The sequence below is a fragment of the Saccopteryx bilineata genome, chromosome 2 (assembly GCF_036850765.1).
Source record: "Saccopteryx bilineata isolate mSacBil1 chromosome 2, mSacBil1_pri_phased_curated, whole genome shotgun sequence".
Classification (NCBI taxonomy): Eukaryota; Metazoa; Chordata; class Mammalia; order Chiroptera; family Emballonuridae; genus Saccopteryx; species Saccopteryx bilineata.
Window position 1 is genome coordinate 115,659,932 of NC_089491.1, and position 71,086 is coordinate 115,731,017.

General features: G+C 48.1%; 1 protein-coding gene and 1 pseudogene across 4 annotated transcripts; one reads left to right on the forward strand and one right to left on the reverse strand.

The window, feature by feature from the left end:
• Positions 1-5,433: 5,433 nt before the first annotated feature.
• Positions 5,434-57,084, reverse strand: DDX11 (DEAD/H-box helicase 11). Of its 4 annotated transcripts, none has more exons than XM_066257677.1 (27): positions 56,949-57,084; positions 53,186-53,293; positions 49,977-50,124; positions 34,857-35,105; positions 33,317-33,403; positions 32,869-33,026; positions 26,134-26,185; positions 24,301-24,408; positions 23,980-24,067; positions 23,043-23,251; positions 20,897-21,049; positions 19,938-19,984; positions 19,507-19,586; positions 18,223-18,267; positions 18,036-18,103; positions 16,104-16,142; positions 15,713-15,824; positions 15,423-15,554; positions 14,818-14,930; positions 10,308-10,380; positions 9,870-9,973; positions 9,027-9,176; positions 8,520-8,773; positions 7,590-7,674; positions 7,198-7,276; positions 6,489-6,643; positions 5,434-6,407 (listed from the first exon to the last, which is right to left on the reverse strand). In XM_066257677.1, exons 3-27 carry the CDS (start codon positions 50,118-50,120, stop codon positions 6,378-6,380), a joined length of 2,814 nt encoding a protein of 937 aa, XP_066113774.1. In that variant the 5' UTR covers positions 50,121-50,124; positions 53,186-53,293; positions 56,949-57,084; the 3' UTR covers positions 5,434-6,377. The 4 variants fall into 4 exon arrangements, with proteins under 4 accessions (XP_066113774.1, XP_066113775.1, XP_066113777.1 ...); XM_066257678.1 differs by lacking the exon at positions 53,186-53,293 and having other exon boundaries at positions 8,520-8,620; positions 8,705-8,773; positions 56,949-57,079; XM_066257680.1 differs by lacking the exon at positions 53,186-53,293 and having other exon boundaries at positions 8,705-8,773; positions 56,949-57,079.
• LOC136327814 (U4 spliceosomal RNA) lies at positions 18,548-18,614 on the forward strand (annotated as a pseudogene).
• Positions 57,085-71,086: the final 14,002 nt, after the last annotated feature.

The window sequence follows — 71,086 nt, forward strand, 5'->3', positions numbered from 1 at the left end:
TAGCTTGTACTACGTTTATAGTTAACCAAAACCTCAGGTCCTTCTTCACCTGAAGGACTGCTCAACCTCCCTGTTCTGTATTTGTGTGCTTGTCTTTTTAACCTAAAAGCTGGGCTTCACCCTAACTCCTTGTCAGTTTCTTTTTGTTGATTGCATTCGGTCCTCCTGGCCTGGGACTTTCTGAGTCTTGATTCTATCCTGCAGTCGTTTTTGACCCTCCCCGTTCGATGTCCCCACTTTACTGATCAAGTGTGGAATGAACTGGATGGGGCCCTGCCAGAGACCTTCGTGCAAGGCTGAAATCAGTCCATTCTTAGCAGTGCCCGTTGCATACTGTTGTTTATCTGGCCCTGGTTTTCCTAAGGGTACTCTCCGCCAACCCCATGGCTCCATCTTATCCGCAGGATTTTATGAGAAGCGGTCAAAATCCTCCTTGAGTCAAGATGCATCGTGTTTAAGGTTTTCCCTGACACACAGTCTAACAACCCTGTCACAGAAAGAAATGCTATGAATTTACAACAGTGCTGAACTCGAGACCTGCCTCTTCCTCTTCTAAGTGTTTACAGACCCTCTATTTAATAATCTATTCCGGAAATCTGGCAGGGTTCTTTGTTAAGCTTGATGTTTACAATTTTAAGAATCAGCCCTTCTCCCTTCCTGTCTCTCTGCTTCTCTCTTGCTCACAAATAAACAAGTAAATAAATAAAAAATCAGCCCTTGTCTCCTTAATGGAAGAACAAGAACAAGGTAGCCTTTGTCATCTCCAGGTCTGACATCCCTCCCTCCCCATGTTGACTTCAAGTGGAGTGGGTTACATAACCACTGAGATTGCTCCAGCACCCAGCACCAGAGTGGCAGAATTTGGGTCTGGAGGAAGTACCTCCCCCACTCTCCCCCAGTGGATGAAGACCTTGCTCCCTGCCTGATATGATGGAGCTCATGCTGGAAAAGATGTGTGTGTGGGGGGGGAGGGTTCTGCATTCTGTCCTCAGAAGGAAGTTGCCCTCTTGTTCTCTGTCTGCATTGCTGCCCAGTCAGACTAGTGAGTCAAGGAAAACTAAGCTGCTTGAGGTGCCTGCTTGTACCCCAGGCCCCACCTCACTCTCCACGTCTGGCACATGAGGAGTCGGGAGAAATCAGGGAGACATCATCAGGACGGAGACCCCTGGGTCGTGAACTTAACTGATGGGATGGGTCTTCTAGAGTAGGTGAGAATGGTTTAGGAAGGCTGGGCCAGAGTCTTGACTGGTTCATTTCAACCTTTAGAGAAATCTGAGTCCCTGGCCCTGTAGTCTCCCAGCCGAGTGTCTGGGGCCCTCTGCCGCCCACTGCGTCCTCCCACCTTTCCGCAGGCGCTGTTGCAACACTGCCTTGTTTCTCCTGCCTCACTGTGTGCTCACTCCTGCCAGCTGGGTGCGGAGATGTGACTGCTCTGAATGTAGAACGTGGTGGTCCTGGGCAGGAACTGGTGTTCTTGGAAGTGGGGGAGCTTTATGGGGAGGATGCACTGGCACCCGAGAGCCAGAGTTAACACTGCAGTGAGAAGCCCCTTGCTGTTGCTGCACGTGGGGACAGTGTAAGTGCGGCTCGTGTGCATTTACATTTAGGACACATGGGTGTTAGTCATCAGTACCCACAGAGGGCCTGTGCAGGTGCCAGGCACTGTTCTAGGCACTGGGAATACGCAGGGAACAAAGTGGAGTCCCCAGTCCCTTGGAGCACATGTTAGACAGGAGACACATAATGTCAGTGGCACTGTGTGAAAGTAAAGCGGGTGGAGGTTGGAAAATGACAGGAGCCTTTTCAGACTCTGTGGTCAGGAAGGCTTCAGAGGACAGAGCTCAGGCAGTGAAGGAGCTGGCCGTGTGGGCATCTGGGGACAGCACTGCCCCCGGCACAAACACCCTGCAGCAAGAGTGAGTTTGGCCTGCTCAGAGAACAGCAGGGCAGAGAGTGTTCCTGCAGCTGACTGATCGCGGTAGGAAGGGGGCGGAGGCTGGTGAGCAGCCAGACCACAACCATGAGAACCTTAGGACTTAGTATGAACTTACATGAGCATTTATCACGTGTCAGGGCAGTTCCTCAGGAACAGCTCTAGGACTTCACTGTGGGCCTAGCCTTGCCAAGCTCTGGTTTCCTAGTCTGTAAATAGGTGATTGTGTCCATGTCAGTGATGACGGTTCTGTCCCTGCTTGCCCCCACTTGAGGCTGTAAAGCCCAGGAGGCGGGAACCATGGCCTCAGGGGGCATGTCCAGGCACCAGCTTGGGGCCAGGATAATTGTCCATCCCGACCCAGAGCTCCAAGGAGCCCGGCACAGAACAGTCCTAGAACGTTCAGTTTGGGTTAATCCTTGAAAGGTTACCTGGGCAGTTCCAAGATTGACCCTGACAAGAGGTGACACTTTTTTTTTTTTTTAAGTGAGAGGAGGGGAGATAGACTCCCACATATGCTGGACTGGGATCCACCTGCCAACCGTCACCTGGGGCTGATATTCGAATCAACCGAGCCAGTGGCTACAAGGGGAAAGAGGGAGAGAATGCGGAGACAGAAGCAGATGGTTGCTTTCCACGTGTGCCCTGACCAGGGATCAAACCCAGGACATCTGCACACTGGGCTGACACTCTATCCACTGAGCCAACCAGCCAAGGCCAACATTGTCTCTTTAAGAACCCTTGCCAAGCCCCTGAGTTTTTGCAGGTTTGGTGTTAGAAGCAGGAGGTACGCAGGAGGCTGCAGAGAATTGAGGAGCAGCCCCAGCCCGTCATTTTTCCCATGGCAGGATCTCCCAGAGTAGAGCTGTGCCGGAGCCAGCTGCCGGCCATGAGGGAGAGGCCAGGACTGGGAAGAGCAAGGGCAGCAAGGTCATCAAAGTAGCCCACGTGTGCCCGTGGCTGGTGGGCAGTCGCAGACGTCCCGTTCTCTGCCGGATCTCTGTGCCGCTGAGGTTGCCCAGGTCTGTCCTTTCACTGTCTCAACCACACCTCAAGCTCTCCTCCTCCTTAAAGTCCCCCCCACCCCAACCCTAGGCTGTCTGGGACTTCTTGGGGCCCCTAAAAAAGTGATCCCCCAGTCCACCTTAAACCAATAGAAAAGGGGAACTGGCCCTGGCCGGTTGGTACAGTGGTAGAGCGTCGGCCTGGCGTGTGGAAGTCCTGGGTTCAATTCCTGGCCAGGGCACACAGGAGAAGCGCCCATCTGCTTCTCCACTCCTCCCCTTCTACTCTATCTCTCTCTCCCCCTCCTGTAGCCAGGGCTCCATTGGAGCAAAGCTGGCCCAGGTGCTGAGAATGGCTCCATGGCCTCCTCCTCAGGGGCTAGAATGGCTCTGGTTGCAAGGGAGCATCACCCCCTGGTGGGCTTGCTAGATGGATCCCGGTCGGGCGCATGCGGAGTCTGTCTGCCTTCCTGCTTCTCACTTCAGAAAAATAGAAAAGGGGGGGGGGTACTAAAATAATTGAAAACTACAGCAACAAGATATCCATATGTCCCTTAAAGTGCAGAATTTCAGTTTTAATATGTCTCCCAGTCATCACCATCCAGCAGTGGCACAGAGTTCCTTGTTGGATCATGTGTCACATTTAGATACTCAGCACATCAGTGATCCCCAGGGTCCTCCTCTGCCGGGTGGCACCTAGGCTGGGCAGGGATTGGAGAGGGACCGGGGTGTCTGGACAGGACTTCTGAGCTCAGGTGGATGCAGTCAGCATCCATCAGGAAGAGCCTTTCTCACACCCAGGCTGCCGAGGGCTCCTCTGGACCCCCAGAACCTTGGACCAGGCAGGGCTGTCCCAGAGCCTGGCCCTGTCTGAGCAGCCTTCCTTCCCCGCCCCCAGCTCCAGTCCAGGGAGCTCCCAAGGAAGTGGTGGAGCCCTCCAGCGGCCAAGCTTCTCTGCTGGAGTCCATCCAACAGGCTGGGGGCATTGGCAAGGCCAAGCTCCAGTGTCAAGCAGCGCAAGCTAGAGAAACAGGAGCAGGAGCAAGGTGAGGGGCCCTACACCCCTCCAGTAGGGCTCTCAGAAAAGGGCCACCTCTTCTAACCACCACACCAACAGGGTGCTCCCTGTCACCCAGGTGTCAAAAGGCCAGCCCCCTGCTTTCCCCAGGGTGTTTGCTGGAAACCCTGGTGACCTCCCTAGCATCCTCATCTCTGCTGCCTGGGCATAAGCAACAGTGCCCTGGATGTCAGCAGTCCTGAGCTGCAGTCCCAGCTTTGCTTCTGAGCTTGCACTGTGACCCAGGCAGACCGCAACCTCTCTGGGCTGGTTCCCTCATCCATTCACAGGGGCTGCTCATTCACGCCCCTTTGTCTCACAGGGTGGCTATGACAGTTGCTCAGATGTCAGCCATGTCCTTTCCACTGCCCTGGTGCTGTGTCCTCTGACAGGCTGAAGCTCCAGGAGCAGGTGGTGACACATGGCTGTGGACGGCTGGGGTGTGTCAGTAGTGAAGAAACAGGACAGATGGGGCTGAACCCTGAGGTTGTCACCCAGAAGCAGGTTTCATACCTGGTCCCTTCCTCCTCCCTCGCCATGACTTTCCTGTTGCAGTGAGAGCTACAGTCCAGGGTGGGGACTTGATGTCTGATTTCTTTTAAGCTGGTCATGAGGCGCAAAGGTAGGACAGAGCAGGGGACTCAGGGTGTTGGGGTCATGCATGTTCTGCCTTTCTCTTCCTGAGTCTCTAGGGACAGGGTGAACTGGGCCCCAAACCATCCCCTCCCCCACCCCCAGCATCTCTGGGAAAGGACCTGGGCCCTGGAACAGTGCGGAGGCAGAAGAAGCTGTCTCCCGCATGCCAGACTCCATGCCACCTCTGCCACCCCCACAGCAGCCACCTGGTGAGGAGGATGAGGATGCCTAGGAATCCTAGAGCTCGGAGGCTCCCCCCATGGAAACAGCGGCCTACAGGCCTCTCAGCCCCTGTTGCTTGGAAGGACAGGGCTCATGGAGGACGACCTCAGGTCTGTGCCTGGACCATCAAGGAGCGTGAGGGTGCTGGGAAGGGGCCCTTGCTCTCTGTCTGTGCTCCACCCACTTCCACTAGCCTGCCTTCTCTTCCCTGAGACTTTGAGGTTCAGCAGTACACAAATCAATAAAGAAACACAATGCAGAGCCTGACCAGGCAGTGGCGCAGTGGATAGAGCATCGGACTGGGATGCAGAGGACCCAGGTTTGAGACCCTGAGGTCGCCAGCTTGAGCAAGGCTCACCAGCTTGAGCCCAAGGTCACTGGCTCGAGCAAGGGGTCACTCGGTCTGCTGGAGCCCCCGGTCAAGGCACATATGAGAAAACAATCAATGAACAACTAAGGAGCTGCAACGAAGAACTGATATTTCTCATCTCCCTCCTGTCTGTCTGTCCCTATTTGTCCCCCTCTCTCTGCCACACACACACACACACACATAAAAAATGCAGAATTGAGTGTCCAGTGAGTGTATTTTAATTAAGGGGCTGTGCAGAACACAAACCTCTCTGAGCCAGAGCCCACCCTGCTCCCCAGCAATGGGCAGGGTGCCCATTGAACCCAGGCCACTTTCTCTGGGGTCAGGGAGAGAAGAGAGGTGTGTGTAGTCAACAGGGGCAGATGTTGCAGATGGAAGGAGGAATATTTTCACACGGGCAAAAAATGTCTCGGTGACAGAGTATCTAAAATAGTCCTGTGAGAGCCTAAGGGCCCTTGCTGTGATTGCTGAGGTCAGGGGAAGAGGTGTCTTGGAGTTTGAGCAGGTAGCTGAGAGGGAGAGAGGTGCCACTGACTGGCAGGACCTGGAAAGAGCTCTGTGGAGCAGGGCAGGGGTAGGGGCAGCCCCGGAGTGGAGAAGTGAGGCAGCGGTCAGGGAGCAGCGCACGGGCTCTGCTCAGGCTCTAAACGACTTCATTGCCCAGTTTGTCATAGGTGGCGCCTCATCCCCAGATGGCAGTCGGGGAAGTAATCAGAAGCCTGTGCCCAGGAGAGCCCTGGGCACCGGGCGGGGGACTGGGAATGAGGAACGTTCTGGATTTTGAAGAGATGGTGAATGTCTAGAAGAACTAATTTCAGTGAGAAAAGGCAGAGGCAGGAGAGGCTGCTCCATTTCAGCTCTGAGAAGGGGGTGCCGGGAAAGGAGCAAGGGCAGTGCCCCAGGGGAGGGCACAGCTCCCACAGCCGCCTGCCAGGCAACAGGGCGGGGAGCTCAGCTGGGCAGTGGAGACCAGGGAGGACGATGCCATTTCAGGGAGGGGAACAGCCCTGGGACGGGCCCAAGGAAGCCAGGACCCACTGTTTGCTCTGGATTCACGTAGTTCACCCCTTGGCTTCTGCACCTATTCCTGGATCCTGGCAGCCCAGCGAGTCCAGAAGGGGGCCAGTCTGCACTCCAGACAGGTGCTGCTGTCCCTCAGGAAAGGCTTGACTTGTTGTGATGGAACTGGGAGACAGGGAAAGACAGTGAGACACTAGATGGGGGTCATGGTGGGGGGTTCTCGGGGAAGAGAAGAGCAGGACTGACCTTCCGCAGAGCAGCAAAGGCGGGGCCAAAGGTGGCTTTGACTTGGACGCGGTCTCGGATCCAGGCTGGCAGCTTTGCCAGGACTGGTGGACGGGTGTACCGCTGGTCCAGGAGCACTATGCTGGCAAAATCCTTCTGGTGCCTGATGGCTCTGCCTGGATGGGAATGGTTAGGGTTCTTATTTAACCTAGCTTTCCTGGCCCTGGCCAATTGGTTCAGTGGCCCAGCGTGTGGATGTCTTGGGTTTGATTCATAGTTAGGGCACACAGCAGAAGTGCCTGCTTCTCTACCCCTCCCCCTCTTGTTCCTCTCTTCCTCCCCTCCTGTAGCCATGGCTCAATTGGAACAAGTTGGCCCCAGGCACTAAGGATGGCTCCATGGCCTCACTTCAGGTGCTAATAAGAGCTCAGTTGCTGAGCAATGGAGCATCGCCCCCTAGTGGGCTTGCCAGGTGGATCCCAGTTAGGGCACATGTGGGAGTTAGTCTCCCTCCTCTCCTCTCACTCTGTGTGTGTATGTGTATGTGTGTGTGTATAATATATACACCTTTCCAATAGTACATTTCTGTTGTGTCTAGTAGTGTATCCCTTTCCCTATCTCAGCCTTCAGACTACAGATATGGCCAGTGAAACCCCATCCCATCCTCTCATTCTTCATCCATCCCTCCCCAGCCATCCGTCCTGATAGCCAGCAACAGTCCTGGGCTTACCTATGGATTGGTTGACAGCCTTCATACAGAGATTCTCCACCAAAGCCTTTCCTGGGGGAGCCTGACCTGGGCTTCGGGGCTGGGAGGGGCAAAGGGGATGACCTATCAGAACTGTTTCTTGCCTCCCACCTAGTGTTCTGAGAAAACAACACTGCCAGACTTTGAGCAAGACTAGTTGGCTTCACGGGCACAGTGCCAGCAGCCAGTAGAACAGGTGATGTCCGGAAAGCTCCAGACGGTATGAAGGATGTTGCCATCCCTCTGCAGCGAACAGGAAACATGGCACACAGCAAGGGGCAGAGGGAAAGTTGCAGCGTATCTCGGCCCTAGAGGCCTCAGAGCACTCCCCCACCCTCCCCCTCATCCTCCGGTAGAACAGTGCAGGTACTCACAAGGATCTGATCCAGGTATGCCATCTTCTCTTGGAGCTCTGGAGACTTGATGTTGGGGTAGGGCATGCCCACCATAACCACACACCTGGGTGGAGGCGCACAGGAGCTGAAGGCACCTAGAGTTCTCAAGGCCCAGGATGGAGGGCCAGGTCCTCACCCACATGTCACAGCTGCCCTGTCTGCCACCCCTGTAGTCCTCAAGCTGTGTTCGGTGACTCAACTTCTCCCTCCCCACTCCATACCTACCATGTGAAAGGGGTTTTTCGACTAAGAGATCCAATCTAGACCAAGGAATTGAGTCCTGATAAAGGTAGGGGCTGGCCCTGGCCGGTTGGCTCAGCGGTAGAGCATCAGCCTGGCGTGCGGGGGACCCGGGTTCGATTCCTGGCCAGGGCACATAGGAGAAGCGCCCATTTGATTCTCCACCTCCCCCTCCTTCCTCTCTGTCTCTCTCTTCCCCTCCCGCAGCCAAGGCTCCATTGGAGCAAAGATGGCCCGGGCGCTGGGGATGGCTCCTTGGCCTTTGCCCCAGGCGCTAGAGTGGCTCTGGTCGCGGCAGAGCGACTCCCTGGAGGGGCAGAGCATCGCCCCCTGGTGGGCAGAGCATCGCCCCTGGTGGGCGTGCCGGGTGGATCCCGGTCGGGAGCATGCGGGAGTCTGTCTGACTGTCTCTCCCCGTATCCAGCTTCATAAAAATAAAAAAAAAAAAAAAAAAAAAAAAAAAAAAGGTAGAGGCTGCCTGATTTTCCACCTGGCCTCAAAGAGCCCAACCCAAAGCTGCTGAATCGCTTCCCCACACCACTGACTGCCCTACAGTCAGCCCAGGTGCACTCAGCTGGCAGCAGACCGCATGGCAGGGGGTAGGGGCACTGTTCAGAGTGAGCAGAGGGCAGGTAACAGAGTCCCAGGGGTCCGAAGCCCATCACTTACCGACCGAGGTTGTCAGAGAAGTTGATGCCTTCACTCATCTTTCCTCCGACCACCGAGAGCAACAGGGCCCCCGTCACTATGCCTCCTGCCTGGCCATGGCACTGCAGGGACCACCAAAGCTGGGACCAGACGTTCTCAGCTGCCAACCCCCCATGTGGACCCAAGGCCTGAGTGCCAAGTCTCACCTCAATGCACCTGGAATACTCTGTCAGCACCCGTTCCACCTGGTCTGCTCTCTTGGGTTCCTGAAATATCTGAAGAAAAACATGTCTCCCAGAACAGGGTTTAAGGATGCCTGGGTCACGGGTCTCCTCCAAGCCTTTTTCCAGCTTGGAGAACCCTGGGAGCTTTAGGGACTCCTCTGGGTGGTCATCAGGGATTAGCAGTGGTGGGAGAGGCCCCCTTATGGGAGGTCCAACCATCCTGTTTGGTGTGAATAGAAATCCCAGGAGGAACTCTGGGTTCACTGTCCCCACAAGCAGGAGATCCAGCTGAGGGACCACTCACCTTCTTCCTGACAGACAGGCGGGCCAGCAAGCCACTCTTGTCCCAGTGGGCATGGACCTGGTGTTGGTACTCATAGGAGGGAAAGAAACAGATCACCCCTCCTGGGACCACATTGCACAAGTTACAGAGGATGCGACCTGTCTCATCCATCTAAGAAAGGAAGACAAGGGGTCCTCCATGGGGACACTCCTGAAGCCACACCCAGAAAAGGCTCCTAACATTAGGGCCCAGAACCAAGTAGAAACCCACGAATGAGTGCAGTCAGGGAGGCGCCCCCTGGCGGGAAATCAGACTGGAACATGCCACTCTTTCTACCAAACACACCCAGCTGCTCATGGTGACTGGTGCATCTGACACACTCCAAAGTGCTATCATATCAGAGCTACACCTGTCATTGGTGTGACTGATGAGTCCCCCTTCCCAGTTCCCAGTGTCCTGGGGGCAATGGGGCTTATGCACCACCAATGACAAATCGGGCACTGAAACCCTGGCATGTCACTAGAGAAGTGCCCCTAGCACTTGCATTCTGCCAGACACGGGCCGAGAAACCAAATAGCAAGGAGCCAGAGGAAGTGACCCGCTTTCTCATGAACTTTATCCTAAAGGGATCACTGGAGGTGTCAGGAAAACTTCAGCAACCTAAGGAGTGAGGGGTGTGGGGAAACAGGCTGCCCTTGATAAACATCTAGATACTATACATCCTGTGCCAGCTCTGTGATGGAAGACACAGCACTCATTTCCACAACGCTTGGACACTCAGGATTGGCTAGAGTGCCTCCCTGCCCAGAAATCTCCCTCCTGCCCTAGCGCAGGCTGTGGTGAGGCAGGCTGGCTGCTACTCACCACCTGAGGCAGCTCTCTTCTCAGGTATGTGAATTCCAGCTGCTGGTTGGAGGGTCCTCTGCAGATGACGAGGGGCAGGATGTTGTCTGGAGGGATCACATGACCTGGGGAGACCCAGCGAGGGGCTTAAAACTGTGGAGGTGCAGACTGTTGTGCAAGGCAGAGTCCAGAAAGAGCACTGCCCAACCCTTGTCTTCCACACTAGGGACAGCAATGATGGCACCCACCCTCCCACTGTCCCACGTTACACAGCACTGCTCAGGCCTCTCCCATGTAGACCGAGGAGGCACAGAGCATGAGAGCACGGAGATGCTGAGCTCACGAGACAGCAAAGGATGAGACGCCCATCCCGTGGTCTCCTCGGCCCTGTGGCTTAACTATGACAACCCAGGGCCCTGTGACCATGTGGCTCATTCCACCCTGGACATGGATCCTCACCACAGGAGAACTCCACCAGTCGCTCGGCTTCCACCCCAGCACACGCCAGCAGCTGCTCCCGAAAGTCAGACACCTGAAGGCCACAATGTCAAGGCTCTGTGACTCCTCTCTAGGAGGACCAGGGACGGGACCTCAGGACTGAGCAGGTGGGGGCCTTGGCAGGGAGGGGAAAAGAGAATCTCTTGGAAAGACAGAAGTCCGGGTGAGGAGGCAGCAAGTACATAAGAACAGAGAGGATGTAGAAGGAAAGGCTGATAACTTAGTAGAAAGGAAAACAATTTAATGACACCCGGCGTTGGCAGTCTCATTTAAACTACTTGTGGGAATAGCAAAGGAAATTTGGCAAAACTGGTACAATGGTTTTCAACAAAATCACTAGTGACAATTTAAAAATTGCCTGACCAAGTGGTGGCACAGTGGATAGAGCACTGACCTGGAATGCTGAGGACCCAGGTTCGAAACCCTAAGGTTGCTGGCTTGAGTGTGCGATCATAGACATAACCCCAAGGCTGCTGGCTTGAAGCCCAAGTTTGTTGGCTTGAGCCCAAGGTCACTGGCTCAGCTGGAGCCACCACCACCCCAGTCAAGGCACATATAAGGAAACAATCAATGAACAACTCAAGTACCGCAACAAAGAATTGATGCTTCTCATCTCTCTCCCTTCCTGTCTGTTCCTTCCCCTCTAAAAAATAAATAAAAATATGTATACATGGTCAGGCCCCAACCCAAACTATTGCATAAGCATCTCTAGGGAAATAAATATGCTTTTGTATTTTTAGAGCTCCACCCAGATTTTTTACTTATCAAATTGGCAAAATTCCAAAAGTTTGACTACTCTGTGGAGAGACAGGCATTCTTATACACTGCTGGTGAGATACCAAATAGTACTCCTCCAGCCAGAGGGGAATTTGACAATACTCAACAAATTAGGTATATTTTTACTTTTTACAAGAAATTCCATATCTAGGAGTGTCCCCTGAAGATACAGCTCAACAAACCAAGTAACACATGAACAAGGATAGTTGTGAAGTTACTCGTGAGAGCAAGACTGCCTTTCCAGAGGGACCGGTCGGCTGAGCTGTGCTACATCCACCCACAGGAAACTACGCGGCCAGCAGAAGGAACGAAGACCCCCCCAAGGGCTGACACGGACTGATGGCCAGAACACACGGACAAACACAAACTGACCATGGCCCCTCTGATGTAAGTGTAAAAGGAAAGGGAAAAAGAGTTAAGTACATAAATCTGCTTATTTTTGCAAAAAAATAACATGAAACAGTAGGTAGACAGATCAGCAGCTAATAAAACAGGCTTACCGCCTGACTGGGGGTGGCGCAGTGGATAGAGCGTCGGACTGGGATGCGGAAGACCCAGGTTCGAGATCCCCAGGTTGCCAGCCTCGGCGAGGGCTCATCTGGTTTGAGCAAAAGCTCATCAGCTTGTGGCCCTGGCCGGTTGGCTCAGCGGTAGAGCGTCGGCCTGGCGTGCGGGGGAACTGGGTTTGATTCCCGGCTAGGGCACATAGGAGAAGCGCCCATTTGCTTCTCCACCCCCACCCCCTCCTTCCTCTCTGTCTCCCTCTTCCCCTCCCGCAGCCAAGGCTCCATTGGAGCAAAGATGGCCCGGGCGCTGGGGATGGCTCCTTGGCCTCTGCCCCAGGCGCTAGAGTGGCTCTGGTCTCGGCAGAGCAACGCCCCGGAGGGGCAGAGCATCGCCCCCTGGTGGGCAGAGCGTAGCCCCTGGTGGGCGTGCCGGGTGGATCCCGGTCGGGCGCATGCGGGAGTCTGTCTGACTGTCTCTCCCCATTTCCAGCTTCAGAAAAATACCAAAAAAAAAAAAAAAAAAAAAAAAGCTCATCAGCTTGAGCCCAAGGTCGCTGGCTCGAGCAAGGGGTTACTCGGTCTGCTGAAGGCCCACGGTCAAGGCACATATGAGAAGGCAATCAATGAACAATTAAGGTGTTGCAATGTGCAAATGAAAAATTAATGATTGATGCTTCTCATCTCTCCGTTCCTGTCTGTCTGTCCCTATCTATCCCTCTCTCTGTTTCTGTAAAAAATAAAAAAAATAAAAACCAACCAACCAAACAAAAAAAAAAACAGGCTTACCTACACGAATGGGGAATAGGTTGCTTTGAAAGAAATATGAGTGAGACTTTTCGAATCTTTTTATACTTTTGAATCGTACACATGTTTACATGTTTTTTTTGGGGGGGGCAGAGACAGAGAGAGGGACAGATAGGGACAGACAGACAGGAAGGGAGAGAGAAGAGAAGTATCAATTCTTTATTGCAGCTCCTTAGTTGTTCATTGATTGCTTTCTCATATGTGCCTTGACCGGGGGGGGGGGGGCAGCAGACCGAGTAACCCCTTGCTCAAGCCAGCAACCTTGGGCTCAAGCTGGTGAGCCTTGCTCAAACCAGGTGAGCCTGCACTCAAACCGGCAACCTCGGAGTTTCAAACTTGGGTCCTCCACATCCCAGTCCAATGCTCTAATTCACTGTGCCATCGCCTGGTCAGGCTGTTTACATATTTAAAAAAATAGGGTAAATCAAGCCTGACCTGTGGTGGCGCAGTGGATAAAGCGTCAACCTGGAAATGCTAAGGTCGCCGGTTCGAAACCCTGGGCTTGCCTGGTCAAGGCACATATGGGAGTTGATGCTTCCTGCTCCTCTCCCCTTCTCTCTCTCTGTCTCTCTCTCCTCTCTCTCTCTGTCTCTCACCCTCTCTCTCTCCTCTTTAAAAATGAATAAATAAATGAATAAAACTGTGTCAACTATTTAAAAAAAATAGAGTAAATCAACAAAAAGGCAACCTCTAAAACTGAGAACTGAAAAAAAGAAAAACTAGCATCTTATCAAATTCACAACATAAGCACACAAAGAAAAGCCTGATACCAAGTGACGTCATCTCTTTTGTAAACCACATTATCTTTAGTAGAATATACTCAAAGGGCAAAAAGTAAATGCAAAGAATTGAAATTTTAAACCATGGCTTATAGTTAGAATATTGGTATTGTATTTTTTACACTATTTTAACTACATTGTGGGATAAAGCAAATAAATAATTATGTTACTAAAACCAAAAGTTTAGCTCAAGAAAAAAGACACAGCATAAGGTCAAATTGACTGATTTTGATTTAGAAATATCAGTATGAATTCATGATGCCTGAAAATATATTTCCCTGGTCTGTACTGAAAAGGCCTATAGACAACAATCACATAGGGGCACTGCAGACACCCCACACCCAGATCCTGGTTTCTCAGTACCCATCCCCAATAAGAGCAACCAGGACACCTTGGAGAAATGAATGAGTCTAAATCTGGGGCAAAGAGAGCATCAGGGGGCCTGGGTGTTTGTTGTGCCAGAGCAAGACAACATCCCAAGGCTAAGGGGGCATCTAAAGGGCCAGAGGTGGCAAGGGGGTTCCCACAGGCCATGTCTGAGACAATTATTTTAATACACGAATGAATAAAAACCTACAAGTCTATACACAAGACGGAAGCTACAGGGGAGATCTAACAGCCAGCGAGGTTGGGAACAGACTACTTGAGAACACTGATGAGCTTTCCGTGAAGGACAGCCTGTTCCAGGACGTCTCCTAAGGAGGTAACCAGCATACGGAGACTGGTTACATTTAGCACTCTACTGTTCAGAGAAAAACTAGAAATAACCTACATATCTAACAAAAAGAGTGGTTATGTCAAATACAATATATTCTGTAATAGGATAAAGTATAGCCAGAATATGGTGGAATAAATGCTTATTTGATGACATGAAAAAAAGTGTGTATAATGTTTTGTTGTGGAATGAAAAAAATTGTAACAGCAGCATATACAGATAATACTTTTTTTATTTGGAGAGAGAGAGACAGGGAGGGAGAGATGAGATGCATCAACTTGTAGTTGCATCACTTTAGTTGTTCATTGATTGTTTCTCATAAGTGCCCTGACCAGGGCGGGGGGAAGGGGAGCTCTAGCCGAGCCAATGACTCCTTTATTCATGCCAGTGACCTCAGGACTTTGAACGTGGGATCTCAGAGTCCCAGGTCAATGCTCTATCCACTGTGTCACCACCGATCAGGCACTGTTTTATTCTTTTTAAAGATATGTAAATGTATTTGTAAAAACTGTGCATACAAAGACTTGTAATGATATGCACCAAAATGAATTTTTGCTCTGAGATTACGACCCTTTTCCTGTGGGGTACAGGAAGGGCGTGGCACTGGGACACCTTAGAGGAAGCAGCTGCAGGAGGGCTTTCTCTGGAGAAGTGTGATCCACAGACACAGCAGAGCAGGGGCAGTATTCCCTTGTCCCCACAGCCTAGAAGGGCCGGGTGGTGAGACAATACAGCAATGCCACCTGGTGGACACTGCTTGGGCTGCTCAAGCCAACCCCTCTCTGGTTTGGGAACCCAAGGGGCGATGTGGAGAGGCCCGACTCTGCAGCCTTCCCCTGCCACTGTCCCATCCACACCAGGGCTCAAGAAGCTGGGTTAGGTGTCCTTACCGGCTGCATGGTGCCCCCTGCAATGACCACTGCCCGGCATTCCTTCACCACCTGGGCAAAAGGCACAGCTGGATTCAGCAGCAAGAACTTCAGGCTGCTCTGACTGAGGCTGCCTGATCAAAGACAAAGAAAAGACAGCTACATGGGAAGGGGTACAGGCCCAACAAACACTTCTGTCTCTCTGAGGCAAAGGGATCTCCAGCTGGGTCCATGGAGGAGGCACGAGAGATGACACTTTCTCTTTAAGTGAAAGCCCACTGAATCCCTAGGACAGCTCTGAGGCAGAGAGTACTAGTAACTCCCTTTTCACACGAGGAAACTGAGGTTCAGAGACAGAGACTCTTGTGGCTGATGGAACCAAGACTCAAACCAAAACTCAGATAACCTTAACTACTAGGTTACGTGGCTTCTCTCACACCCTTGTGAGCTGACTGACCATCCGAGCACACCTGCATCCCTCTTACTTCCCCACCGCCTGCCCGGGCGCAGGAGGCCATGCAGTACCACCGTCTCCTCGTCCTAACCCAGAAAGGTGCCAGGCAGGAGGTAAAGACCCCCTTCACGCTCTGGCCTCCCAGTTCTGACCTGGCTTCTGCTGGCATTACCTTGGCGGCTCAGGATGACCCGGCCGTCCTGGTTGGCAGTGGTGAGAGCTGCAAGGAAGCCTTCGATGTGCATCAGCGGAGAAGCAGGCCTCGGTGCCCTGGCCGTGCCCGCCTGCACAGGGGGTGTGGGAGCTGCACAAAGCAGAAGGAAGAGAGCTGGGACCATGGACAAGGGCAGAGAGCTTCCTGCAGCTGGACCAGAGTGGTTCTCTGGGAAGCTGAGTGCACATGTGAGGAAGGAACACCTTTCCCAGGGCCTGCAGCTCAGCCCTCCCCGGTATCCGACTAACCCTCAGTCAGTCCAGGCTGAAGGCTCTGTAGGAAGTGCTGGAACCCAGCCAGCCTGGGCTGCTCGCAGGGGGTTGTGAGGACGGCCCCATACCTTTCTGTGAAGCCAAAGAGCTGGGCAGGGATGACACAGTGAAGGCGAATGAGGCGGCCCCAGTGAGGGAGACCGGGGGAACAAGAGGCTTCCACATCTCGTCCACAGCCCAAGCAGCATCCCCCCAATCCCAACACCCGGCACCTCGGCAGCCCTCCCCACCCCAGCAAGGCTGCTCCAATGTGAGGACAACGAGACAAGGGTGACTGGGGTTCCCAGGGGCAGGAGAGGAAGGCATTGTGAGGACAGCAAGCTGGGAGCTGCTGGCCCACCCAGACCCCAAGGAAGGGCAGCCATACCTTCCTGCTGACCATGCTCTTTTCACAGTAGCGCCGCACCTGTAAAACCAAACCTGACGTCGGCCCGTGGAGAACTCAATCAGGCCAGAAAACAGAAAGATCACCACTTTCCAAACCCAGGGAGCACGATTCAGCACCACTACCACCTCCCAGGAGCCCAGAACCTCCCGAGGCTGACCATGTCACCCTCTTTTCTGAGGTCACTCCTCCTGCACTGTCCCCATACAGTGCTGTCCCATGAAAGGGCCTCTGTCGGGCCTCAGACGTGGCCTCCTCACAGACTAGTCTGCATGGTTCCAACCCTCCTAAAGGTGCCTGGTGACAGCTACGGCCCCTTTGCTTTCCTTCATCACGACAGCACCTACGCCAGACACTGAAGGATTAAGTTTATAGAAAACAATATCTTGCTTGACCAGGTGGTGGCACAGTGGATAGAGCATCAGCCTGGGATGCAGAGGACCCAGGTTCAAAATCCCAAGGTGGCCAGCTTAAGTGTGCGGCCACTGGCTTGAGTGTGGGATCATAGACACGACCCCATGGGTGCTGGTTTGAAGCCCAAGGTCACTGGCTTGAGCCCAAGATTGCTGACTTAAGCAAGGGGTCACTTGCCCTGCTGTAGCCTCCTGGTCAAGGCAGGCACATATGAGAAAGCAATCAATGAACAACTAAAGAGCCACAATGAAGAATTGATGCTTCTCATCTCTCTCCCTTCCTGTCTGTCCTTATTTGTCCCTCTCACTCTGACACACACACACACACACACACACACACACACACACGAAAACAATATCCTGTGAGCAAAGGCACACAGAGCTGAAGCTTGGTACTTGTTCAGGGAATGCCTGGGCTGCACATTAGTTGGTGCGTAACTTAGAAATGCCAGGTGATGACTTTAGAGCCTTTAAAGGTTTCTGAAAAGATAGCATCTTTCAACTAAGATTCACTAGACTAGTTTGTAAAAGAGCAGAAAGAAGGCAAAGGAGGAAGGGCCGCTGTGGAAATGAGAAGGGGGGAGAAATTCAACAGCTCTTTCAGCTACTGGTCTGGCACTGTTTGGATGAGGGACACGGCAGGAGAAAGGACTCAAAGAGGACAGGAGTGCCAGCCTGTCTGAAGGGAGTAATGGCAGCAACCACAACCAAAACGGGTAAGTCCGGGGCAAGCTGGTTTGAAAAGGAAAGGCAGAATGGAAAGAAAGGTCTTGCATCTGTGCAGCTGGGCTCACATGCTGGCTCCGCCATGTGCATGCTGTCCTCCTGAGGTGACCTCGCTGAGTGTTGGTCTCCTTTGCGCTAGAAAGGGGATAGCACACTCTACCCTAGAGTCACAGAGCCTGGAGCACCACCTCAAACATACTAACTGCTCTGTTACTGTTGGCAAACTGGAATCACTAAGGTTGTGAGTGTGGCAACAGTGGCCGTACCCCACCGCGAGAGCACGGATACGCAGGCCTGGAGTGAGCAAAGGTCTGAGGCCGCCATCAGACCACGGCCGGAGTGGAAGGCCGAGAGAAAGGCCAAGCAGAGTGGCCCAGCTGTGTCCTCCCTCACCTCAGCCCAATAGCTCGGTCAGGCTCACAAAATGAACTTCCTGCTCTGCCCAGCAGCCCGAGGGAAAGACTGTGCCCAGGAAAAATGGAGTAAGGCGAAGGGCCGGGCATCTCTAACTGCTTGTTAGGGACCAGGAAAGGCACCTCTCCTCCCTATTCTATGACCCTTCAACCCTAGGTTGAGGATTTTTTTTTTTTTCTGGCTGACACATTGCTTTTTTCAAGGGTTAATGACATGTCTGTGCTGTAGACAAAGTCCTCTGGCTGCCTGAGGACAGAAGGAATTCACTTTTGCTCTTTCCACAGTGTTAGCATTGTGTTCTGCCCACATGTGGAGGTCAAGACAAGATTTGATCTGCTAATGTGAACAGTAAAACCCCTACCTTGAACAGGTTGATGTTATCGATCTGGCTCTGAAAGAGAAAGTCATTGATGGTCTTCAGCTCTGTCCCTAAGGGTAAACAAACCAGTGCCTTGAGTCCTGCTCTGAAGATCACAGCCTCCGGGTCCCAGAAGGAAGCTCAGAACTGGCTCAGACCAGCTATGGACCCAGGAGGGTCACCCTCTTACCTGTCTGTGAGAGGCTCTGTGTATTGGGATTTTGCTTAATGTTCCCTAAAAGAGAATTCAAACAGGTCAGGGTGGTGGTGCTCTAGCCCCCCATCTTCTCACACTCCTCACTATACTAGTCAAATAAGAACATTTGTATTTCAACAGGTGTTTTGCTATTTTCAGTACCCATCAACCCTCACTGAGGACAGGACATTCCAGGAACCCAACACCTTGTGATTTCATTCTTTTCACATTTCCCCCAAGGGGGCAGGGACAGAGTAACCACTCATTTTACGCAGGTGCAAAGAGGATGTGCCCAGGCTGCACTGTGACTGTGGCAAGGAGCTTTGTGCAGTGGAAGTATCGTAGCCAACGAGGTTTATCCGAGGCGTGATTATTGCTAAGTGATAGTGTCAAGGCAGAGATGGATGTTAAGAGCCCCTACATGAGGCCCTGGCTGGTTAGCTCAATGGTAGAGCATCGGCCCGGGGTGTGGAAGTCTCGGGTTCGATCCCGGTCAAGGCACACAGAGTTGCCCATCTACTTCTCCACCCCTCCCCCTCTACTTTCTCTCTATCTCTCTCTTCCCCTCCTGCAGCCAAGGCTCCATTGGAGCAGAGTTGGGAGCTGAGGATGGCTCCATGGCCTCTGCCTCAGGCACTGGAACAGCTCCAATTGCAACAAAGCAACAGCTCAGATGGGCTGAGCATCACCCCCTGGTGGGCATGCCAGGTGGATCCCGGTCAGGCGCATGTGGGAGTCTGTCTGTCTGCCCTCCCTTCTAAATTCAGAAAAGTACAAAAAAAAAGAGCCCCCATATGAGACACAGTCCCTCCACAATAACCCCACTGGTAGGTCGACTCGGGGTCTGTGAGCGCCTTCGAAGGGACCGTGGAGGAAGGAAAGGGCTGTCACACGGAATGCTGGGAAGACTCCTGGGGCTGCAGCCAGCAGACTCGAGTCTCTCAGTGGCGCAAGGGCCAGAGGCAGGCCACCTGCTCTCGGCTTTAATTTATTCGTCCAACACTGAGTTAGCACGCTGTGCTGCTTTCCTCACAGGAGCACTCCAAGCTGCTATCGCTATTATTAACATGCATACTTTATATTGTTATTATTACTACCTCAGGACAGTGGCAAATAAACCAGTCTAAAAAAACATTCACATCAGACAATTCAACTAAGCTAAATCAATGGCCGAGACAATTTGAGGGCACAAGAAACGCAGATGTCCTGCCGGTGTCCAGGGAACTGAGTCCTGCAGGCTGAGCAGGCTAGAGTCAGGGAGAGCACGGTGCTCCTTACCACCCAGCGTCGTCACAAACTGCTCCAACAGATACAGGATCTGTTTGATGTACATCAGGTTCTTGGCCTTCAAACGCTTCCTGAAGACAAATCAATGGATGGCAAGTGGGATTACTCCACAGCAACTTCGCCTCTAGGTGCCCCAAGCTGAGGCCTGTCTGGTGTCTGTCAAACTGGGTCACAAGCTACAAATACTTTCCTAGAACAAAAGGCTGGCCGTGGCCCAAGGCCTTCAGAGCCAGCTGCTGTGTGCTGAGCATCCCTGGGCTGTGTGGGGTACATGCCTCGATGAACCAGGAGACGAGCAGCATGCCGGGCCATCCCGCACCAAGCCTGGCCAGAGACGGCAAGCTAAGTGCTTCCTCTCAGAGGCTGAGCTAGTGGTGCGAGAACAAGTAGAACTGTCCTTCCCCCTCCAGAGGTGGTCTCACCTGTATCGTTCCATGTACTGGAGCAACTGGGAATGTGCCTGGCAGAGCTGGGTAGAGAAGAAATGAACGTGAGGGCAGACCTGGCTCTAGGCAAGCGGCCTAGGACTGTGGCAGTGACAATTCAGATTGTGCCTACAAAGTGCCAGCCCAGGACACACAGGAGACAGTCAAGGGGAGGCGAGTGGGGCCGGGTACAAACGATACGGGTTTGAGTTGCCCTCAGGCTGGTGGGGTCTGAGAGAGGGGAGGAGGTGGGTTCTGCTGCAGTGTCCCCTTTGTGTCAGGGACAAAGGGAAAGGCTGACTCTCTCAGGTAGTAAAGCTCCCTGCTCATTTTTACTGGGTTTGGGAAAGATGTGCTGTCTACTCAGAGCAGTGCTTCAAGGTACTATCACACTCTAGCCTAAGGTTAACCCAGGCACTGGGCAGTCAAGACGGTGGGGTGTCATGTGGGTTTCAGGATCAGAAAGCAATGGCGAAACCCCAGCTCCCCACTCACTAGCTGTGTGACCTTAGGCACTGCTTAAACCTTTCTGAATCTCTGAGTTCTCAATGTAAACTAGGAGTACCAGCCAAATGTGAAGTAGGCATGAAGATCAGAGAAGCCTCCTACAGTGCATGGCACATAATAGGCAGTAAATGAATAGTGGCTTTGAGGAATCTTGAGCATTCCTCAACTAAATCTCCTCAAAGCAATATCAGTAACAGAGACATCCAACTACACAAGGACTCTGCTTCTCTCATGCCATTATCCTGGACCATGGACAACTAGTACCATCCCAGGCTAGAGGGGCTCAGGATAACAAAGGCCAGTGAAGATCAAGGGGATGAGCCACTTTGCCTGGCTCAGTGCACCTCCACCAAACTCTATCTCTGTAGGAATCCCAGGTCTAGGTCATTAGAAAGGTGCCCCTTTGCCCCATGGCAAGCTCTGGCCCAGGTAGGGAGAGGCCGACTTACCTGGGAACCGCTGACCTCCGTACTGTGGATGCCCGTGATGGTGTCGATCAGGTTGTGTGCCTCATCGATGATCACCACCTGGCCCTGCAGCCGGATCCCTGCGGCCTGCCGGGTAGCCGTGTGCAGCAGCATCTGGTAGGGCAGCACCACCAACTGGGAGGAAGAGATGGCGGCCACGTGAGTGTTGACGGAACTCCCTCCTACAAAAGGTTCACCCAGCCCACTCCAGGTTTCTGGTGTGAACAGTTTTATTTCATGCCCAGAATAGGTAGAAGAAAAGCGATAGCATCGTACTGTGGTTTTAGCAACAAACTCTTTCTTCAAAAGTTTTATTTATGTCAAAACATAAGCCTTGGCCAGTAGATCCACTGGTTAGAGCGTCATCCCGATATGCCAAGGTTGTGGATGCAATCCCCCATCAGGGCACAGACAAGAAGCAACCAATGAATGCAGAAGTAAGTGGAACAACAAATTGATGTCTCCCTCTCTCTCCCCACCCCTTCCTTGCTCTCTAAATTCAATAAATAAACATTTAAAAATATATACATATTTATATGAAACATAAAAGTGAAGCCAATCTAATTTCTGATTGAAACAAGGGCGGGGTGGGGGGAGGGGCCTTCAGCCCCTGCTGCTTAGCCTTGTCCACGTCCCCAAGGTAGTCCCTGAGGCACCCAAGTTTCCTCAGAACACTGTGAAAACCACTCCTGTCGCAGAAGGCAGTCCTGGCTTCTGATCCTGGAGCTGCCACTTGCCAGCTGTGTGGGTCCTCGAGAGTCATTCACCTCCCTGAGCCTCGTTTTCCTCATGCAAAATGGGATTAATAAACTCCATCAAAATAGGGTGAAGAAGTGGGGTTGGGGTAACAAAAATAAAAACACTCTGCAAATGGTTTAGGGGCTTTGGTGTCATGACCATTTTCCAGCTAAAAGAATACTGATAAACGAAGTGAAAATCCAGAAAACAGGACACTTCGAACCCAGGTTTTAATACTGGTTCCATTCCTTACTTGCTATGAGACAACAGATAAACCACTTCACCTCTCTGGACCCCAGTGTGCCCGTGTGTAAAATATGGAAAGTACCAGCCTCAGCTATCTCAATGGGACATCATAAAAGCTGTGTTAGGCTTGCTTACTGGTTTACTGGTTGCAAGCACTTTGCCTGATTAGTGCATGAGCATATGGTAGACATGTGTACAGTCTATGTAAGGCTATGGGTGCTTGCCCTCATGGCAGTGGACTGCGGATTGCTTGCCTTGCCTGCCCGCCCGCCCGCCACTGTGAGGGGCCATTTTTGCTGCTCATTTGCCTGAGAAGTGGTTTTCCCCTGCTGCTTGCTCGTCCACTGTTGCAAGACTCTATCAAACGGTAATGGCCCAATGCTTCCTGGCTCTGCAGTTTCTCTACCGTCTGCCCAAATCCAATGTGGACCTGCCTGGCCCTGGCCACTTGCATTACAACCACACAAATGTTCAGGGCAGTATATTGATAAACAGTGAGTGCCATGTCCAATTATTACTCATATAGTTCCCTGCATCTTTTCAAATCAACCTTAACCTTTCCTTGGTTAAGGAATTCTCCACAAACAATAGCCTATTTCTAAAAGTCACTCCAATGAACAACGCGGCAAGAAAACAGTTAAATCATACCAACCAAATAACGACATCATTTTTGACCTGACAAACTGGCAATTTTTCTCTGTTCAGATAATACTCCATATGGCCAGTCTAGAACACAGTCCTCTCCAATGCTACAGGTTGGCACATAGTTAGGACAGTCACTCTGAAAGGCCATGTGGAAACAGATTCACGTTCTGTAGCTCCCTAAGTCCATTCCTCTCCATTGCTGCCCTGGCATCTCTCACTGTGGTTTCCGTAGGAATGCACACTCCTTTCTGGCTCTAACCAGCTTACTGTCTCCCATAATGCCAACAGTCCCTGCAGCCCAGAGCCACCCAGGGACCTGGGGCCTCCTGTGACCCTATGTACTAGGAGAGAGTGGGTGACGTGTCATCAGTGAGCAGTGTGTTGGTCAGTCCAACCATGGCCGGTGACATCTTCCCACACTAAGAGGTGTAGGAACTCCCTCATGGCCTGGGCTGCAGTGACAGCCATGAGTTACTGTCCAACCCTCCGTGATCTTTACCTGGGCTGCTGGAATGGCAAACCGGCTCCCGTAATAGGGACAGGCCCCAGCCTCCTTCCCCAGCGTCACCAACTGCTCAATGTCCATCACCTCCAGCAGGACCTCATCCCGGAGGAGCTGCAGCTGCCTGTACTTGTAGAAGGGGCAGGCAGCCCGGGGCTCCTGCCTTCTCCTCTTGCCCTCCTCGTTCTCAGCTCTGCTCTTGCTCTCTGTGGTGGCACCAGTACGGGGGCAAAGGCAGAAAGAACAGTAACTGTCCTGGCCCTGGCCGGTTGGCTCAGTGGTAGAACATCGGTCTGGCGTGCAAGGGGTCCCAGGTTCGATTCCTGGCCAGGGCACACAGGAGAAGCGCCCATCTGCTTCTCCACCCCTCCCCCTCTCCTTCTCTGTCTCTCTCTTCCTCTCCCGCAGCCAAAGCTCCATTGGAGCAAAGATGGCCCGGGTGCTGGGGATGGCTCCTTGGCCTCTGCCCCAGGCGCTAGAGTGGCTCTGGTCGCAGCAGAGCGACGCCCCCTGGTGGGCGTGCCGGGTGGATCCCGGTCAGGCGCATGCGGGAGTCTGTCTGACTGTCTCTCCCCGTTTCCAGCTTCGGAAAAATACAAAACAAAACAAAAAAACAAAACAAAAAAAAAAACCCCAGTAACTGTCCTGTGGCCAGAAGCAAACCTGTAAGGTCAAATCTACAACACCCCTCCGGGAACTACTTATTCTGGTATTTTACTCAGTGTTCAAAGCCAGGGTTTAGGAATTAACACTAACTCAGAAAGCAAAAACACCTTTTCTTAAGGAAAGGATCTTTCAGAAGAAACCATCTTTCCCACTAAGACACTACCTGTGGTTCCTGTGGCCCAGGTCCATGTCCCTCCCGCCCCAGTGCTGCCCAAGGCCACACAATGCTCCCGAGGCCGCTCCTTTAGCTAAGGGCACAGGTGACTACCGAGTCTGCTCCTCTGCAGCTCCATGCAGCGGTCGTTGATCAGCTGCACAAAACCCAGGTGTTTCACGTCTTCATTTATACAAAGATTCTACAAGATAGGAGAGAGTTAAAGACACAGTGCTGGCTAAATGCACGCAGCAGCCCAACAGGGCCTCCCAGACCAGCCCTCCCATTTCCTTCCGGGGTCAACAAGGCCAGGGGAGGCGGTGTCCTCACCGCTTGGCTTGCCTGGGACCCATCATCCTTCTGCACCTGAGGAAGACAAAGGCACAGGGAAGGGAGCAGATGGCACCTGGGCCATGACGCCCTGACTCTGCCTACCTGCCGAGAGCCGAGGGTGACGAGCCGAGTGTCCTTGCCAAAGGGGCTCTTCTGCACCTCGTGTACAAACTGGGCCAGCTGGGAGTGTGTCCGACTGCAGTAATAAATCTGCCCCGAGCAAAAGCAGGAAATTTCAAAGAGACTATAATGTCCTCAAATATTCTCTGCTCATCAACAGATGCCATGGCCTGACAGGCTGAGGGAAGCGAAGAGTGGCCACAAATACACAAACCTAAAGCAAGGTGACTCTGTCCCACAGACAGAGTCTTGTTAAATATAGGGTAAGGAAGCCCAAAGTTTCCTTACCTCACCCTCAATCCCTGAAGTTCAAGAAAATGATCAGCTGTGTTAAGCTTCCTCGCTGGTGTACCGGCTGCAAGCACTTTGCTTGATTAGTGTCTGAGCATCTGGCAGAGGCACGTGTGCGTAGCTGTGGGGCAGCTGTGATAGGCTTGCTCGCAGGGTTACCAGCTGTAAGCACTTTGCCTGATTGGTGCATGGGTGCATAGCAGCGCCACGTGTATGCGGACTATAGAAGGCTATGGGTGCTTGCACTCAAGAGAGATGGGGGATTGCAGATGAGTGGATTGCCCATCCACCACTGTGAGGGGACACTCTGCTGTTTGTTGCCTGAGAGGCAGTTTCCCCTGCCTGTGTGCTTGTCCACCATTGTGACACTTTATTAAACAGAATGGCCCAACCCTTTCTGGCTCCGCAGTTTTTCTACCATCTGCCTGAATCCAATGTGGGCCTGCCTGGCCTTGGCTGCCAACATTACAGCCCCCAGGACAGGACTGCTCCCATCAGTCATGCTCACCCTCTAATCCAACTGTTCTCTGCAGGGTTCAGTCATCTTAGGAAACGAACTTCCCTGAGTGGTGACGCTTGACACGTGTTGGGAAAACAGATGTGTTAAGCTTGCTCGTTGGCGCACTGGCTGCAAGCACTTTGCCTGACTGGTGCGTGAGCACGTGGCAGTGCTATGTGTGGATGGTCTATATAAGGCTATGGGTGCCTGCGCTCAGGGAGGATGGCAGATGGTGTATTGCCTGCCGCTACTGAGGGGCCATTTTGCTGTTTGTGTGAGAAAAGGCTTTCCCTGTTTGCTTGTCCACCATTGCGAGACTTGATTAAACAGAAATGGCCCAATGCTCTACAGCTCTACAGTTTCTCTACTCTCTGCCCCAATCCAATGTGGACCTGCCCGGCCTCAGCCACGGGCATTACAACATAAAAACGGTTCCTAAGACTCTGCGTAGTGTTCCACACCCGCCACAGAGGGCTTGGAGGGCTCAACTGAACACCCTCTCTGTACTCTGCTAACATTTAGAAGAGTGAGGAAAGGAAAAACAACAATAGGGGGAAAATAGCTAATCAAGTGTTACAGGAATGAAATAAAATGATTTGAAATTGAGACGTGTCGGCACCACACACGCCTCGTAGAACTCCACACAAATGTAGATACAAAGAGCAGCATGCCGTCAGACACCCAGAGGGCAGGGAACTCCCACTCTGACCTGTCTTGACCTGTCCCATCCCCTAATGGAGAAACCCAGGATCCCTGGCCCAGAAATGTTGCCCTTCGATGCCCGAGGGCATATGAGCCCTGTCACGACTCCCAAGAGAGGTCTCCCCAGGCGCCCAGCCCAGCCTGCCAGGTGAGTACCTAGCGACCAAGGCCTGGGTCAGGGGAGACACAGAGTCAGTGGGCTGGAGGCTCCTCACTTACAAGAGAGTAAGAAGCAGCTGGAGAGACTCCCAGTCTCCCTGGCAATGGAGAGCCTCTGAACTCAAGATCAATCACAGCAGAAAGGCCGGGACATAACATCTTACCTTGGTTATATGTTCTTCCTCCAGATCATCCTCATTCTCATCTTCATCTAATCTGAGAGAGAGAAAAACAAAACAGAAAAAGTCTTCTCAGCAAACTCAGGTCAACTACAAACACATTTCCCGAGCATCTACCACATGCCAGCGACTAGCCCTAGACCTGAGCATATGAGAACGGAACTGAGGATTGAGCTCTGAGCCAGCAAACACATCCCGGCAGTGAGGTTCCACCAAAGCAGCAGCTGCTCGCTTGTTCTCTTGGTCAGAGAGACAGCACAGGCTGACACCAATGCTGTCCTGCTGCTGCTCAGCAGAGGACAGGCAAAGGACGTGGTATTCCCAAATCCTCGGTTCAATGTCTGACTGTCGTGTAAGGCAACTCTCCCCTCACGGCCCAACCTCTAGCAAACAGGATTTTTCTCAGTTCCCCCAAGAGAACTTTATTTTTTGACAGAGACAAAGAGAGAGACAGAGGGAGAGGGACAGATAGTGACAGACAGGAAGGGAGAGAGATGAGAAGCATCAAGTTTTCATTACAGCTCCTTAGTTATTCAGTGATTGTTTTCTCATATGTGCCTTGACCAGGGGGCTACAGCAGAGCAAGTGACCCCTTGCTCAAGCCAGCAACCATGGAGTCATGTCTATAATCCCACACACAAGCTCGTGAGCCCATGCTCAAGCCAGATGAACCCACACTCATGATGGCGACCTTGTGGTTTGAACCTGGGTCCTCTGCATTCCAGTCTGACACTATCCACTGTGCTACCACCTAGTCAGGTAAGAACTTTATTCTTTATCACTCAGAGCTGCGCTCTTTGCCCAGAATGCTCTCTCCCCTCACTTCATTCCTTCACCTAGCCAACACCTAATCAACCTTGAGTTCTCCACATAAACATCACCTCCTCTGGGCAGCCTTCCTCAATCTCCCCTGGCAGGCTTGGCTGCCCTGTGACACACTGCCATAACCCTGCACCTGTTCTTTTTTTTTTTTACAGGAAAGAGAGAGAGTCAGAGAGAGGGATAGACAGGGATAGACAGACAGGAACGGAGAGAGATAAGGAACATCAATCATCAGTTTTTTGTTGTGACACCTTAGTTGTTCATTGATTGCTTTCTCATGTGTGCCCTGATCGTGGAGCCATAGCAGACCAAGTAACCCCTTGCTCGAGCCACTGAACTTGGGACCAAGCTGGTGAGCTCTGCTCAAACTAGATGAGCCCGTGCTCAAGCTGGCGACCTCGGGGTCTTGAACCTGAGTCCTCCGCATCCCAGTCCAATGCTTTATCCACTGCGCCACCAACTAGTCAGGCCCTGCAACTGTTCTTTTTGGTACTCATCTCATTCCAAACAGTTTGGTCTCCTGTCTCACTGACCACACTAGCACGTCCACAGGCCGGACCTGGGCGTGCCCTGTTTCTGCGGAGTGCCCCCACAGCAGCCGGCACACAGCAGGAACTCCATGCACATTTTCTAAGCGAAGCCCTGAGCGACTGAGGGACTAAATGATGCTGTCACTCGGGACCAGATGAATCTCTTCTCTCCTCAGCACCTCAGTCTGTCCTTTCTAAGAATAAATGCCTATCAGCACTGGGGGCTGGTAAGTCAATCCATATTATGTGGCTGGATGTCTAGTCAACATTATTAGTCTACACTTCTTAGAAACACAGAAAAAGGCATCAGAAGCTGCACAAGCTAATCTCTAGGATTCGCGGCTCTTGCCTGGACCCTATGGAGCACTTTGTTTTTTTAACTATAAACTCTACTCAAGGTCTTTAATGTTTCCCAAGGGGCTCTAGAGGAGAGGTAGAAGGGCAGACAAGCAATCTTGGAGGTCGATGGAAAAGGGTTTATGAAGGGGGGAGGGGGGCAAGGGGGATGTTGAGGGGAACACGGGGGTGGGGGAGATGTATTCGGTGGGACACTTCAATCTATGTAAACACAATAAATCTAAATCAATTCAAAAAAATAATAAAGTGGGCATGTCACCATGAAAAAAAAAAGGGTTTATGGAGCACTTGTTGCTCCGTTTTCCCCTAAGTGTAATGCATAAATTTGTTCAGACATTTCAGCCCTGAGTAGTCAGAAGTTTTAGTCTGAATCCAGGTCCTGAAATCTATGCTTGAGTGCAGGCCACTGAGCACCAACAAAGAAAATGCCAGGACCAGATGGTTTCACTGGTTAATTCTACTTAATATTTAAAGAAAAAAAAACAACACGCAAATCCTCTTCAAACTCTTCCAAAAATTTGAAGAGGAGAAAGCACTCCCAAACTCATTTTATAACACCAGCATCAGACTGATACCAAAGCCAGATAAGGACACTACAAGAAAGAAACTACAAGCCAATTTCTCTGATAAACACAGATGCTAAAATTCTCAACCAAATATGAACCCAGCTCAGCAACACAGTAAAAAAATCACACATTGTAATCAAGCAGGATTTATCCCTGAGATGCAAGGATGGTTCAACATAAGCAGATCAATAAGTGTGATACATCACATTAATCCAACGGAAGATAAAAAACATATGATTTCAATAGATGCAGAAAGAACATTTGACAAACTCAACATCCTCTTTTCGTGACAGAGACAGACAGATAGGAACAGACAGGAAGGGAGAGATGAGAAGCATTGATTCTTCGTTGTGACATCTTAGTTGTTCACTGATTGCTTTCTCATATGTGCATTGACAGAGTGGGGGTAGGGCTACAGCAGATCAAGTGACCCCTTGCTCAAGCCAGCAACCTGGGGCTCAAGCCAGCAATCATGAGGTCATGTCTATGATCCCACGCTCAAACCAGCAACCCTGCGCTTAAGCTGGTGAGCCTGCGCTCAAGCCGGATGAGACCTTGCTCAAGCCGGCGACCTTGGGGTTTCAAATCTGGGTCCTCTGCGTCTCAGTCTGACACTCTATCCACTGCACCACTGCCTGGTCAGGCTCAACATCCTTTCACTGAAACTATCAACAAATTGCGTATGGAAGAAAAGTACCTCAACATAATAAAGGTAATATTTAACAAGTCCACTGTACTCAGCAGTGAAAGGTTGAAAGTTTTTCCTCTGAGATCATAAAGAAGACAAGGCTGCCCACCCTCACCACCTATTCAACATAGTATTGAAAGTCCTAGCCAGAGCAATCAAGTAAGAAAAGGGAATAAAAGGTATCCAACTTGAAAAGGAAGAAGTACAATTGTCTCTGTAAATGACATGATCGTGTATTTATATATATAACCCTAAAGACTGACAAAAAGTTGTCAGAACTAATAAAGAAATTTAGTGAAGTTGCAGAATACAAAAACAACCTATGAAAGTCAGTTGCATTTCTATACATTAACAGAGTATATGAAAGAGAAATAAAGAAAACAATCCCATTTACAAGGGCATCAAAAACAATAAAATACTTAGGAATAAATTTAACTAAGGAGGTAAAAGATCTGTATACCGAAAACTATAAGGCATTGATTAAAAACAAAACTAAACTAAAGACAAACAAATAAAAAATATCACATATTCATAGATTGAAAGAATTAGTATTAAAAAAATAATAAATTAATTAAAAAAAGAAAAAAAAGAGAAAAAATTACTATTGCTACAATGTCCATACTATACTACTCAAAGCCATCTCTAGATTCAATATGATACCTCTGAGGTTTCCAAAGGCACTTTTTACAGAAATAGAAAAAACAATCCTAAAAACTGAATGGAACCACAAAAGACTCAGAATAGTCAAAGCAATTCAGAGAAAGAAAAATGAAGCTGGAGGCATCACACTTCCTGGTTTCAAACTGTATTACAAAGTTATAGTAATTAAAACAGTATGGTATGGCATTAAAACAGGCACATAGACCAATGGGCAGAATTGAGAGTGGAGATGTAAACTGATACATATAGGGTCATCTAATATTTGACAAGGAAGCTAGGAATCTTCAATGGGAAAGGAAAGTCTCTTCAATAAATGGTGCAGGAAAAGCTGAATATTCACATGCAAACAAATAAAACTGGACCTTTACCCTATAATTAACCAGAAATTGATTAAAGACTTAAATGTGGCCTGGCTGGGTGGCTCAGTGGATAAAGCACCAACCTGGCACACCAGAGGTTATGGGTTCGATTCCAGTCAGGGCACATGTGAGAAGTAATCAATTAGTGCACAACTAAATGGAACAGCTGAGTGAAAAAATGAGTGAATGCTTCTCTCTCTCTCTCTCCGTTCCTCCCTTTCACTCAAATCAATGGAAAAATTTTTTTTTAAAGATTTAAATGTAAGACCTGAACATATAAAACTCCAGAATAAAAAAAAAAATAAGAAAAAAGCTCCAATGTTAAATTCATCTTGGGAGTGATTTTTTTTTGGCTATGACACCAAAAGTACAAACAACAAAAGCAAATATAAACAAGTGGGACTATATCGAAGCAAAAAGCTTCTGCATAGCAAAGAAACAACCAACAAAATGAAGAGGAAACTTTTCTTCACCACACACTGTATTTTTCGCTCTATAAGACGCACTTTCCCCCCCCCAAAAGTGGAGGGGGAAATGCCCGTGCATTTTATGGAGCGAATGTTAATTTTTTTTTTTTAGCTGCTGCGGGTTCCCGGACTAGAAGAGTATTTGAACATTAAAGTCTCTTCTCATTTGTTAATAACAGTGCTAATGGTTGTTAATACTGCTGTTGAGTTTACATTGTTAAAATATTATTGTGGTATATTTTATTAAATATTTTAACACACCATTTGGTTCAGAATATTTTTTTCTTATTTTCCTTCTTAAAACCCTAGGTGCGTTTTATGGAGCAAAAAATATGGTAATTATGTGAAATGACAGATGTGTTAACTAGCTCCACTGTGGTAATCGTTTTACAATATGTTCAGATTTCCAATCAGATTGTACACCTTGAACTTGCACAATGCTGAAACGTACACAATCTGTGTCAACGACATCTTGATAAAGCTGGGGAGACAGTCGGGGCAGCTGGGATGCAGGGTGTCAAGATGAAGTTAGATGGGGCGCTGCAGGCAGACTGTGAGTGTGGATTCATCCTTCACGAAGTCAACAGAGGGTTTCAGGCCTCTGGAGTGACATTCGGACAGACACAGTGACCACCATGTGGATGGAAACATGAAACACATGGCAGCTGGAAAGACCTCTTCCAAGCTGGGGGCTTGAGAGAGATGATCTGAAGGAGCTCTCAGGTCTTAGAGGAAGAGCCCCTGAACCTCAAGGCCATAATGACCTTTCTTTTTCTTTTTTTTTTTTCATTTAGTGAGAGGAGGGGAGGCAGAGACAGACTTCCGCATGTGCCCTAACCAGGATCCACCTGACAAGCCCACTAGGAGGCGATGCTCTGCCCATCTGGGACCCTTGCTCCATTGCAACTGGAGCCATTTTTTACCACCTGAGGCAGGGAGTCATCCTCAGTGCCCAGAGCCAACTCGCTCTAATTGAGCCTTGGCTGCAGGAAGGGAGAAGAGGGAGGGAGGCAGGGAGAGAGGGAGGGAGGGAGGGAGGAAGGGAGGGAGGGAGGGAGGGAAGAGGGGGAGGGGTGGAGAAACAGATGGGCACTTCTCCTGTGTGTCCTGACAGAAATTGAACCCAGGATTTCCACACCCCAGGCCGACACTCTACCACTCAGCCAACCATAATGACCTTTCTAATGCCCAAATCACTACCTTGCTTGAAACCTCCCACAGCCTCCAGCTGCTCCGAGAAAACACCCAAACCCCTCACTGCCAGCTGCCTCGTCCTTGGCTTCCTCTTCCTCTCCTCCTCAATCACTCATGGCTCAGCAGCCGGGCCTTCTTTTTGTTCCTCAAACACACTCAACCTGTTGCATTTCTGGGCCATTGCGCTACAATCTCTGACCTGAATGAACTCTCTTCTCCCGGGTCTTCCCACCACTCTCTCATCCTTCAGGCCTCGGCTCAAAGATCACCTCCTCACAGGTCTTTCCTGACTTCTCCAGAGGTGTAACCCCACAGCCCACCCACTTTACCCTCTTTTACTGCCCTCTTAGGCAAATGTGCTACTTTCAAATAATGGCCATTTACACACTGTCTGTCTCCCTCCACTAACCGCAAGCTCTCTGAGGGCAGGGGTCGTGTCTGTCTTATTCAGCTCAATATCCACAGCACCTAGAAATGTGCCACACTCAGGGTAGAGTCCCAAAGGGCATCTGTGAAGCATGAATGACAAAGGAGGGCCTTGTGCGGGGCACTGTGGTCCAGAAATGGGCCTAGCTGTTTCCCGTGTTAATTTTTAGTTCACCTGTATGTTATATCCCATAAATGAGAAACCTATAAACCAGGACCACAGAAGCCATACAGTGAAAAGAAGAGCTAAGGATCCCTTGGTGGTCTGGGTCACCAACCTTATCCAATGTAGTGTGGTGCTGAAGAGCCTGATCTAGAGCTGGGTGGGGGGCTCAAGCCTCAGCTCCACACTGCCTCACACCTCGCTGGGCCACAGTCCCTCAGTGTAAGGAAAGGCACAAATACTGTTGTGAGAATAATGGAGTTAACACACACGCTGGCAGCCTGGGCCTGGCAGAGAGAGGGCTGGCTATCACTGTCCTTATCACTGATGCACCCCGAGGGGCACCTGGCTGAGAGAAAAGAGGCCGTGGCTGGCATTCAGGTGCCCTAAGAGGGACTGAGCAGCCTGCCTCCTTCTGGGCATGAGAAAAAAGCTGCCTGCCTGCCAACCCCAGGAGACCCTGCATGGGGGGGGTAGTGCTGGCTTACCCACTAGCGGCTCCTTTCTCCTCTTCACTCTCGTACTCGGAGAGGACTAGCTCCTCCTCCCCAGGTGCTAGCCCCTCTAGCGGCTCGGCCTCTGATCCTGCTGCCAGTGTGTCCCTGCTGAGGCGGAGGAGACACTCAATCTCTTCTTCTTCCTGTCTCTGTACACGAGCATTGCAGGTGGGAAAAGAGAACGGTCTCAGTCCTGGTGTCCCCACCTCCTTGACCACCAGTCCTCAGTGTGGCTTTCCCAAGGACAGCACACACGCATGCCACCAACGTGGGCATAGCTCTTTCCCTGGTATTAATACCTCGCCTCAAGCTCCTCGACCACTGCATGATAAGAACTTTGTCAGCAGGAGTCAGGGAGAGGAGCCTAAAGTCCTGGCCATTCACCCAAGGGAGCTACACCTTGAGGCCCCAGGCAGCCACTCCAGGAGATGACACTCACCTCACGCTTGGCTGCATGCTTGAACTGTGTGTTGTGACGGAGCTGCTGCAGGCGTTCTTCTCGCTTCTTCCTCCTGATCTGCTCCTTCTAAAGGGCAAAGCAGCCATAAGGAGACTCCTGCAGGAAGCCCCAAACCAGGCCTTTCTTAAAGAGTCTGGGGGCCCTGGGCGGTTGGCTTAGTGGTAGAGCATCAGCCCAGTGCAGATATCCCGGGTTCAATTCCTAGTGAGGGCACACAGGAGAAGCAACCACCTGCTTCTCCACTTCTCCCCCTCTCCTCTCTCTTTTCCACTCTTCTCCTCCCACAGTTATGGCTCCATTGGTTTGAGCACATTGGCCCTGGGTGCTGAGGATGGCTCCATGGAGCCTCTGCCTCAGATGCTAAAAATAGTTCAGTGGCCAGCAGCCCCAGATGGGCAGAGCATTGGCCCCAGACAGGGGTTCCCGAGTGGATCCCCATCTGGGAGCATGCAGGAGTCTACCTCCCCTCCTCTAACTTGGAAAAGAAGAAAAAATAAATAAAAGAGTCTGGGGCTGCTCAGCCTAGTGCCTCTTCCCACAGGGCAGCTCTCTGCTGGCCAGCACTTTATCACCAGACCCCGAACCTCGCCAGGTCCAGCCTTGCTGCTCACTGCAGGAAGTCTGTATACTACCTCCCAAAGCCATACCCTCTCAATCAAACACATTCTTTGAGTCTGTAGCCACCAAACCATGTTGCGAATAGCAATAGTGAGGTAGGTTCCTTTTCCAGGTAAGTAATGAATGGGAACTGCCAACTAGGGAAGGCCTACTGACATCAGCTTAAAAGCACACCAAGCGGACCTGACCTGCGGTGGCACAGGGAATAAAGCATCAACCTGGAACACTGAGGTCACCAGTTCAAAACCCTGAGCTTGCCTGGTCAAGGCACATATGGGAGTTGATACTTTCTGTTCCTCCCCCCTTCTCTCTCTCTCTCTCTCTCTCTCTCTCTCACTCCCCTCTCTAAAATGAATAAATAAAATCTTAAAAAACAGTCTGACCAGGCGGTGGCACAGTAGATAAAATGTCGAACTGGGATGCAGAGGACCCAGGTTCGAGACCCCAAGGTCGCCAGCTTGAACGCGGGCTCATCTGGTTTGAGCAAAGCTCACCAGCGTGGACCCAAGGTCGCTGGCTCGAGCAAGGGGTTACTCGGTTTGCTTTAAGGCCCGCGGTCAGGGCACATATGAGAAAGCAATCAATGAACAACTAAGGTGTCGCAACAAAACAACTGATAATTGATGCTTCTCATCTCTCTCCATTCCTTGTCTATCCCTCTGACTCTCTCTCTGTCTCTGTAAAAAAAAAAACACACACAAAACTTAAAAAACAAACTAACAAAAAAAAACTGCAAGTGTGAAACACCAAGAAATTTTAAGAAAGCTTCCAGGAGAGCTAAGATGCATTGCAAAGGCAAAAGACACAGGCCATCTAAATCTTGGACCTGACCCAAAATCATCACTGCAGTCCTCTTTCTAGATCACACCCACTCCCTGTCCCCTCCCACCCCCAATCTCACCTTTAGTTGGTCCGCCAGATCCCTTTCTTTTCTCTTCTGCACAAACTCAGTAACCCAGTCAGGCTCTGCAGCAGGCCTCAGGGTGCCTGGGGTCTCTTGACATGAATATGAAATACATGGGGGCTGGTTCTTCTCATCATTTAAGGGGGCAGTTCCAGCTTCAAGGAGCCGTGCCTCCTCTTGACGTTTCTTCTGTTCAAAGTCACGGAGCCAAGAGAGGGCTCCACAAATAAGACTTAAGGATTTTCCCTACAGGAAAAAAAATGTTTGCAGGAATGAAAAACAAAAAACAAAGCTTCCCAGCCTGACTGGGGGTGGTACAGTGGATAGAGTGTCGACTTATTATGCTGAGGTCCCATGTTCAAAACACTGAGGTCGCCTGACCTGTGGTGGCGCAGTGGGATAAAGCATCGACCTGGAACACTGAGGTTGCCGGTTCGAAACCTTGGGCTTGCCCGGTCAAGGCACATATGGGAGTTGATGCTTCCTGCTCCTCCCTCCCCTTCTCTCTCTCTCTCTCCTCTCTCTCTAAAAATTAATAAATAAAATATAAAAAAAAAAATTTAAAAAACAAAACAAAACAAAACACTGAGGTCTCAGATTCGAGTGCAGGCTCACCAGCTCGAGCACAGGCTTGCCGGCTTAAGCGTGGGATCATCACCATGTCCCATGGTACCTGGCTTGAGCCCAAAGGTTGCTGGCATGAATCCAAGGTCATGGCTTGAGCAAGGGGTCACTGGGTCAGCTGGCGCACCCTCCCAACCCCATCAAGGGATGTATGAGAAGCTGTCAATGAACAACTAAAGTGATGCAATTACAAGTAGATGCTTCTCATCCCTCTCCCTTCCTGTCTTTCTCTCTCTGTCTCTCTCACTTAAAAAGAAAAAAAAAAGCTTCCCAAAAGACCTTTTCCATTTCACTAATGCTTCAAAGAAGATGTGACTTTAATATTAGAAGGTGCTCTAAGACCAGCCTGGGGAAGAAAAGGAAGGAAATTAGCAAGACAGGGCCAGGGAAAGTGGGACCAAGGAAGAAATAAAAGTGAAGCTCTTTGCTTAATTATATAGTTCACTGTTCCTACAAGAATTTAAAGTGGCTTATCAGGTTACATATAACTACTGCAAGTTAACATAATTAAAAGAAAATGAGAAATTAGATCAACAACCCCCAAAAGAATTAAGGTGAAAAAATGCAGCACATAAAATCCCATCCATATGCTGAGAAGGAGCCACCCTTGCTCCACCACTAGCCAGATGGACCACTTGACTCTAGCAGCCAGTGGGCAAATAGAACACAATCAGTCCCATGAGTTCCAGTGTTCAAAGCTTTGTTAAAGCAAACCAATTGCTCTAAAGAACACAATTCTTCATTTAAAGTCCAGAATTTTCCCTGTGGTTCCGGTTTACAGATTGAATCATGTCCCCCAAAATTCATGTCAGTCCCAAACCCCAGTGTCTCAGAATGCGGCCTTATTTGGATGCAGGGTCATTGGAGATATATTCAGTTAAGATCACTGGTGCCCTTAATAAAAAGGGGAAATGATGCCGGGTGGATCCCAGTCGGGTGCATGCGGGAGTCTGTCTGACTGCCTCCCTGTTTCCAACTTCAAAAAATACAAAAGGGGGTGTGTGTGGACTCAAGGGCATGTATAGAAGGAAGGCGATCTACAGGGAGAACACAGCAATCTACAAGCCAAGAAGAGGGGCCTGAACAGATCCTTCTCTAACTGCCCTCAGAAAGAGCCAACACTGCCCACACCAGAATCTGGCCTCCAGGACAGTGAGAGAATAAATTTCTGTTGTTTAAAGCTCTGCAACTTTGTAAGCTTCTTACAGCAGTATGAACAGACTGAGCAGTCCTTCTAGAGAGGCTGCCGCAGTGAGTTTCAGAGCTGCTTCTCAGGTGTCTCAAGGGCAGTTCATTTCAGGTGAGTCTCAGGAGGGGCCAATATCTTCGGATCCAAGCCATCAGCTGCCTGAGCCTGCTTAACCCAAGGGTGATCTTGGAGTATCCAGAGTGAGATTCTGAACACAGTCTGGGCCTGGAGGAACCGTAGGTGAAATATACATGTGTGTCCAGAGTTGGGGGAAACAGCAGAGCATAGGGGCTAAACCTCAGACTCCACAGCCAGATAGCCTGGACCAAATACTGGCTCCTCCTCCACTTATCAGCTCTGTGATTTCATGCTAACCTCTGTAGGCTAGTTTCTACAAATGCAAAATGGGAATAACAGTAGCACATTCCTCAGAGTTGCTTCAAACATTAAGTTAAATACTCATTAAGTATGAGTATTTAAAGGTTAAAGAATTAGAATACCTTGTATATAAATGAGCAATTGGAACCTCTTTTTTTTGGTAATAAGTAATAATAAAATAGTTGGCCCTGGCCGGTTGGCTCAGTGGTAGAGCGTCAGCCTGGCGTGCAGGAGTCCCGGGTTCAATTCCTGGCCAGGGCACACAGGAGAAGCGCCCATCTGCTTCTCCACCCCCTTTCCTTCCTCTCTGTCTCTCTCTTCCCCTCCCTCAGCCAAGGCTCCATTGGAGCAAAGTTGGCCAGGGCACTGAGAATGGCTCCATGGCCTCTGCCTCAGGTGCTATAATGGCTCTGGTTGCAACAGAGCAATGCCCCAGATGGGTAGAGCATCGCCCCCTGGTGGGCATGCCGAGTGGATCCCAGTAGGGCTTATGCGGGAGTCTATCTCCCCGTTTCCAACTTCAGAAAAATACAAAAATAAATAAATAAATAAATAAATAAATAAAATTATTAATTCAGAACGAGGATCTATTAGCTTTTATCAAATTCCCAGAAGGCCCTGTGACAGACTGACACTTCTAAAGAATGGATGGCTCACATATCTTCAGAAAAGCCCCATATGTCCCATTTCTGTCAATTTGTGATAAATCCTGAGTGGCAAACTTGCAGACAGCACCCCCCAGGAAAAGCTGGAGGCAACCATTCTGAGCTGCCCGTGAATAGGGAGCCATCTGCTTTAGCTGTCATAAAACTAGGGACAGGAGAGGTGGCCCCGTAACAAGTTTCTGAGGTGACAAAGTTACCTTCCAGAAACAATGCAAAGATAGTCTAATACCAAGAAAATAGATAAATAAAGCCTTGCAGGTCTATATTCTATAATAAAGCCTCAAATATTTTAGATTGGAAAATGTTAAAAGGACATATAACCAAATACTTCATTTAGAAAGCAATTTAATAAAGCACCCACAGTATACCTAGCCTTGTGCAAAGTTATTTCCTGGAAATTTTTCTACCATAACACAGTTTAAAAAAATGTAGGCAGAGACAAGTAAATTCATTCATTCTAAACACCTATATCACAGCAAGCACTAGGCTAGGTGCTGGGAACAGATCTCCCTGGGAAGTGCTCACAGGCACAAACATAAATATTTGATCCAAGGGCTTCACAGATCCCTGCCGGGACACAGACTCCAGCGTTCAGAACTCCCACACTGCACTGCTGTACAAAGTGCAGTGGGCAAAAGGCAGAAGTTAAGTCAGTGTGATGACAGATTCATGAAACGCTTAAAAAGGTGACTTAAAGGGAAACTGGGCATCATCAGGCAGCTAAAGGGGAAACTGAGTAACTGAGGCAGAGGACTAGCAGGTGAGGCACAGCCTGTCACAGCATGGCGCCCTCTGCAGGCAGTGGGGCACAAGGACAGGGGAAGAGCTCTGTTGGGGGCATGATGTTACCAAGAAGGTAACTGAAGTACACAGTAGGGAGAGGAGGCCACAGAGCCAAGAGCACCCGCATGAAGGGCTGAGCAGAGGAAGAGGACACCTGGAATGGGCAAGCGCCTGAGATGGAGAGACCTGAGGGGAGGAGGGGTGGCCTCAGGTTAAGGAAGGAGGAATGAGCACGAGCTCTCTACCTCCTCAGAAACACACTAAAATCACAACAAAGGAATAGAAGCAGCTCTCACCACAAAAACAAAGGGAATGGAATAGGGACAGTAACCAACCAGTTTTAGGAGCATAGAAGGCACAGTGAAGGGCACTGGGACTACGTGCTTACAGAAATCTGCCCCGTTCCCCCTCAGAAATGCCTCGGAACCAGCAGGACCAAGGCACAGCACTAAAAACAAAGGGGTTCACGGAAATTCTTTTAAAGAATAATTAGATTCCCAAGGTGCAGTCTGCTCTCCTCCTAGAGACAGGAAGTTATTCTCTGGAGAAGTGAAGCCCCGAGCACCTGGAGACAGCAGGTGGAGTGAGGCAGGGCAGAGGGCAGGGCAGAGGCTGGGCAGAGGGCTGGGCAGAGGGCTGGGCAGAGGCTGGGCAGAGGGCAGGGCAGAGGGCTGGGCAGAGGGCTGGGCAGAGGGCTGGGCAGAGGGCTGGGCAGAGGGCAGGGCAGAGGGCAGGGCAGAGGGCAGGGCAGAGGGCAGGGCAGAGGGCAGGGCTGAGAGCCCAGCAGTAAGTGAAAGGCCAGGTGCCCAGAGCCACTGGCCACACCCTCAAGAATCCTGGCTGTCAGGTGTGGACCCACTAGGCAATGGATCAGAGCAGAAACTTTGCTGGAAAAACTGGATGGCTCTAGGGAAAATTCTACAAACACTAATAAATGGAGTCCCTTGGCTTTTTCTCAAATACCAACGGCAGACGGCAAGGATCACCAGACATTTGAGGAAAGCCTCAAAACAGAACCCCGAACTGGGGAAGTAGAGGGAATGGGACAAAGCAATGCAAGGGGAAAAGAACTTCAAAATATAACTACAATTGATATCTTCAGAAAGATATTGTTTTCATGAAACAAGAACAGTATGCTACTTTTAAAAAATTATAGAGCCCTAGCCGGTTGGCTCAGTGGTAGAGCGTCGGCCTGGCGTGCAGCAGTCCCGGGTTCGATTCCCAGCCAAGGCACACAGGAGAAGCGCCCATCTGCTTCTCCACCCCTCCCCCTCTCCTTCCTCTCTGTCTCTCTCTTCCCCTCCCACAGCCAAGGCTCCATTGGAGCAAAGATGGCCCAGGCGCTGGGGATGGCTCCTTGACCCCTGCCCCAGATGCTAGAGTGGCTCTGGTTGCAACAGAGCGACGCCCCGGAGGGGCAGAGCATCGCCCCCTGGTGGGCAGAGCGTTGCCCCCTGGTGGGCGTGCCAGGTGGATCCCGGTCGGGCGCATGCGGGAGTCTGTCTGATTGTCTCTCCCCGTTTCCAGCTTCAGAAAAATACAAAAAATAATAATAATAATAATAATAATAATAAATTATAGAACAGCCTGACCAGGCAGTGGCGCAGTGGATAGAGCGTCGGACTGGGATGGAGAAGACCCAAGTTCGAGACCTTGAGGTCGCCAGCTTGAGCGAGGGCTCATCTGGTCTGAGCCCAAGGTCTCTGGTTCGAGCAAGGGGTTACTTAGTCTGCTGAAGGCCCGTGGTCAAGGCATGTATGAGAAAGCAATCAATGAACAATTAAGGTGTTGCAATGTGCAATGAAAAACTAATGATTGATGCTTCTCATCTCTCCGTTCCTGTCTGTTTGTCCCTGTCTATCCCTCTCTCTGACTCTCTGTCTCTGTAAAAAAAATAATAATAATAAATTTTTTTTTTTAATTATAGAATAGCCTGACCTATAGTGGCGCAGTGGATAAAGTGTTGACCAGGAACACTGAGGTCACTGGTTCAAAACCCTGGGCTTGCCAAATCAATCAAGACACATATAGGAAGCAACTACTATGAGTTGATACTTCCTGCTTCTCTTTCCTCTTCTCTGTCTGTCTCTCTCTCTTCTCTCCTCTCTCTAAAAATCAATAAAGTTTAAAAATAATAATAAAATAAATTTAAAAAATAAAAATTACAGAATAAGAGCAAGTTCTTGAATATCTACGAGACGATAGGTAAAATAAACTGAACCCACCCTAGCCGGTTAGCTTGGTTGGTTAGAGCGCCATTCTGATATAGCAAGGTTGGCGGGTTCAAAACGCACTCAGAGCACACATAAGAATCAAACGAGTGCATGAATAAGTGGAACAACAAATCGATGTTCGTCTTTCTTGTCCATCATCCTCTCTCTAAAATCAATAAATAAAAAATTAAAAACCAATACAAAAATAATAGAAAGATGGGGCAATAAAGTTAAAGAAATCTCAAGAAAGTAGGATTTTAGGCAAAAAATAAAAACAAACAAACCACCAGACCTGTGGTGGCACAGTGGAAAAAGCATTGACCTGAAATGCTCAGGTCGCTGGTTCGAAACCCTGGGCTTGCCTGGTCAAGGCACATATGGGAGTTGATGCTTCCTGCTCCTCTCCCCTTCTCTCTCTCTCTAAAATTGAATAATTAATTAATTAATCAGTTAATTAATTAAAAATAAAAGCAAACCATGGTGCCCGAAGAGATGGGAAATTAGAAAGAAACTGATAGATATGTGTATTCCAAACTGCCCTCTTGATGTTCCCCTTATCTGTCAGACCTCACCCTTACTGGACTATTGCCCCTGAGGCAGAGGAATTCCAAAAAGCTGACAAGCCGCCCCAAGGAGGGGCTCCGGACATACCAGGACTTTTGCCTCAGTATCCCCTCAGGCTCTATATAACTTGCCCCTAGTCTGTAACCCGGTGCACTTCTCCCGGAGGAGTGCCCCGGCAGGTCTTTCTCCTCTAATAAAGCCTGCACATCTGCTGATGGAGTGCCATCTCATTCTTACATCTGGTGCCGAAACCCAGGACGAGCTGCTGCTGCCCACTGCTTCCCTGGTTGTAAGTTTGGACGGCAAAGAGGGATCATCCAGGCAGTTAGTACCCTGTCCTGGGTTTCGGCTGGTCCGAAGGTAGTGAGTTATCTCAATTGATTGTTCACAGTCAGTTACAGATTGTCTCTCTCTTCAGTTGACTGCCTCTGCTAATCCTTGGATCTTTGATATCTGGGATCCCTGGGATAATAAGTGGGTAAAGCCATATTTGATATATCTCTATTTGTCAAACTTTGGTCTTCCAGACAGAAAACTCAAAATATATCGAAAATGGGTAAGGAAAAAAAAAAACCCTCCAAGGTTCTTGAAGAATTAACCAATTCTATTCTTACCTATGAAGATGAACTTAAAAGTCAAGCATCTAATTCCTACTCTCAACCTTTTTCATGGGTAGGACTCATCAAGCAGGGCATCCAAGTGCTCAACCTCACTTCTGTATACAACATTTCTCACTGCTTTCTCTGTGCCTTCCTTAATAAGCCTCCCATCACTGCAGTTCATTTACCATATCCACTCAACATCACCAAAAATCCAGACCCTTTCCCTCTTTCTGCACTTGATCTTAGCCAAAAGGCCGAGAAGCGATCCTCTTTCTGGAGTTTCTCTCTTCCAAGAAGACCCCACCTCAACCCTCTCAATTTGCTACACCAATCGGCCTACCCCGTTATGCAATAAGACTATCTCAATCAAAACTTCTCTAACCAGCCCTAATGGAACTCATTTCTGGTGCAATGGAACCATTCTAAAAACTTTATACACCTCTTCCCCCTCCCTTGTGTCCCAGTAATAGTTGCGCCACAACTAACCTATTATGGAGAGGAAGAATTTTCAAACCAGCTGAGAACAAGCAGGAATAAACAGGCTGCCTTCCTCTCGATCCTCCTTGGCCTTACCCTTGCCACCTCTATAACAGCTATAGGGATAGGTGGAGCTGGCTTAGGCCACAGTATATGGACTACTAACCAACTAAAGGAAGACCTAGAACAGGCCCTTGATAATTCAGCCACCTCTCTAGCCTCCCTCCAGAGACAACTGACCTCTCTAGCTCAAGTCGCCCTACAAAACCGGAGGCCTTTAGATCTACTAACAGCTGAGAAAGGCAGTACTTGTCTCTTTTTACAGAAACAGTGTTGCTATTATATCAACGAGTCTGGCCTGGTCAAGAATATCAACTCTCTCCGAAAACTTCAGGAACGAATCCGCAGTGGTCAGGTCCTACTCCAAACAATGATGGAAAAACCGCTTGTTCTCCATGCTAGCACCAATTATAGGACCAGTCCTAATTCTGTGCCTAATTTTAATATTTGCCCCCTTCTTTATCAAGTTTCTACAGGCCTGGATGAAAAAAATCTCTAGGATTACCTATAATCAAATGTTCCTACACTCCTATTCCCCAATACCCCAAGGAGAACTTCACGAGGGAAATATCAAATAGGTAGGGATGACAGCAGGAAGAAGCCGGCCCTCAGCCCGAGAAGTTCCCTCCTGAATGTTCTCCAAATCCTCTTCCTTTTTAACCACACATATTCAATCCTTCTAAAAAATTTACACCAACAGGTTTCCTGTCTTTTAAAATCTCCACATGTCCACTCGAGGGGAACCAGACCAGCACGTCTCATGAGGCTCATCCAGGAGACCATGTATCACCATGTCACTCTGTCCACTTGGCACTCGCAGCAAGCAATTCACAATTATTACCTTGCAAGATTTTTCTACTTCCTTACTCAGGTGTTCGAGGACATCGCCTGGTTCAGACCTCACGGCATGAAAATTGACAACCTTCTGAACTGGATGGGGGACTTGGCTTGGCAAGGTTCCCTTCTTGACTTCTCTCCAGAAGAAGCAATAATTTTCCAATTTTTTCTCCTCTTTCTCCTCATCACCCCTTACCATATATTATAAAATTAATAACTGTCTTTTTTTAATATGTAACCACAGAGTTGAGAAATGATAGATATGTGTATTCCAAACTGCCCTCTTGATGTTCCACTTATCTGTCAGACCTCACCCTTACTGGACTATTGCCCCTGAGGCAGAGGAATTCCAAAAAGCTGACAAGCCGCCCCAAGGAGAGGCTCCGGACATACCAGGATTTTTGCCTCAGTATCCCCTCGGGCTCTATATAACTTGCCCCTAGTCTATAACCCAGTGCACTTCTCCTGGAGGAGTGCCCCGGCAGGTCTTTCTCCTCTAATAAAGCCTGCACGTCTGGTAATGGAGTGCCATCTCATTCTTACAGAAACACAATTACAGGATTAACCAGAAGGTCCAAAACCCAGTGAATGGGGGTACCAGGAAGATTATTATCAAATATAAGAAAATGTCTCAGAAATGAGAGGTAGAAGTCCCCAGATGGAAAGTGCTCAGAGTAAATAAACATACACTCACAGGCCCATCAACATGCAATTTCAGAACACAAAGCATAAAGAGAAGATCCTGAAAACCCCAGAGGGTGAGGTGGGATCAGGTCACAAAGGACTGAGGTGGACACTGCCAATGGACTTCTCAACAGCAACAATGAAGCTGGCGCGGGGAGGGGAGAAGGGCACCGATGGTGATGGATGGAGACGACTAGGAGCGGTGAACACACAGGCAAGTACAGATGACATACTGTAACACTGTGCGCCTCAAAAGCTGCATAATTTTATTAACCAGTGTCACCCCAATAAAGTCAATAAAATGTTTTTAAATGTAAAGATAAGAAAGAAACTAGTGAATAGAGAAAGCACTAGTGAGGGAGAATTATTTTGAAGCTAGCCTTATATACCTAGCCAAACTATATATTAATACCAACCAAGTAGAATTCATACATCTTCAGACCAGCAAAGCTTTACACAATTAATTTCTATGCAGCCCAGCTCAGAAAGATTCTTTACCAAAACAAGGAAGTAAACCAAGGAGATATGGAATAAAAAAAAAAACAGAGAATCCAGCCTGACCTGTGGTGGCGCAGTGGATAAAACGTTGACCTGGAAATGCTGAGGTCACCAGTTCGAAACCTTGGGCTTGCCTGGTCAAGGCACATATGGGAGTTGATGCTTCCAGCTTCTCCCCCCTTCTCTCTCTCTGTCTCTCTCTTTCCCTCTCTCTCTCCTCTCTAAAAAAATGAAAACAAAACAAAAAAAACCCCAGAGAATCCAACACAGAAGCAATAGGGAAAAAATATACATGAATGAATCTCAGAAATACTACGCTGGCTTAGTAAAAGAAACTAGACACAAAAAATTACATACTATATCATTCCACTTGTATGGGATTCCATTTTAATGACATAGTGGAAAGATCAAACTAATCTACAGAAACAGAAAGTGAATCCGTGACTGCCTGGGGCTGGGGTGAGATGCCAACGAAGGAACAGCAGCAGGGAGCAACTTCCAAGAGGTACAGTGAACCTTCCAGGGTGAAGGCAATATTTTACATCTTGGTCATGTAGGGACAATGATGACTGGGTGTTTACATCTGTCAAAACTCACTGAAATTACAGATGTAAAAGGGGTACATTTAATTAAATGTCAATTATCCTCAAATAAGTTGATTTTTTTTTAAAGGAGCAAAGGAAAATCCTAGGGCAATAGCTGTGTACTAGCTCTAATGAGCTACTAATTCCGATAAGAACAAACGTATAGAGGAGGACTTCAAGGAAGTCATCAGGTAAAACGGAACTGATTATTGCTATGGACTGAACTGTGTCTCCCCCATTCCACAAATACATATGTTGAAGCCCTAACCCCCTAAGACAGGGGGTGGGAACCTATGGCTCGCGAGCCAGATGTCGCTCTTTTGATGGCTGCATCTGGCTCGCAGACAAATCTTTTTTTTTTTTTTTTTTTTTTTACAGAGACAGAGAGTGAGTCAGTGAGAGGGATAGACAGGGACAGACAGACAGGAATGGAGAGAGATGAGAAGCATCAATCATTAGTTTTTCATTGCGCGTTACAACACCTTAGTTGTTTATTGATTGCTTTCTCATATGTGCCTTGACTGTGGGCCTTCAGCAGACCGAGTAACCCCTTGCTGGAGCCAGCGACCTTGGGTTCAAGTTGGTGGGCTTTTGCTCAAACCAGATGAGCAAAAGCTGGTGACCTCGGGGTCTCGAACCTGGGTCCTCTGCATTCCAGTCCGACGCTCTATCCACTGCGCCACCACCTGGTCAGGCGCTCGCAGACAAATCTTTAATAAAAAAGTAGTAACGTTAAAAATATAAAACATTCTCATGTTTTAGAATCCATTCACTTCCTACCATTCATGTTCATGGTTGCGGTTGGCTGGAACCAATCACAGCTGTCCTCCAGAACAACACCAAAGTTATTATTTTTTTTGTGTGTATTTTTCTGAAGCTGGAAACGGGGAGAGACAGTCAGACCGACTCCCACATGTGCCCGACCAGGATCCACCCGGCACGCCCATCAGGGGTGAAGCTCTGCCCACCAGGGGGCGATGCTCTGCCCCTCCGGGGCGTTGCTCTGCCGCGACCACAGCCACTGTAGCGCCTGGGGCAGAGGCCAAGGAGCCATCCCCAGCGCCCGGGCCATCTTTGCTCCAATGGAGCCTTGGCTGCGGGAGGGGAAGAGAGAGACAAAGAGGAAGGGGGGGGTGGAGAAGCAAATGGACGCTTCTCCTATGTGCCCTGGCTGGGAATCGAACCCGGGTCCCCCGCACGCCAGGCCGACGCTCTACCGCTGAGCCAACTGGCCAGGGCCCAGAACAACACCAAAGTTTTATTGGATAATGCATAACGTACATGCGTCATTGTATGGCTCTCATGGAATTACATTCTAAAGCATGTGGCGTTCATGGCTCTCTCAGCCAAAAAAGTTCCCGACCCCTGCCCTAAAACCATAATGGAGAAACAGCCACTAAGGTCATAGAGTTAAATGAGGTCATAAAGGTAGAACCCTGATCTGATAGACATGGTGGTGTCCATATAAATAGGAAGTGACACCAAAGATATCTTTCTCTCTCTCTCTCTCTCTCTGCCATGTGAGGACTCAGCAAGAAGGTGGCAGTCTCAAAGCCAGGAGGGGAGTCCTCACCAGGAACCAAAGCCTGCTGCAACTGTACTCTCAAACGCTCCCGTCTCCAGGACTGTGAGAAAGTAAATTTCTGTCATTTAAGCCACACAGACCATGGTATTTTGTTGTGGCAGCTCTAGCAAACTAAGATCATAATTTTATGTGCTGAATACTGGTCTTCTCTGCTTTCCAAAAGATCATCACATTAGGCAAACTTTGGTCTTTTGTAAAAGCAAAGTGGCTTAACACAAACTTGCATAAAGCAAACTTTGGAAAGTGTAAGACACCCTTTACTTTATGCCATTTTGGTTTACAAAAGGTTTCAAAGGAATCCTCTACAGTGGTCCCTCAGTATCCACGGGCAACCAGGACCAAGAACTCCAAAAATGCAAAAAATGCAGATGCTCACATCCCCATATAAAATGACTCAGTATTTCCATATAACCTATGTACTACCTCCTGTATACCTTAAATCATGTCTAGATTACTTACATTTACTATAATGCAGGGGTTGGGAACCTTTTTGGCTGAGAGAGCCATGAACGCCATATATTTTATTTATTCATTTTAGAGGAAAGAGAGAGAGAGAGAGAGAGAGAAGGGGGGAGGAGCAGGAAGCTTCAACTCCCATATGTGCCTTGACTGGGCAAGCCCAGGGTTTTGAACCAGCAACCTCAGCATTCCAGGTCGACACTTTATCCACTGCGCCACCACAGGTCAGGCGAACGCCATATATTTTAAAATGTAATTCTGTGAGAGCCATACAATGACCTGTGTACCTTACGCATTATCCAATAAAACTTTGTTGTTGTCCCAGAGGACAGCTGTGATTGGCTCCAGCCACCCACAACCATGAACATGAGCGGTAGGAAATGAATGGATTCTAATACATGAGAATGTTTTATATTTTTAACGTTATTATTTTTTTATTAAAGATTTGTCTGCAAGCCAGATGCAGCCATCAAAAGAGCCACATCTGGCTGGCAAGCCATAGGTTCCCGACCCCTGCTATAATGTAAATGTTATATAAATAATTGCTATACTCACAAAGAAAACCAGATAGAAGGTGACGGAAGACAATTTGACTTTGGGTGAGGGGTATACAGCATAATCAAATGTCAAAATAATCTGGAGATGTTTTCTCTCAACATATGTACCCTGATTTATCAATGTCACTGCATTAAATTTAATAATAATTTTAATTGGCCCTGGCCGGTTGGCTCAGCGGTAGAGCATCGGCCTGGACTACGGGGGACCCAGGTTCGATTCCCGGCCAGGGCACATAGGAGAAGCGCTCATTTGCTTCTCCACCCCCCCCTCCTTCCTCTCTGTCTCTCTCTTCCCCTCCCGCAGCCAAGGCTCCATTGGAGCAAAGATGGCCCGGGCGCTGAGGATGGCTCCTTGGCCTCTGCCCCAGGCGCTAGAGTGGCTCTAGTCGCAGCAGAGCGAAGCCCCGGAGGGGCAGAGCGTAGCCCTTGGTGGGCGAGCTGGGTGGATCCCCGTTGGGCGCATGCGGGAGTCTGTTTGACTGTCTCTCCCCGTTTCCAGCTTCAAAAAAATACAAAAATAATAATAATAATAATTTTAATTGACAAAAAATTAATTAATTAAAAATAACTGCTATACTATATTGTTTATTGAATAATGACAAGAAAAAAAGTCTGTACATGTTCAGCAACTGTCATAGGCCAAAGTTCATAGGACATGTCAGCAACAAGGCAACTTTTATTTCCAGTGCTGTGTGTGTGTGTGTGTGACAGAGACAGAGAGAAGGATAGATAGAGACAGATACACAGGAAGGGAGAGAGATGAAGCATCAGTCCTTCACTGCAGTACCTTAGTTGTTCATTGATTGCTTTCTCACAGGTGCCTTGACCAAGGGGATACAGTACAGTCAGTGACCTTGGGCTCAACCCGGCAACCATGGGGTCATGTCTATGATCTCATGCTCAAGCCAGTGACCCCATGCCCAAGCTGGTGAGCCTGCACTCAAGCCGGATGAGCCTGCACTCAAGCCAGTGACCTTGAGGTTTTAAACCTGGGACCTCAGTGTCCCAGGTCATCGCTCTATTCACTGCACCACCTCTTGTCAGGCTATACCTAGTGCTTCTGATCCAAGGTTGGTAGCGACCGTGGGTGCAGAAGCCACGGATAACAGCCAACTGTATTTGGGATTGCGCAGGAACCGGTATCATACTGAGAGACCACCAGATGATGTGTGAGGAATGGCCTTAGTATATTGAAAACGAAACAAATGTTTAAAACACAATTATTAAATCTAGAAAAATAAAATTACTCAAGGAAAAACCAATCACAGTATAGGACTTACAGATTTATTCTCTCCCATTCACTATACATATATGAAAAAGCAAAATGACACAATACCATGTCCCAGTCTGTACTTTTCCTGTCCCAGGTGATCCTATCATCTCAAGAGAGTGACATGCTTCCATCAGCAAGTGGGAGAAAAGGAATGACTCACTTTCTTTTATTCATTCATTCATTTATTCAACACATACTTATTAGAAGACTCCTGTGGGCCAAATGGGCCAAGCTCTACTAGATAGGGACACAGAGGTGAGGACCACAAGGTCCTTCTCCTCGAGGAAGTCACAGGCTAGTTAAGGGACCTTCACATCAACACATACATTGCACTATCACATACTACTTGAGATATAAGATAATAAAGTGCAACTTTATTATGTAACTGATCTCCATAGCCCTAGCAATCCTCAATGGCCAATATCTAATAATCCCTCATTCCAAGCCAGGAAGAAAAAACTTAGGGACCCTTGATTGGACCTCGCCATCACTCAGTAACGTAGTTCCTGGAGACTAAACCAATATGCTTCATCCGTGAATGAGCCAAAGTCATTTCTATATTGCTCAACAGCAAAGCAGTTGCATGCCCAGTAAATCTGGAAAGTTTTAGTGCTTTGTTTGAACTGCCATTCAAATTCTCATTTGCGCCTGACCTGTGGTGGCCCAGTGGATAAAGCGTCGACCTGGAAATGCTGAGGTCGCCGGTTTGAAACCCTGGGCTTGCCTGGTCAAGGCACATATGGGAGTTGATGCTTCCAGCTCCTGTCTCTCCTCTCCCTCTCTCCTCTCTCTCTCTCTCCCTCTCCTCTCTAAAAGATTGAATAAATAAAAAATAAATAAAAATTTAAATAAAAAAAAAATTCTCATTTGCCTTTAGCCTAAATATCCTTAGACCCTGGTGTTATGTTTTAACAATTTAATAAAGAGAAGTGAGCATTACTCAGAAAGATAAACTGACAGAACTACTTTGCCACCTTCAAACCATGAAAATCTCTACATGGGTACAAAGGCATGCTAGGATGCCTCTGACCAGCTGTAACTGGGGTCTCCCAAGAGCCTTCTTGGGCCCAACTATTCATACTTACAGTGCCAGTTGGACTCTCAAATATCCCAATCTTGCCAGCCTCCAACACCTGGTATAGATTTGCCATGAAGTCTTTCTGGATGGAATAGGGTGTGAAGGGAAAAGGGAAATGGATGCCACCAATCTCCTGGGTTTTATTCGCCATGGTCCTAGGGGGAAAAAATCTGGCAGTTAGCTGACAAGCCAGGAAGAACTGGCTTGAAATCTAGTACAGTTCCTAAGAGCAATCTCAACACTACTATGGAATTTCACCTTAGGATGTACATTTTTTTGCTGGCAAAGACCATATCCTCTCCATCACGTGCAGATCCCTATGAAGTCACACCAAATGGTGCAATCCATCTAGCAACATTTATCACAAATGGCTCCAGCAGAATGCAGCCTAGGAAAGCCTCTATAGAGAAACTGCCTGCCATTTCATCAAGGATGCTTTTTTTTTTTTTTTTTTTTATAGATATGGAGAGAGAGACAGGGACAGATAGGGACAGACAGAAAGGGAGAGAGATGAGAGGTATCAATTATTCATTGCGGCACCTTAGTTGTTCACTGCTTTCCTATATGTGTCTTGACTGGAGGGGTACAGAAAAGCAAGTGACCCCTTGCTCAATCCACCATGGGGTCATGTCTATGATCCCCATGCTCAAGCCAGCAACCCCGCGCTCAAACTGGTGAGCCTGCACTCAAGTCGGCAACCTTGTGGTTTCAAACCCGGATCCTCAGCATCTCAGGCTGACACTCTATCCATGTGCCACCATTTTGGCAGGCTCATCTGGGAGGCTTTTGCTGCTTGGGTGCCCTTCCAACTTCTCTAGGAAAGGCTTGGAGATTTCCTCACAAAGACCTGTGCCCTAGAATCACAGATGTTGCCTGTAATCACTTCTGCAGCATTGTCTCACGTCTCCAACAAGGCAGCTTCACTGACCCTGTTGGGAAGACCTCTAAGTAAAGTGTCATGACACACAGGCAGAGAATTATAATTACAGCTTTTCCTACATGGCACAAGTTAACCCACTGTTGGGAAAACAGCTGTGTTAGGCTTGCTTGCTGATTTAGCAGCTGCAAGCCCTTTGCCCGACTGGTGTGTGAGCACATGGCAGCACCACGTGTGTGTGGCCTATGTAAGGCTATGGTGCCAGCACTCGGGGGGATTGCGGATGCTGGATTGCCTGCCCACCACTGTGAGGGGTCGTCTTGCTGTTTATTTGCCTGAGAAGCGGCTTCCTCCTGCCTGTTTGCTCCTCTGCCCTTGTGAGACTTAATTAAACGGGAATGGCCCAGAGCTTTCTGGCTCCGCAGTTCCTCTGCCATCTGCCCGAATCCAATGTGGATCTGTCTGGCTTCAGTCACGGGCATTACACCCATGTATCAGATATCTTTATTTATAGATACCTCTAGTTTGCTTCTTAGTTCACCCTACCCTCCATTTCCAGTATAGACCAGAGCTGCCCCCATAAAATGTTCTGGCCTCAAGAAGCAGAGCTTTCTGTCCAGCTGCCGACTGGCAGAGCTCTCCTCACAGGGCCTTGGCCTGGCGGGAAGAGCTCCCACTACCGAGTCCACTATTCCTCTTCCCTGGTCAGGCCAAGGGCTAAGGGAAACTTGTCTGCTCCGTTTGTGTCATCTGTTTTTCTCCTCTTCTGAACCTGATTTCTCTGAGATAGCGTTTGCATACCCTTCCTTCCTTGAATCACCATTTGGACGACTGGCTCTTAAATCCCTGTTCTCACACTCTGACTTTGGAAGTCACTGCTTCAATTTATTTAGCAGGCCCATCTTTTATAAATACAAATATTAATGTCTAAAAAAGCATTTTCATCTTTGTTACCCTGACTAGCCTCAGTAAGACTAGTAATAGTGTTAATTCATTAGGAAAGGAAAGGCAGTTGTCATGTTGTTCCCATTACAGTTTAGGGGCAGTTCCAATGAGTACAGAGGTGGAAGGATAACTACAAGAGTGACTTAAAAAACCAAGGACAATTCAATACTGAGAGGGAGGCATGCAATCATATAAGCATTCAAACATGTAGAAGAAAAGCATCTAACAAAGTCTGCACTCCTACTATGTACCGAGCACTCTCCGGGCCCTTTCGCAATGATCTCCTCTAATCTGAAGAACACTAAGGATACAGTTGTTGCACCTAGATGCTTGCAGAAATGAAATAATTGTTCAGTCTCAGCTAATTAGAGGAAAACCAGGGATCCAAACCCAGGTCCATATGACTGCTTTAATCAAATTTAACTGTCTGCAGGAGACAGCTGGCAGACATAAAAGGGATTTACTGAAAAGACATCTATTTTTTTTTTTTCTGAAGCTGGAAACGGGGAGGCAATCAGACAGACTCCTGCATGCACCCGACTGGGATCCACCCGGCACGCCCACCAGGGGGCGATGCTCTGCCCATCCGGGGCATCACTCTGTCACAACCAGAGCCACTCTAGCGCCTGGGGCAGAGGCCAAGGAGCCATCCTCAGCGCCCAGGCCATCTTTTGCTCCAATGGAGCCTCGGCTGCGGGAGAGGAAGAGAGAGACAGAGAGGAAGGAGAGGGGGAGGGGTGGAGAAGCAGATGGGCGCTTCTCCTGTGTGCCCTGGCTGGGAATCGAACCCGGGACTTCCGCATGCCAGGCCGATGCTGTACCACTGAGCCAACCGGCCAGGGCCAAGACATCTAATAAGAGATTAAGATTTGAGACCAGCCTGACCAGGCGATGGCACAGTGATAGAGCGTCAGACAGGGATGCGGAGGACCCAGGTTTGAGACCCCGAGGTCGCGAGCTCATCTGGTTTGAGCAAAAGCTCACCAGCTTGGACCCAAGGTCGCTGGCTCGAGCAAGGGGTTACTTGGTCAGCTGAAGGCCCGTGGTCAAGGCACATATGAGAAAGCAATCAATGAACAACTAAGGTGTCGCAACGTGCAAGGAAAAACTAATGATTGATGCTTCTCATCTCTCCATTCTTGTCTGTCTATCCCTATGTATCCCTCTCTCTGACTCTATATCTCTGAAAAAAAAAAAAAAAAGACTTGAGACCAGCTGGGAAAAGCAAAATTAGAAGCCATGGACAGGGTGGGAGTTCTTGTAGAACTCCAGACTAGTTTAGATCTCAAGACATCTCCCAGAACCTCACTAATACATAAACAGCCATGGATTTGCATTCTCCTGCTCATTCACATGCCAGAGGGAGTCACTCACTCCTTCCTCTGCTTACTCACAGCTTCGGCTCGTTCAAAACTTTAGCCTGCACGTGTCTCTTCAGCCTTCTGTACCGTTTAGCTTCAGCTCCCACTGCCAACTGAAAATTCTTTTCATATTTCTGAATTCTAAAACCCAAGAGAAAAATCTGATCAGCATTCCCTGCCTTTTTACGACAGATCACTGGTCGGCCTATGGGTGGGTGAAGCACCCAACCTGGGTACTAATCAGCCTGGGGCTTCCACTTGCTGCCATACCCCACCTCCCAAAGGAAATGATAACTCTTCAACATTTAGGACAGCTCAGCTCCTCAGAGAAGCCTACCTCCACTTGGCCATCCTATAGTGGTCAAACACCTACCCTCCAACTACATGCACACATGCATATTCTCTACTTTAAGTCACTTTTATTTCATGACCCTGTATTTAATCTCTTCATAGCTCTTAGCATTCTCAACTTCTTTTATGTAGTCCTCCCCACTAGAACATAAGCTGCATAAAGGGGCTTTGTCTGTCTTATTCTTCCCTGCCCCTAGACTCAGAAAGCCAGGGACTTTGGCAACCAGCAAGCATTCAAGAAAAATCTGATGACCTGTGCGGGTGCAAGTGGATAAAGTGCTGACCCGAAATGCTGAGGTTGATGGTTCGAAATCCTGGGTTTGCCCAGTCAAGGCACAGAACAATCAATGAAGAAGTGAAGTGAAGCAACTGTGAGTTGATACTTCTCATACCCCACCTCCTCTTTCTGTAGAATCAATAAAATCTTTAAAAAAAAATCTTGAGCCTGACCAAGATAGAGTAGTGGATAGAATAGAGTATCAGACTGGGACAACCTTGATTGAGGTCAGCGGCTTGAATGCGGGCTCATCCGGCTTGAGCATGGGGTCGCTGGTTTGAGCATGGGATCATAGACATGATTCCATGGTCCCTGGCTTGAGCCCAAGGTTGCCGGCTTGAGCAAGGGGTCACTCGCTCTGCTGTAGCCCACTCAACCCCCTGCTCAAGGAACCTGTGAGAAAGCAATCAATGAACAACTAAGGAGTTGCAACAAAGAATAGATGCTTCTCATCTCTCTCCCTTCCTATCTGTCTGTCCCTATCTGTCCCTCTGTCTCTATCACAAAAAATAATTTTTTTTTGAGCTCTGGCCAGATAGCTCTGTTCTTAGAGCTTCACTCTGAAGCACAGAGGTTCCTGGTTCAATCCTTGGTCAGGGCACACACAGGAACAGTTCCTGTCTCCCTCTCTCCCTTCTTCTCTCTCTAAATCAATAAAAAAAAATATCTTGACATGGGGTCTGCAAGGTTTCTCTACTTCAATGTGTGGGTAGAGGAAGTCCCATGACTAAAGTAGTTAATAGTTTCAAACTGTTTTCATATAATCTCACAACAACCCTGTGTGGCCAGTATTTTTATTAGCTCTATTTTTTACGTAAAGAAACTGACACTTAGAAAGGTTAAGTGACTTGGCCAGTCACTCAGCAACTATCAGAATCCAAGATTTGAATGCACATCTGCCAAACCTTCAAGTGCCTAAACTGTGAATTTCCTTACTCTTCCTCTCACCAGGTAAGACTGAAAATGATTCTGGTACCAAACCTTAGAACAACAGGAAACAATACAGAAAAAAGTAATTAGTATTTCACTCCCTGGGGGTACTAATTATGGATTTCATTATTACAAAAGCAGCACAAGCTAAGTCAGAAGTTAAAGAAGGGTTTAGATAAACCCATGCTATTAAGAATGCTTGGTGTAGGCCCTAGCCGGTTGGCTCAGCGGTAGAGCGTCGGCCTGGCGTGCGGGGGACCCAGGTTCGATTCCCGGCCAGGGCACATAGGAGAAGCACCCATTTGCTTCTCCACCCCACCCCCTCCTTCCTCTCTGTCTCTCTCTTCCCCTCCCGCAGCCAAGGCTCCATTGGAGCAAAGATGGCCCGGGCACTGGGGATGGCTCCTTGGCCTCTGCCCCAGGCGCTAGAGTGGCTCTGGTCGCGGCAGAGCGACGCCCCAGAGGGGCAGAGCATCGCCCCCTGGTGGGCAGAGTGTCGCCCCTGGTGGGCGTGCCGGGTGGATCCCGGTGGGGCGCATGCGGGAGTCTGTCTGACTGTCTCTCCCCGTTTCCAGCTTCAGAAAAATAAATTAAAATAAATATAAATAAATAAGAGGTAATTCACATTAAATGAAAAAGGTAATCAAGATTAAATTTAGGCCCTGGCCAGTTGGCTCAGTGGTAGAGTGTCAGCCCAGCATGTGGATGTCCCAGGTTCCATTCCCAGTCAGGGAACACAGGAGAAGCAACCATCTGCTTCTCTCCCCTTCCCCCTCCCTGCCTCATCTCCCCCCCGCCCCAGCCATGGCTCCAGCCAGCGAGTTGGCCTCAGGACCTGAGAATGGGTCCCTGGCCTCAGCCACAGAAGCTAAAAAAAATGCTCCATTGCTGACCAATGAAGCAACAACCCCAGATTGGCAGACCATCGCCCCCTAGTGGGTTTGCCGGGTGGATCCTGGTGAGGGGGCATGCGGGAGTCTGTCTCTCTGCCTCCCTTCCCTCTCACTAGAAAAATAACAAACAAGCAAACAAATAAATAAAAGATTCAATTTAGTCATAACAGTGGGGTCCTAATCCTTATTAGAATTGGTGGCTTTATAGAAGGAAGAGAGAGAGCTCTCTCTTTACCAGCCATGTGAGGACAAGTAAAAACAGGCCTTCTGCAAGAGAAAGAGGGTCTTCACCTGGGATAGAATACACCAGGACCTTGATCTTCAACTTCCAGCCTCTAACGCTTTGAGGAAAAAACTTCTGTTGTTTAAGCCACCCAGTGTATGGTATTTTGTTATAGCAGCCAGAGAAGACAGAAACTAGGTTCCAGGCACTGCCAGCTTTTAAGCTCCTAAAATGCTTTAACTTCACAAACCTGGGAGACAACACAGCCCCAAAAGAAAACGTTTCCTGCACCTGCTGTTAATCCAGAGCCACAGCTGGGGACATGGCCTGGCCCACAACCTTGCTCTGGCTCAGTCCCCAAAGTCCTAACACTGTGTAGGGAAAACCTGATACTCCTTAGTATTTTTTTTATTGACTCCAGCTAAATTTATTTCATTAAATTATCGGGGGGTTTTCCCATGCTGCCTTCATTCATTTATTTTATTGCATTTACTGGGGTGACACTGGTTAACAAAAGTATACAAGTTTACTTATTAGTGTTTATTTCCACTTTTCACTGCACATCCTCCAACAACCTGGTCAATTCCATTTACTCGAACCCTCTTGACTGGACCCCACTCCACCTTGATTTTCTGAAGGGCAAGCAATAGGGCAGGGGCATTACAGTATGAGCGCTGGAGTCAGACTGCCAAATTTGGGATCCCCGCGATATTCCTGCCCTAAGTTAGTAGCACGAATCCTCGGTTTCTTCAAGTGTAAACGAGTGACAGGTAAAAGCGCATACTCATAAGGTTGCAGTGACCACTAAATAAAATATTTTCTCTTAGCACAGACGGGCTATTTATGTGCCTGGTGCATGATAACTATTACTCCAAAGCAGCGCTCCAGTTCAAGCGCACATCCCGCCCTCCTTTACCTCCTGTTCCACTTGCATTAGTTTCTCGCCTGTCAATTATACGTTTAGCCCCACCCCTCCAGATCCGGGAGGTTTTCCCGCGCTGGCGTTCCGGGGGCCCTCAAACCTTCCCCAATAGCCTTCGTTTGGCTTACACGGGAGCTTGCCCTTTTTCATTTCCTCTCGCCCGCCCCTTATCTTTGTCACCTCCCAGCACCGCCGCTCACCCTCTTCCCTGGCACGACAGCTTCGCTTCAGGCCAGGTGCAGAGGAATCAAAGTGAATGCGCTGAATTTAAAATCGCAGATCAATGAGAGATCAACCCCAAAAGGAGCGTGGAGCATGCAGGTGCCCCCGCCCCCGTGCCACTGCGCGTGCTCACCCGCGGACTTGGGCGTGTTCTGTTTTTGCAGCACTGCGCTTGCCCAGCGGGCTTTGCAGTAGGAATGCTGCCTGTGACGGACCTTTAGACCCTGATTTCTGACGTCAGCCTCTGGGCTTAATGTCTGACTTCCTCTGCACTCCTGTCAGTTAAAGCAGTGGTCCCCAACCTTTTTTGGGCCACGGACCCACTTAATGTCAGAAAATATTTTCACGGACTGGCGTTTAGGGTGGGACGGATAAATGCACAAAATAAAATTGTGCGACCAGCGTAAAAACTGGTATTTTTAAATATACTTGTCGAACTTACGAGACAAGCGTCAAGAATGAGTCTTAGACAATGTAACAGAGGGAATCTGGTCATTTTTAAAAAATAAAACATTGTTCAGACTTAAATATAAATAAAATGGAAATAACTTAAGTAAGTTATTTATTCTTTCTCTGTGGACCGGTACCAAATGGCCCACGGACTGGTACCAAATGGCCCACGGACCGGTACCGGTCCATGGCCCGGAGGTTGGGGACCACTGAGTTAAAGGATGCTTGATTCTCTGCCAATAGCGCTAGAAGTACTAAGCGCTCTGTAGTTGCATTACTTAATCAACTTACCAAACATGGGGGTTGAGGGGACATAAACTGTATCCCAGAATTGAGAAACCCGTATTCTGGTCCCCGCTTTTGTCAGGCCTTCACATGTGTGAACCTGTTATTTTACCTTTAAATGGATGGTACAAACCTCAATTGGGTTGTGCCTGAACTTCAACATTTTTATTTTCAATTACAGTTGACATATAATTTTTGTTTTCTTGTGGGAGAGACAGAGAGAGTCAGAGGGACAGACAGGAACGGAGATGAGAAACATCAATTCTTTGTTGCAGTTCTTTCGTTGTTCATTGATTTCTCATATGTGCCTTGACCGGGGGGCTACAGCAGACCAAGTGACCCCTTGCTCGAGCCAGCGGCCTTGGACTCAAGCTGGTGAGTCTTGCTCAAACCAGATGAGCTCGCGCTCAAGCTGGCGACCTTGGGGTCTCGAACCTGGGTCCTCCACATCCCAGTTCGATGCTCTATCCACTGCGCCACTGTCTGGTCAGGCTTGACATACAATATTAGTTTCAGAAATAGAACATACTGATTAGACATTAATATAACTTAGGAAGTGATCACCCCAATAAGTCTAGTACCCATCTGACAGCATACATATTTATTAAAATATTATTGACTTTTTTCCATATGCTCTGTTTTACCTCCCCATGACTTTTTCATAACTGGCCATTGGTATATATATTTTTGGCTTTGTTTTGTTTTTTGTATTTTTCTGAAGTGAGAAGCGGGGAGGCAGAGACAGACTCCGGCATGCACCAGATGGGCATTCACCCAGCATATTCACTAGAGGGCGATGCTCTGCCCATCTGGGGTGTTGCTCCATGCCAGCCCGAGCCATTCTAGTGCCTGAGGCAGAGGCCAGGGAGCCATCCTCAGCGCCCATGCTAACTTTTGCTCCAATGCAGCCTTGGCTGCAGGAGGGAGAGAGGAAGAGAAAGATAGAGGGGGAGGGGGAAGGGGGAGGAAGCAGATGGGCGCTTCTCCTGTGTGCCCTGATGGGTAATCATACTCAGGACTTCCTCACGCCAGTGCTCTACCACTGAGCCAACTGGCCTAACTGACCATTGGTACTTCTTAATCCCTTCACCCCTTTCACTCATCCCCAAACCCCCTCCCATCTGGAAAATCTGGCATCCATAAATTTGTTCTCTGTATTTATGAGTTTGTTTCTGTTTTGTTTGTTCATTTATTTTGTTTTGTTGATGCCACATGAGTGAAATCATGTGGTATTTGTTTTATTTCACTTACCCTCTAGGTTTATCCATGTTTTCGCCAACGGCAAGATTTCATTCTTTTTTATGGATAAATAACATTCCAGTCTCTGTACTTGTCAGTCTGAGTTCAGAGGTAAGGGATGGAAGGCTGTGAGGAACTGGGAGGTGGAAAAAGACACAGGGAGCTTTAGGCAGATAGGACATACTTTATTGGCAACGGCAGCCAGGTGCAATATGGTGGCAACAACAGCAGCTGGCAGCAGCAGCAACTTCACGCAGTACCTAGGTGTTTTATAGTAAAATCAAACAAAAGTGGCACCAAGGCCTTGGCCGGTTTGCTCAGTGGTAGAGCGTCGGCCTGGTGTGCGGAAGTCCCGGGTTCGATTCCCGGCCAGGGCACAGAGGAGAAGCGCCCATCTGCTTCTCCACCCCTCCCCCTCTCCTTCCTCTCTGTCTCTCTATTCCCCTCCTGCAGCTGAGGCTCCATTGGAGCAAAAGATGGCCCGGGCGCTGGGGATGGCTCCTTGGCCTCTGCCCCAGGTGCTAGAGTGGCTCTAGTCGCGACAGAGCGACGCCCCGATGGGTGGAGCATCGCCCCCTGGTGGGCATGCCGGGTGGATCCCGGTCTGGCGCATGTGGGAGTCTGTCTGACTGCCTCCCCGTTTCCAGCTTCAGAAAAAATACAAAAAAAAAAAAAGCGGCACCAAGCCACGATTACATCAAGTGTGTGTGGGGTGGGGGGGTGGGGGGGTGTAACATTACTTATATAAGGGAGATGCGCATGTGTACTGTCCCCAACCTCTTTCCCTTAGTCATGCATGGCCAGATCTGACATAGCAGAGCTGTCCACACCGACTCCATCTTGTGCAGGCTGTTTACTAATTCTGGGGATACCAGCTTCCTCACACTCTACCCCTTAAACAGTCTGTACTTGAGAGGGTACATGGGCCCAGAGTGCTGCTCCTTGAGCCTATAGGCCACAACAGTAGTATAGGGAGCAGCAGCCTACCACAAGAGCCAGGGAAACTATGGTCTACCTCTAGGTGGACATTAGGTTATTCCATCACGACTGAAGAAGGTCATGGGAGAGGGCCTACATAGCTAGTACCTCAGTAGCTATTTCTTGCAGAGGTTGGGTTACATTTATTTGATTATCTGGGATATACATACAACACTCTTCATGGAGGATAGCACATGTACCTCCTTGGGCAGCTGTCAATAGATCCAAGGCCATCCTGTTTTGTAACACAACCTTATGCATCTGAATAGTTTCATTTATCATGAGAGTTAGAGCCTGCTGGGTTTGAAAGCCTGGGCTGTGTGCTCAGCTAAGGCTGTCATCTCTAACTCTACTTTAATAGCACCCCTCTGGGGAAAAAGACAGCTAAAAGATAAAACCACCAAGCAGTATGTTTCTCTCTATGCCAGCTGTTGTACAGCATGTCCCAGTTGTGTGGGGTTTCCGCCAGGGCCTTCAGAAAATGCCCTGAAAGATAGAGTCTTTCCCAAGTACAACTCCCAATCCAATTAGTAGGGAGATATAACCATTTATAACCCCCACAAACCCACATATAACCTGGGGGTACCATGTCTACTGGTTTGGTGCTGGTGTGCTTTCGACCATCTACCAGTGACCAGGCTTTGTTACTAGGGTGATATTAGGCCCTGGCCAGTTGGCTCAGTGGTAGAGCATCAGTCCTGTAGGTGGATATCCCAGGTTCAATTCTCAGGGCACACGAGAAAAACAACCATCTGCTTCTCCACCCCTCCCCACTTCTCTCTCTGTCTCTGTCTTTCTCTCTTCCCCTTCCACAGCAATGGTTCAATTGGTTCAAGTGCACTGGCCCCTGGCACTGAGGACGGCTCCCTGGAGCCTCCGCCTCAGGTGCTAAAAATAGCATGGTTGAGAGCATGGACTGAGATGGGCAGAGTATCGGCCCCAGATAGGGGGGTTGCTGGGTGGATCCTGGTTGCGGTGCATGTAGAAGTTTGTCTCTCTGTCTCCCCTCCTCTCATTTGGAAAAAAAAATTTTTTTAAAGGTGAGGGGGGATACATGCTGGAATATGTATAGTACCATACTATAAATCTGAACTTAGTCTGAAATGATGAAAGAGAAAGATTGAGAAAAGAACAGAGACAGAGAGAGCACAAATATGGCAAAATATGTTAGCAAACTGCTGAATGAGAGTTTATGAATAATAGGTGTTCATTGTACTGTTCTTTCAACTTTTCTATAGGGTTGGTATTTGTTCAAATAAAAAGCTGGGAGAGAAAATTAACTAATCATCAAAAGACACCATAGGTAGGTAAAAATGGCAAACAATAGTGTGAAAGAATATTAACGTCACCCATAAAATCAACAAAAAGTTCATTATACAAAATATATAACAATTTCCTGCAAATCAAAGAAAAATACAAATAAAAAAATGGGTAAGAGACTTATGAGGAATTCATAACAGAGGATATCCAGATGGTCCATAAACACGCCAATAGGTCTTGCTCAACTTCACTGGGAATTAGAAAAGTGGAAATTAAAACCACAAAAATATAGCACTATATACCGACCTGAATGGCTTAAATTTAAAAGGTTTACAATGACAAGTGTGACAAAGATGTAGAACAATGGAAAATTTCTAATACTACTAGTGGGAGTGTAAAATAATACAGCCACTTTTGAAAAGTTTGGTATTATCTACTTCATGATCCTTTCCTAGGTATACACCTAGCAAAAATGCATACTTACTCCCTGTTTCCAGCTTCAGAAAAAAAAAAATGCATACTTACTTACAGTGACAGACACATGTGACTGTTCATAGTGCCATTATTCATAATAGCCCCAAACTGCATACTTCCAGTATCAGGATAAATAAATTGGGATATATTTATGTATTATTCCTCTGATAGACTACTATACAGTAGTGAAAATGAACAAACAGCAAGCTTATGCAACAGTATGTATAAATCTAACAAATGTAAAATGAGCAAAAGCCAGATGCAAAATAATACATACTTCATTACTGCTCTTATAAAAAGCTCAAAAACAGGCAAATATAAACTGCTGTGTTTCTGAGGTAGTAAAACTTTAAAGAAAAGCAAGAAAGTTATATTTTTTTAAAAAGACTTTATTCACTTTAGAGAGAAGAGAGATAGGGAGAGGGTGAGGGGAGGAGCAGGAAGCATCAACTTTATGTGCCTTGACCAGGCAAGCCCTAGGTTTTGAACCGGCAACCTCAGTGTTCCAGGTTGATGCTTTATCCACTGTGCCACCACAGGTCAGGCAAGAAAGTGATTTTTATAAAGGTTTCATGGGTTATTCTGGGAATGGAAACTAGAAAGGATCACAATAAGGAATGCTAGGGTGCTGGTGATGTCATTTCTTTTACCTGGATGATGGTGACACAGATACTGTATTTGCTTAGAACCAGGCAGATAACCCAACAAAAGAATGCACGTGTCACCTGACCAGGTGGTGGTGCAGTGGATAGAGCGTTGGACTGGGATGCGGAAGGACCCAGGTTCGAGACCTTGAGGTCGCCAGCTTGAGCGCGGGCTCATCTGGCTTGAGCAAAGAGCTCACCAGCTTGGACCCAAGGTCGCTGGCTCCAGCAGGGGATTACTCGGTCTGCTGAAGGCCCATGGTCAAGGCACATGTGAGAAAGCAATCAATGAACAACTAAGAAGTTGCAACGCGCAACGAGAAACTGATGATTGATGCTTCTCATCTCTCTCCGTTCCTGTCTGTCTGTCCCTGTCTATCTCTGCCTCTGTAAAAAAAAAAAAGAATGCAAGTATCTAAAAGACTGATGGAAGTCCAGGAGCTAATAAGATGTCCACAGGAATTCTTCAAACATTACATGTGCATGAAGATGAAGTGCCAGCCATTCTTTCAAACTTCCAACCCAGTGGTAGGATTTAGCCAGTTTGCACCAGTATGGCAGAACCAACACCTAATTTTCAGTTGAGTTCGGTGAACCAGTTGTTAAAATGGCACTTGTAATCACAGTTCTCTCTAAGGTGGGTGCCTGGGCAGCCGTCCAATGTGGAAATCACAAATTTACACTCCTTACTCTTTTTTTTTTTTTTTGTATTTTTCTGAAGCTGGAAACGGGGGAGGCAGTCAGACAGACTCCCACATGCGCCCAACCGGGATCCACCCGGCACGCCCACCAGGGGGCGATGCTCTGCCCATCTGGGGCGTCGCTCTATCGCGACCAGAGCCACTCTAGCGCCTGGGGCAGAGGCCAAGGAGCCATCCCCAGCGCCCGGGCCATCTTTTGCTCCAATGGAGCCTCGGCTGCGGGAGGGGAAGAGAGAGACAAAGAGGAAGGAGAGGGGGAGGGGTGGAGAAGCAGATGGGCGCCTCTCCTATGTGCCCTGGCTGGGAATCGAACCTGGGCCAGGCCGACGCTTACTCTTTTTTTTTTTTTTTTTCTACAGAGGCAGAGATAGACAGGGACAGACAGACAGGAACGGAGAGAGATGAGAAGCATCAATCATCAGTTTCTCGTTGCGCGTTGCGACTTCTTAGTTGTTCATTGATTGCTTTCTCACATGTGCCTTGACCGCGGGCCTTCAGCAGACCAAGTAACCCCCTGCTGGAGCCAGCGACCTTAGGTCTAAGCTGGTGAGCTCTTTGCTCAAGCCAGATGAGCCCGCGCTCAAGCTGGCGACCTCGGGGTCTCGAACCTGGGTCCTTCCGCATCCCAGTCCGACACTTTATCCACTGCGCCACCACCTGGTCAGGCCGCTTACTCTTTTTTAACGTTCATCTGCGCAATAGTGTATTCTAAGCGCCCGTAGTAATGTTCATTCTGTCCATGGGTGAAAAAAATTTGATGGACCTACACTTGTGATATTTATTCATTTCATAAATTCATCATACCTTTGATGAAATACATTTTAATTCCCTTGCATTTGTTACTTCAGAAAACAAACATATAACATAAAAAGTGCCAAACAACTAGGGGGTGACAAGCTGTCACTGGAAATATCTTAAATAAGTTTTATTGTTTTTTGTCAGGTATTATTTAATATTTTTTCATTAATATTTTAAAATGCTTTCTTATAATCTAGTTTTGTGTACCTCTTTTATTGTTCTTATTTAAGTATTAAATGCATGAAATAATAAACTACCTTTCAGTATATCTTTTTTTATACTTAAAACAGTCAGTAGGGCAGAAAACCAGCTGTTAAACTATAATATTTGAATCCCACCACAACTCTAACCTGTCAGCTAAGAAGGTAACAGAGGAACAAAAAGTAGATTAGTGGTTGCCAGGGGCTGGGAGCTGAGGAAGGTTGGGAAGTGATATTGAAATGGTACAGGGTTTCTTTATGGGTGATAAAAATGTTCTAAATTTGATTGTGGTGATGGTTGCACAACTCTGTAGATATATTGAAAGGTATACTTTATTATTTTTTTTATTTTTTAAATTTATTTATTCATTTTTAGAGAGGAGAGAGAGAGGGAGAGAGAGAGACAGAGAGAGGAGAGAGAGACGGGGGGGGGCGGGGGGAGGAGCAGGAAGCATCAACTCCCATATGTGCCTTGACCAGGCAAGCCCAGGGTTTTGAACTGGCGACCTCAGCATTTCCAGGTCGGGTCGACGCTTTTATCCACTGCGCCACCACAGATCAGGCTTAAAAGGTATACTTTAAATGGGTGAATTATATGGTCTGAATTCTATCGCAATAAAGCTCTTACCAAGAAATTAGAAATTTTTGGCATGTTTGTACAATGATGTGAATGTATTTAGTGCCACTATACTATACACCTAAAAATGGTTAAAATGGTAAATTGCATCTTATATATATTTCACCACAATTAAAATAAATAAGTAAATAGAAAACAAAAAATCAATTGCATGCCATGTACTGGCAACAAACAATTGGGAAGTTAACTTTTGAAAATACCATTTACAATAGCACCAAATCCAAAAATATCCAGGAATAAATCTTTTTTTTTTTTTTTTTTTTTTTTTTTGCATTTTTCTGAAGCTGGAAACAGGGAGAGACAGTCAGACAGACTCCCGCATGCGCCCGACCGGGATCCACCCGGCACGCCCACCAGGGGCGACGCTCTGCCCACCAGGGGGCGATGTTCTGCCCATCCTGGGTGTCGCCATGTTGCGACCAGAGCCACTCTAGCGCCTGAGGCAGAGGCCACAGAGCCATCCCCAGCGCCCGGGCCATCTTTGCTCCAATGGAGCCTTGGCTGCGGGAGGGGAAGAGAGAGACAGAGAGGAAGGCGCGGCGGAGGGGTGGAGAAGCAAATGGGCGCTTCTCCTGTGTGCCCTGGCCGGGAATCGAACCCGGGTCCTCCGCACGCTAGGCCGACGCTCTACCGCTGAGCCAACCGGCCAGGGCCTAAATCTTTATTTTTAAAAAAAATTTATTTATATTACTGATTTTAGCAAGAGAGTAATGGACAGAAAGAGGAAGAGACAAGAACTGTTTCTGCATTTGTCCTAACCAGGGATCAAACCTGAAACCCCTGAGCTTAGGGATGGTGCTGTAACCAACTAAGCTATCTGGACAGGGCAGAATAAATCTAATAAAAGATGTGCAAGACCTCTATGTTGAAAAATATAAAACATAACACATTGCTGAGAAAAAATAAAGACTACCTAAATAAATAGAGGCAAGTATCATTCTTGGAATAGAAGACTCAGTATAAGATGTCAAATCTCCCTAACTTGATGTATAAATTCAATGGAATCCCCACCAGAATACCCAAATTATTTTATTTTATTTATTTATTTTCTTAAGTGAGAGGAGGAGAGATAAGATTCCCACATGCACCCCAATCTGGATCCACCTGGCAACCTGCTCAAATCAATGGAGCTATCCTCGGGGCTGGGATGACGCTGGAACTATTGAGCCACTGGTTATGAAAGAGGAATAGAAGGAGGAGGGGGGAGGGGTGGAGAATCAGATGGTTGCTTCTCCTGTGTGCCCTGACCAGGGATCAAACTAGGGACATCCACACACCGAGCCAATGCTCTATCAACTGAACCAACCAGCCAGGGCCCAGCCTTTTTTTTAGATATAGACAGATTCTAAAATGTGTATGAAAACATTTAAACACCTAGAAAAGCCAAGGCAATCTTAAAACGGAAGAACAAAGTTGGAGGATTTACACTACCAGGTATCAAAATTTATTTTACAGCTACAGCAACTAAGATTATTTGACACAGGGACAGATTAACAGACTAACGGAACAAAAGAGAGTCCATAACAAACATAAATACATAGTTACACCTGACAAAAGACAAAGGAGCCATCACAGTTCAGTAAAGGAAGATGGTCTTTCAATGAATGGTGCTGGGTCAACTGTACATCCATAAAATAATAAACCTTGATTCTACCTCAGTTCACATGTAAAATTAATGAGATGGATCCCAGGTCTACATGTGAAAGATAAAACAAAAAAGTTTCTAGAATTTTAAAACAAAAAAGAGACTATCTTCATGGGATAGGCAAAGAATTTTTAAACAAGACACACATAAAAAATCACTATCATTCTTATCAGACAACATGACCATCCATGTAGAAAACACAAAATAATCAAAAACAATGACAAAAAACCCCTAATGGAACTAATAAGGAATTAAAGCAAAGTTGCAGGATATAGATTTATATGCAAAAGTTCATTGCTTGCCCATATGCCAGCAATGAATAAATGTAATTTGAAATTAAAAGCAATATACCATTTACATTAACACCCCTGCCATAAATGAAATACTTAAGTATAAATCTAACAAAATATATACAAAATCTACATTAAAAAACTACAAAACTCTGATGAAGAAAACCAAAGAAATCAATAAAGATAGTCCATGTTCATGTATAGGAACACTCAATATTGTCAAGATGTCAGTTCTTCCACATTTGATTTATAGATTGAATGCAATCCCAATGAAAATCCCAGCAAGTTATTTTGTGGTTATTGACAAACTTCTAAACTTTAGATGCAGAGGCAAAAGACCCAGAAAGATCAACACAATATTGATAGAGAAAAATAAAGAAGGAAGATTGATACTGCCTGACTTACCATAAAGAGACAGTGATCAAGACGGTGTGGTATTGGTGATGGAATAGATAAATAGATAAATGTAACAGAAAAGACAGGCCAGCCTGAATAGGCAGTGGCACAGTGGATGGAGCATCGAACTGGGATGCGGAGGACCCAGGTTCGAAACCCTGAGGTCCCTGGCTTGAGCGTAGGCTCATCTGGTTTGAGCAAGGTTCACTGGCTTGAGCCCAAGATCACTGGCTTGAGCAAGGGGTTATTTGGTCTGCTGTAGCCCCCCCAACACAGTCAAGGCACATATGAGAAAGCAATAGATGAACAACTAGGGTGACACAGTGAAGAATTGATATTTCATATTTCTCTCCCTTCCTGTCTGACCCTATCTTTCCCTTTCTCTGTCTCTCTCTGACTCTATCACCAAAAAAAAAAAAAAAAAAGGCCAGAAATAGATTCACATAAATAGAGTCAACTGATCTTTGACAAAGGAACAAAAGCAGTACAATGGAACAAAGATAGGTTCATCAACAAATGGTGTTGGAAAAACTGGACATACTCAAGCAAAAAAAAATTAATCTAGACAAAGACCTTACACCTCTGCCCAAGGATCCATGGTGTGCTCAATGATGAAGTTGAGGTTTCTCTATAAGAACGGAGGTAAACCCAATCCAGTGCCCATGAGGTTAACCTTTACACTAAGCAAATCCCCATTATTGCAGACCTCACATAGATGTCTACTATTTTTTTTTTAAGATTTTTATTGATTGTTTTATTGTAAAAAGGCAGCAAGGAAGTTCGGATGGGAAGTACCAGCTCGCAATTACTTCTTTTTTTTTTTTTTTTAATTTATTTATTCATTTTAGAGAGGAGAGAGAGAGAGAGAGAGAGAGAGAGAGAGAGAGAGAGAGAGAGAAAGTGGGGAGAAGCAGGAAGCATCAACTCCCATATGTGCCTTGACCAGGCAAGCCAAGGGTTTTGAACTGGCGACCTCAGCATTTCCAGATTGACGCTTTATCCACTGTGCCACCATGGGTCAGGCCTCGCAATTACTTCTTGTATGTGCCTTGACCTGGCAAACCTGGGATCTCCAACCGGCAACCTCAGTGTTCCCAGTCAACATCCCATCCACTGCTCCACCACAGGTCAGGCCCTGTTTTTCTTCTTCTTTTTTTTTGACAGAAACCAAGAGAGAGGCAGAGATAGGGACAGACAGACAGAAAGGGAGAGAGATGAAAAACATCAATTTTTCATTGTGGCACTTTAGTTGTTCATTGATCGCTTTCTCATTTGTGCCTTGACCGTGGGGCTTCAGCAGACCGAGTAACCCCTTGCTGGAGCCAGAGACCTTGGGTCCAAGCTGGTGAGCTTTGCTCAAACCAGATGAGCCCCCCCGCTCAAGCAGGCGACCTTGGAGTCTCGAATCTGGGTCCTCCGCACCCCAGTCCAATGCTCTATCCACTGCGCCACCGCCTGGTCAGGCCCTATTTTTCAAATAGTATTAAACTGCAGCTGTCATCACTAAAATATATAAATAAATGTTCTATGAAACGTGTAATTGCTGTTTTGGTCAGTGGTATAGTTTGTGTTGCTCAGATAATAGATACCAAACATAGCAAGAAATTAGGTAAGGGTCCTTAACATTTTGGTATTACATTTTTGACACAAATTATACTGGTAATGTTCTAATTTATAGGTTGGGTTGTATGCTACCAAAGTTCATTACATTGGAATGTTACATAACGTGTGTATATATGTATACACACACACACACACATTCATCTCACATTCTTTTAAATAATCCCAATAGTATATAATTTTTTAAATGTTTACGAGCACTGGCAGTCTAAAAAAAATAAACTAGAAACTCAAATACAAGGGCCTTCATGTGTAAAGGATGGGCCAGCATTAGGGAGATGAACCAGATGAGCTCAGGAAGGCTTCTTTTGGCAATAACAAAACTTCTAACCTCAACATGAGTCATCTACAGGGTATGGTGGATGATTTTTAAAAAGTGTGCTCTCTTTCTCTAGAAATAAGGGAAATTTTCAGAAGGATTTTAATTGGCTGAATGATACCAATGAAAATAACTACATTGTTAAATATCTTTGATGAGAATATTAACTAAAATGGGCTGGGCAAGGAATAAGTCAAGGAGGGAAAAAACAGAACATCTGTGCACTTTCTACATTGAATATGTGTAAGTTTTACAATCAGAAGAATATAATGTAATGTAAATAACCAGAAAAAAAATCTAGAAACAATGAAGTCATGCTCTGAGATTCAAAAACCCAATGCCTACTGCCCCTCCCCTCTCCCTTCCATCCCCCAACCTCCTCACCCCTCATTCACTGAACAGGGAAAGAACTTTCTTGCTGGAAACCTTTCCCTGTTGTTCTTCCCCTTTCCCTCCCACCCTATCTTCCCCCTCCCTTATACACCTTTGTCCACATCTCCACAAAAGCACTTATCACGTTAGATTTATGACCATAATTTATTTTATTTTATTTATTTACAGGGACAGAGAGGGAGTCAAAGAGAGGAATAGTTAGGGAAAGACAGACGGGAACGGAGAGAGATGAGAAGCATCAATCATCAGTTTTTCGTGGCAGCACCTTAGTTGTTCATTGATTGCTTTCTCATATGTGCCTTGACCGCGGGCCTTCAGCAGACTGAGTAACCCCTTGCTTGAGCCAGCGACCTTGGGTCCAAGCTAGTGAGCTTTTTGCTTAAGCCAGATGAGCACGCGCTCAAGCTGGCGACCCTGAGGTCTCGAACCTGGGTCCTTCTGCATCCCAGTCCGACGATCTATCCACTGCACCACTGCCTGGTCAGGCTACGACCATAATTTTTTTTTTTGTATTTTTCTGAAGCTGGAAACGGGGAGGCAGTCAGACAGACTCCCGCATGCGCCCGACCGGGATCCACCGAGATGCCCACCAGGGGGCGATGCTCTGCCCATCTGGGGCGTCGCTCTGTTGCGACCAGAGCCACTCTAGCGCCTGAGGCAGAGGCCATGGAGCCATCCCCAGCGCCCGGGTCATCTTTTGCTCCAATGGAGCCTTGGCTGTGGGAAGGGAAGAGAGAGACAGAGAGGAAGGAGAGGGGGAGGGGTAGAGAAGCAGATGGGCGCTTCTCCTGTGTGCCCTGGCCAGGAATCGAACCCGGGCCTTCCGCACGCCAGGCCGACGCTCTACCACTGAGCCAACCGGCCAGGGCCTATGAACATAATTTATTAACCACCTGCTTGAAGGTGGGCATTATGCTAGATAGCTGACATCCATGTCCTTTAACCATCACAACTACCCTCCTTGACAGATGTTACTACCCCCATAACCTGCCCCAAATCGAATGGTTAGTACATAGGTGACCCAAATCTTTGCTTACTTCAATGCATATGCTCTTTCTACTACTCTAAAGTTATGTATTTTATGCAATGACAGTCACATCTTAAGTTCTTGATTAATACATGCTGACAGGAATGAAAAGATATAGATATCTTATTTGCTTCCAATAAAGAAAAAATGCAGAAAAGCATTATTCTAGAGGTGAACTTTTCTCTTCTATCCCAACTTGTTCTGCCAAATAATACCCAATAGCCCCAGCATTAAAAGAAACTAGCACACGATGAAAATAAGCAGGTGCCTAAGCCAACAGCAAGGTTACTGCCAAATCTGCAAGCCAGCACCCTACCCCTATCCCTGTCCCCTAGAGTTTTGGCACTTAGTAGGGGCTTCTTCCCCTAATAAGGAAAGTGTACAAAAGAAATAGATTTACCTCTAGTGAGTCAACCTCCTCCCTCTCAATATCCTTCAAGGGTATCCCCAGTTAGCTAATAAGAAATGTATTACAGGACCAGTGGTGGCTCAGTGGATAGATTGTTGACTGGGACACTGACGTCCCAGGTTTGAAACCCTGAGGTCACTGGCTTGAATGCAGGCTCATCTGGCTTGAGCACAGGGTCATTGGTTTGAGCATGGGATCATTGACATGATCGCACAGTTGCTGACTTGAGCCCAAAGTTTGCTGGCTTAAGCCCAAGGTCATTGGCTCAGCTGAAGACCCCCTGGTCAAAGCACATATGAGAAGCAATCAATGAACAACTAAAATGATGCAACTAAAAGTTGATGCTTCTCA

Bases quoted from the DNA above. Each gene is read 5' to 3' on its own strand.
- DDX11 (XM_066257677.1), bottom strand. From the start codon at position 50,120: ATGGCGAATAAAACCCAGGAGATTGGTGGCATCCATTTCCCTTTTCCC. The intron at 18,268-19,506 runs GTAAGGAGCACC...ATTCTCTTTTAG, and splicing joins GTTTGTGACGACGCTGGGTG to GGAACATTAAGCAAAATCCC. The intron at 15,555-15,712 runs GTTAGTCGGATA...TGCTTTGTGCAG, and splicing joins TCAGCCTGGACTGACTGAGG to CTCCCACACCCCCTGTGCAG.